General features: G+C 41.6%; 1 protein-coding gene and 1 long non-coding RNA gene across 2 annotated transcripts in view; both read right to left on the bottom strand.

Moving 5' to 3' along the window:
• The window catches only part of LOC144457540 (uncharacterized), an 8350-nt gene extending 8122 nt beyond the window's left edge, over positions 1–228 (bottom strand). Inside the window, exon 1 of the long non-coding RNA XR_013486916.1 lies at positions 1–228. This exon is cut by the window's left edge and continues 6193 nt beyond it. This is a non-coding gene — a long non-coding RNA (uncharacterized LOC144457540).
• A 15162-nt stretch (positions 229–15390) lies between these two features.
• On the bottom strand, positions 15391–61047 carry ZC3H12D (zinc finger CCCH-type containing 12D). Its single transcript, XM_020986586.2, is given in 7 exon segments — positions 15391–17244; positions 18279–18385; positions 23807–23886; positions 23888–24042; positions 29656–29795; positions 52586–53022; positions 60748–61047. Coding segments are annotated over 7 exon segments (2097 nt in total). The 5' UTR covers positions 60817–61047; the 3' UTR covers positions 15391–16135.
• Positions 61048–71484: the final 10437 nt, after the last annotated feature.

Below are 71484 nucleotides of genomic sequence, written 5' to 3'. Positions count from 1 at the left end.
AGGGTGTTAATACCTTGCTACCCTGTTAACACCTCATTATCTGTGATTATATCCCTGACTACAACACATTTTGGTTTTTCTGTGGAACCAAATCCTTTACCCTCTCCACTCTTCCACCAATTACATCAGCATGGCTGCTTGATCACCTAAAAGCTGTGGAAAGATAAAATACAAGGGGAAAAAACGCAAAGCAAAAGAGGCTGGCAGAGGCCTAAGGCCTAGGCTTCAGTTCACTTTGGCAGCCTGTGTTTGCAGGAAAGAAAGAAAGAAAGAGAGAGAAAGAGAGAGAAGAGAGAGAGAGAGAGAGAGAGAGAGAGAGAGAGAGAGAGAGAGAGAGAGAGAGAAAGAAAGAAAGAAAGAAAGAAAGAAAGAAAGAAAGAAAGAAAGAAAGAAAGAAAGAAAGAAAGAAAGAAAGAAAGAAAGAAAGAAAGAAAGAAAGAAAGAAAGAAAGAAAGAAAGAAAGAAAGAATTCTGCTCCCCTGCTCCTCACCTCCTGGGAAATTCACAGAAGCTCTCATACTCCATAGGAGAGAAAGGCGAGAGGGCTGAGTCACCCCTTTGAAAGTATGGGGGAGTGGGTGTCTCAGATGTCAGGAGACCCCTTCTGCTGTTCTCATGAGGGCAAGGGATTGCAGCAGTATTCCAAGTCACTAAGTCCTTCAACACTGAGCCAGTGTGACCCAGAAGGCCAGGGGATCCCCTGTTTATACCAATACCATTTACATGAAGCCTAAATTGTTCTGCACCTTCTACCACTGCTCCTAGGTCTCCTTTCTGGGACCAAGCAAGGCTAATTCCCTTACCAAAGCTCCTCCTTTTACAAGTGAGGAATCTGAGAGCCAGAGAAACTGTGACCATAATTTCACAATAAATTTAGTGGCAAAATTATTGACTATGGGAGTCATCGGATCCCTTCCCGGTAGCATTGCCAAAATGCTTTTTATCTGGAAAAGTAAACATCTATTAACAAGACAATTATGGCATAATGTAGATAAAATATGAACATATATGATATTATATTTAATAGAGGTTTGTTAATGTCCTGACTCACAAGTCTAATTTTCTTTCTTTTTTTTTTTTAAAGTTTAATTTTCTGAAGGTAAGTTTTGGCTAATATGAAAAAGGCTCAGCTAAAAATGTTTTAGGGTAAGGCCAATTAGTTACCAATTTTCATCCATTCTACCTTCACAATATTATTCATTATCTGTCCTCTTATCTTGACTCACACAATCACCACCCCAGTTCAGGCCCTCATGACCTCTTGACTGGACTACTGGTAATGGGCTCCTCATGACCTCCCTTTTTCCATCTCTCCCCTCTAATCCAACCTCCACACAGCTGCTAAAGGGATCTTCCTCAAGTATAGGTTCGATCAAACCATACCCCTGCTCTAAAATCCCTATTACTTCTTGGATCACATACAAATTCCTCTGTTTAACATCTAAGGATTTTTCACAACCTGCGCCCAGCCTTCCTTTCCAGACCTGTTAACAGTTGCTCCCATTCACACACTCTACTCTATGCACAGGCCCTCATCTATGACATCTCCTCTCCCAGGGTCTGGAATATATACTTCCTCCTCGGTTTTTACCTCTCAGTATTCCTAGCCTCCTTCAACACTCAGGCCTAGGACCAACTTCCGTTTGGGGCCTTTCCTGATCTCCACTACCCACGCCACCACTAAAGCCAGCCTCATCTCTCCCCCCACCTCCAACCCCAACCCACCACTTTGTTTTTATTTTGCATCTACTCATATATGAACAGGTTGTTTTCCCTGAAGGAGAATGTGAGCTCTTTGAGTTCAGGGACAGTTTAATTTTTGTCTTAGTGTGCCCAGTATCTACACATTGCCGGGCATATAGCAATGCTTGTTTTCCGATTGATCTCCAAGGTCCCTTTCAGCTCTAGGATTTGAGAGCTATTTTCTCAGAGGACACACTTGAGAACAACTCATTTGTTGGCTTGCCAATAAGCCTATTCCCTTCCAAATGGGCACATTTCCCATTATAAGCCTTGCACTGTGTGTGACATACTGTATGGTTATAGCATGCGTTTATTTAGGGCCTTAAAGGGATAGAAATTGTATCTTTCCACAGCTTTATAAATAGCATAACTTGTTAGAGAGTTCAGTAAAGGCTAAATAGCACATGCCTATCAAAACTTTTCTATAGCCCTCTTTACTTAAAAAAAAAATAAGGGCTGTAAAGAGGGAGGATGGAGCTGAGCCTGCAGTCTGACAGGGAGCTCTGGTCCACCATTTCTCTAGGGAATTTTTCAAATAAGCCCAAGAAATACAAGTAATGTGCTCCCTGGCTAGGCAAGGGTGAATGCTGTTTTGTTAAAAAGGATGAGGCAGAGCCCCCAGTGGGGTGTAAATCCAAAAGGGCAGGTCCAACATGGCAAGGCCTTTGGTCGGAAGAAGTAGGGCAACCTTCATAGCAGTGTAACTCCTAAATCATTCTGCCCAGTGCTGAGTAAACAAAGCAAGGGGAAAACATCTCTGGGCCTTGGGGAGAGCTGTGCCAATGTATTAAAGGTCAACAGAGTCATAAATCAACTACATTTGCTGCCCAACAGATTATGAGAAGTTATTTTAAAATAACTTGAGGGGAAAATGCTCTAGAGAGGAACTGATTCTAAGCACGAACTGTGAACGGGGAAGTCTAGCTTTGTTCTTACCTTTGGCCTTTCTCTTCCAAGGGAAAGGGATGAATGAGAGGCTAAGGACTGAATCCCAGCAAGCTAAGAGAGCACAGCCACTCTTGCTTCCTGTTTTACTAACAGTGTTATACAGCCAGATTGAATGCTGATGCAAAGTGGTTTCAGCCAAGCAATAGAGGCCTAAATTAGCCTTCGTGGTCTATGTGGCAGCCATAAAGACTTGTCTCTCAGGGTCAGAAGTGGAGAAGAGCAGAACTGGTGGAAAAGCACCTAATCTAGCTCCAGTAAAGCCCTGAGATTCTGGGCTTCATTTTTAATGGTAGAAACACTACATCTTGACTTTTAGATGCCTAGTCCATCTGAGATCAAGAGGTGGCAAGCCCTAGGACTGACAAAAAAAAAATTGGTGTTTGCAGCAAGAATTCTAGTGAGGATTCTCAGGATCTCAGTTTTTCAATTAATAAACAAATATTTACCGAACATTGGACAGCAAATTTAGCTATTTATTTTCTTCATTACTTTGTGATCATATCTAAATTATTACCAATCAACACCAATTGAGTACATGGTACATGAAAAGTGCTGCAAGTATAAAACAATTTTTGCCCTCAAGAAGCTTACAGTCTGGGTGGGGGGGCAGGGATAAAGGGCATAGATTTATGGGAGGTCACATAGTGAGGATAAAGGAGCATAGGACTTGAACTCTCTGGCAAAGTACCTCTGTTACAGGGATGAAAAGTCACTTCCCTTCTGAGTCTGTTTTCTCGTCTGTAAAATGAAAGAGGGGTATCAAAATTATCTCTCAAAATTATCTTCTTAAACTCTAACATTAAGTATGGATCATAGATTTAGGGCTGGAAGGGAACCTTAAAGGTCATCTAGTTCAAGCCCTTCATTTTACAGATAAGGAAACTGATGCTCGGGTTAAGCAACTTGTCCAAAGACATGCCAGCAGTAAATGGCAGCACCAGGATTTGACCTTGGGTTCTGTAATCCCAAGTTCATTACCCCCACTTCACCACACAGCCATACATATGTGTGCATACTGAGAGGTCAGAGTCACACAGCATAAGATATGGATGAATTTTGATATGCATTGTTGGAGCCAGACCCATACTGTAAGATTAAAGATACTTACAAATGTCCAAGTAGAGTATTCAAAGATAACTAACAACGTAAGACAGCCTGTGTCCAAATAATGAAAGTGCTATATAATTGGCTGGGAACATTGTGGTTGTCAGGGAAGGATTCACAGAGGCAGTTGGACTTACCCTGGACCTTGAAGCAGGTGTAGAAATAAAGAGGGAAGAAAAGATGCATGGAGTATTTGGGGGATACAACAGAGGCAAATTCATTAGAAGTTTGGCCATATGTGAAAGAGGAGGGACTCAGCACAGTAAGGGTTGGCAAGAAGTCAGTTCCTGGAAGGTGGACACTATGTTGAAGAGAATCTGCAGGTGGTGGCCAGGGGAGGTTGATCTCTGCACCATCAGAAGATCACAAGATTTGACCTGAGGACCACAGTCATCTCAGGGACAAAGTATTCCCTCCACCCAGAGATGTCAGTACTTTGGAGCAAAACACCCTTTGTTCCACAAGAGTCAGTATTCTGGGCTTACTATGCCTCAGTGACCTTGTCCTATCTTATCAAAGTTTGGGCTCCTTCCAATACTTTAGAACAAATCCATCTATACCTTTTCATTCTTGCAGCTCTGCCACGAACAAGAATCTGGCTCATTTTTACACAGTACTTTAAAGACTAAAAATGCTTTATTAAAATTCTCTCTTTTGATCTTCACAATAACCTGTTACATACTATTATTATCTCTATTTCACAGATAAGGCAACTGAGACTCTGAGAAGCTAAATAGGGAAGCTGACAACTGTGGGCCTAAGGAATGAACTCCAGCAAGCCAATGAGCCATTATTACTTCCTTTTTTACTTACAGTGTTATAAAGCTAAATTTAATGCTGGCAAAAAGTGTCTTTGGCCTAGTGTTAATGGCTCCAATTAGCCTCAATGATGTATAACAGCCATCAAGACTTGTCCCTCAGGCACAAGCTGGCAGAAGATAGGATTTGAGCTCAGATGTTCCGGACTCCAAGTTCAGCACTTTATCCACTATGCCAGACTGCCTCCTTATTCTTAACCTCAATAATTAGTGGAGAGTTAGTGAAATAGATCAGTGAACTGGAGCCAGATTGTAAAAAGCCTTACATGAAAGACTGAAGTTTTGGGCTGAAACAAAAGATGTTTAGAAGTTTAGGCTAAGATAATGACCTGTTGGCATCCTCTAAGTACCCATGTGATAATCATAACCAATCTAGACCAATCAAGTCATGGAAGGTAGAAGAGACATTAGTGGTCACCTAGGTTTTTTTCCCCCATTTTACAGTTAAGAAAACTGAGACTTAGAAACATAAAGTGGCTTGCCCAGAGTCAAACTGCTACTAAGCAGCAAAACCAAGACATTACACTCAGTCCAATACAATTTCCATTGCATGACAAGGCCTCTTTGTAATGTAGGAACACAAATTAAAGTTTATGCTACTTACTTTCCAAACAGTCATGTCTCTATTTGCCTATCCCAGGAACCGGTTCTGTGAAAAATAACTTTTGATGTTTAACACTGCTCACTTTAACTATACATATGCTATATTAAGAAGCAAAACTCACCACAGATGAAACCAAAATTATTTCAACTTGTTCATTCTGTTTAAGGAAATACTCAAACTATCAGAATAACAGTATGATAACTTATATACTAGGGCAGTGGTTTCCAAAGTGGGAAGATCACAAGGGAGTAATCAGCCTCTCATATGGGTCATATGCGTGCACACGCGCACGCGCAAGCGCGCGCGCGCGCACACACACACACACACACACACACACACACACACACACCCCAAAATAGCTCCAGTCCTGTGGCTTGTTTCAACCACAACTTACCCTCATCCCTCAACACTCCCTGACTCTGTCCCCTCCCTCCAATGTGCAATTTCCCAACTCCCCTTTCTGAGTCCTTTATTAGCCCCTCAGGGCAATTATAAACAGATTCCTTTCCTACCTAAGTGGCTACAGCAGCAGCTGTCCAGGTGCCATTGGGGAACCCTACCCCTATAATCCCAAACATTCCCAGATCACTTGGTGACTGTAGCAGAAGCCCCTTTCAGAGGAGGCTATGCTTTTCACCATTACTGACTGATGAGTAAGGGTGCCACTTCTCCATTTTCATTTTGGGTGGGATAATGTGAGTAGCACAGGATGGGCTGTGAGAGAACAAAGTTCTCATTGCATTATCTTTCCCCAAAAACCCATCCTTCTTCCAAACTCATTACTATCAAGGACACAATTCTTCCATTCTAAACTAGCTCACTGGTTTTATACAAGCCCTGCAGGGCACCTTCAAATTCAATCAACTAAGCCAAACAGACTTCTTATTACACCTAGTTGAAATACCTTGATTGAATCAAGATGTCTAGACAGACAGACTTATTGGAGTGTTAGCTAGATGTCATGAAGTCTTTAGGGGAAACTACTTTAACAGATGGAGAAGGAGAAGGAGAAGGAGGAGGAGAAGAAAGAGAAGGAGAAGGAGAAGGAGGAGAAGGAGAAGGAGAAGGAGAAGGAGAAGGAGAAGGAGAAGGAGAAGGAGAAGGAGAAGGAGAAGGAGAAGGAGAAGGAGAAGGAGAAGGAGAAGGAGAAGGAGAAGGAGAAGGAGAAGGAGAAGGAGAAAGAGAAGGAGAAGAGGAAGAGGAGGAGGAGGAAGAAGAAGAAGAAGAAGAAGAAGAAGAAGAAGAAGAAGAAGAAGAAGAAGAAGAAGAAGTAGTGGTAGTAATAGCCAACATTTACATAGTACCTACTATGTACCAGGCACTGTGCTAAATGCTTTACAATTATTATCTCATTTGATCCTCACAATAATCCTGGGAGGTAGGTACTATTATTATGTCCATTTTAGAGATGAGGAACCTGAGGCAAATGCTCAAGGGCACACAGTTAGTAAATGTCCAAGGCTAGATTTGAAGTCAGGTTTTCTTGACTCCCGGCCCAGCGTCTAGCTACTGCATCACATAGCTGCCTGTACTGCAGTAGTGTAAGGGGGGGGGGGATTTAGACAATTAGGCCACCTCACTTAATGTGAGGTATTATGCCCCAAATCTTTTCTCTGATAAGAAGATATCTCAATCAAAGCAACCAGAGAAGAAGTAAGTGTAGACAGGCGAGGTGGCTTGGTTTAATCAAGGCATTTCAATTAGGTATAACAAAAGGTCTGTTTGGATTGGTTGATGTACTTGGTCATGCCCGATTGGGGCTTGTATAAAACCAAGAAGCTTAGAACAGAATTCAAATATCAAGAAGCCTCCAGCCAAGCTGAAGAGGAATTGTTCCTGGGTAGGGATGGCGAAGGATGGTGCTTCACCTCCATCTTCTCTCCACTCTCGTGGGTCTTCTCCCCACCTTCATGGGTCTTCTCCCCACCTTCATAGGAGGAGGACCTAAAGGACCAGAGGACTGGGACTTTCCATCAGACCCTAGCAGTATCCCTAGGACAGCTGTGCCTCTCTACAGCTGGAGCCAAAGACAGATTAGATTCAATGAGAAAAGGAATGTTCAAAGTTCTACAAAGATCCTATGGGGAACTTCATGAGTATCCTATAAAAAGGGAAAAGGTCTTCCAGTAAAGGGATTTCCAAGAGCTCTGAGTTGCCCCTTTGCCATATATGCTCCCTCTAAACCTCAGCTCACTTTGCATGGATCATCAGAGTTTGTCACAGACTTTTTTCTTTGGGGATGGGAAAGAATGTTTTGTATCAGCTAGGTGTCACTTTCCAAAAAGGTAATTCTGGCTGACTAGTTGCTATCAATTGACATAAACATGGGGGAAAGCATACGCATTGTGGCCTGTGAGCACTAGAAGAAAAAGAATACTTCCCAATTGCAAAGGGCTAACCACAGAGCCCTGAAGGAAGAAGTAGGAAACTCTGGGAACCCAGCTCCTCAGTGCAAAAGGAGGTTTGAGGGAGTAACTTCACAGATGTCCTGTACTTGCATGAAACCCACTTTCTATCTGCTATTCTTCTATTTAATAACCCATATGTTTTCAAGTCAGTAATAACTCAAAGTTTTACAAAATGTTTTTTTCATAATCTCATTGTCAGTACGAATATTAATTATGCTTATTTTATAAATGATGAAACTGAGGGTCAGAAAGGTTATGACTTATCCTAAGTCACACAACTAATATGCGTCAAAATGAGGTATTGAGCCCAAATCTCCTGACCTCAAGACCAGCACACTTCCCCCTTTACCGAGCTAACTTTCCAACAGAGAATCTCTAAGCACAGACCTTAAGCATTTTCATTATTCCGTTACTGAGTAGAGAGGCTTCATGAACTGTACTTTGGAACTCAGAAAGTGACAATCCAGGCCCACCATTTCCCAGTGTTAACCCAGGTCTTAAAATACTAAACCATCTTGCTTTTGTTCACAGCTCTCTCAACTCTAGAGGACAATAGTTCAGCTGTGTGTCAAAGGGAATGGGGTCACCTTCTGACTCAGAAAAACCACTTCCTCCCCCCTTTCCCTAGAGGTGCTTTTGGGAGGGGTTCTATACTAGGTTCATCTACCCCATTCAGCAGAGTTCGCAAGATCCACGGAATGTTAAGCCCACCAAGCTTAGCCGCAGGGCCTTCCAGCTCAGCCTCCCTCCTTCCCAAATCCTCCACTCCCAAAGGTGTTGCTACCTCTGGACTGGCAGGAGGTGCCAGGAGCTTTGCTGGAGAAGGACAGCTTTTCTGTGGGAGAAAGAACAAAGAGAAGGTGCCAGCTTGGGTCCGCTGCTAGAGATTCTCTCTTATTGTTTGTCCTTTGTTCTCAAAGAGGAATGATGACATCAGGAAGGTGATGCCATGCCTTGCAAGTGAATTGGATTTAAGTGAGGGAGGGCTGTGCAAGGTCACCAGCCTCACCACCTCCTCTGGAGCCATCGGGGTCCAGTGGTAAGATATACACCAGAATGACTGGAGATGGCCCAAAGAGATTCTCTCTTGGGGAATTGGAGAAGGCTGACCACTTCCAGTCATGAACACTCATCAGGAGATGTAGAAGGGTGATTTCACCAACAATTAAAGGTAACGCCTGAGGATGAAAGAGAGAGAGAAAGAGACAGAGACAGAGAGACAGACAGAGAGACAGTGAGATAGAGAGAGAGACAGAAGGAGAGAAAGAGACAAAGATGGAGAGACAGAGAGAGACAGAAACAGAGAGATAAAGACAAAGATGGAGAGACAGAGAGAGACAGAAACAGAGAGATAAAGAGACAAACAGACAGAGATGGAGAGGCAGAGAGAGACAGAAACAGAGACAGTGAGATAGACAGACAAAGAGAGAGACAGAGATGGAGAGACAGAGACCGAAACAAAGAGACAATGAGATAGAGAGACAAAGAGAGAGACAGAGTCAGAGAGAGACACAGAGATGGGGAGAGAGACAGAGAAAAAGACAGAGAGAGAGAGACAAAGAGGAACAGACAGATAGAGACAGAGTCAGAGAGATAGAGATAGAGACAAAGACAGAGAGACAGGGAGAGAGAGAGAGACAAAGAGACAGAGAGAGAGAGACAAACAGAGAGAGAGTCACAAAACCTAGCCTGGTTTCCCTACTTACTAAGTGTATGACTTCAATCAATTCTATTGTCCCTGGCCCTTTGTCTCCTCATCTGTAGAATACTAACATCTGTAGAATAGTTAACATTTATATAGCACTTTAAGGTAAAGAACGTTACATTTATTATCTCCTTGGATCCTTGTAACAAAAGGTATGTGCTATTATTGTGCCCATTTTACAGATGAGGAAACTAAGGTAGACAGAAGTTTATTGACTTGCCCTGGGTTGCACAGTAAATGACTGAGACAGGACTTAAGCTTGGGTCTTCCTGACTCGGAGCCCAACAGTCTATCCACTGTGCCACCTAACTTCCTCCAAGCTGTAAAATAAGGGGGAAAGGATTAGATGACCTTTAAAATCATTTTGGAGGCTCAATATGGCAGGGCAGGAAGGGAAAGAATATGAGGTTGCTGAGCAGGGCTGAAGCCTGCTGAAATGCCCTGAGGGTCCTTCTCCTTCCCTGCAAGGAAATACTATCATCATCTTCTTCTTCTTCTTCCTCTTCTTTTCTTTCTCCTCCTCCTCCTCCTCCCCCTCCTCCTCTTCCTCCTCCTCCTTCTCCTCCACCTCTTTCCCCCTCCTTCTTCTTCCTCTCCCTTCTTTCTCCCAGCACACAACCGGGATCACTGAGGAAGGAAAAAGACAGCAAGATGGGCTTACACAGGTCTGTGCAGTGATTGGTAGTAGTGTTAGAGATAGAGACTAGAACTGTGATTTCATTGGTACAGAAGCTGCCAGGCGAGAAAACATCCTTTCCCAGTGCAGGGTAGGAGTGCATCCTGAATAAGATTAAAATGTTATTGGGAAATTCTCGACAAAATAAACAAAAATACAATAGAACATAGATAATGTTGATGTGATTGTCTATATGAAAAGCCTGCAGGGATTCTCATGCTCGGTTTAGTGACCTGTTTCTTTTTGGGTCTGGCACCATTAGACCAGAGCATTGACGGGGATTGGCTTGTAACAAAGTCCAGGATGAGTCAGAGGTGGGATTTGAACCCAAGCCTTCCTGGCTTTAGGCCTGCTCTCTAAAGGGTGCTTATGCACTCCAATCAGTCTCCTGTTTTTCTCAATTCTTACCTAGCCTTTAATCACTAAATGGGCATTACCCCAGACAAACTGAGACCTGGGAAAGACCTTAGCTGGAAAAAGCCAAGGTCACCCACTGCAGCCTGGGCTGCCACCGGTCATCTTGACTTTTGTACTGCTGACTCTGCTGACTCTGGAGGAGAGAGCAAGATGTTGACTACCTCACTTAAATCCAATTTACGGACAAATCAAGATATCTCCCTGGTGATGGATCTGGATCACAGTTCTGGATCATACCCCCTTGCAAGAACTGAAAACTTACAGGTCCCTACAAGTATCTCTGAAAACAGCTACATAAACCCCTGATGCTTGGGACAGTACATTCTCCACATTGGAAGCAGACTCTTACCTTAACAAAGAGTTTAAAATTCAAGTAATTGGCTGGGATCATGAGCACGCAGTGCAAAAAGGGTCAGACTATATTATCTTACTTTGGTGACAAAGAAGATCAAAACATACAACCAGAAGAAGACAACAAAGTCAAAGCTCCTACATCCAAAGCCTCCAAGAAAAATATGTATCAGTCCCAGGCCTTGGAAGACCTCAAAAGGGATTTTAAGAAGCAAGTAAGAGAAGTAGAGGAAAAACTGGGAAGAGAAATGAGAGTGATGCAAGAAAATCATGAAAAACAAGTCAACAGCTTGCTAAAGGAGACCCCAAAAATACTGAAGAAAATAACACCTTAAAAAATAGCTTAACCCAAATGGCAAAAGAGGTCCAAAAAGCCAATGAGGAGAAGAATGCCCTAAAAAGAAAAATTGGCCAAATGGAAAAGGAAGTCCAAAAGCTTACTGAAGAAAATACTTCCTTAAAAATTAGAATAGAGCAATTAGAGGCTAGTGACTTTATGAGAAATCAAGACACTGTAAAACAAATCAAAAAGAATGAAAAAATAGAAGACAATGTGAAATATCTCATTGGAAAATAGATCCAGGAGAGAGAATTTTTAAATTATTGGACTATCTGAAAGCCATGATCAAAAAAAAGAGTCTAGACATCATCTTTCAAGAAATTATCAAGGAAAACTGCCCTGATATTTTAGAACCAGAGGGCAAAATAGAAATTGAAAGAATCCACAGATCTTCTCCTGAAAGAGATCCCCAAAGGAAAACTCCTAGGAATATTGTAGCCAAATTCCAGAGTTCCCAGGTCAAGGAGAAAATATTACAAGCTGCCAGAAAGGAACGATTCAAGTACTGTGGAAACACAATCAGGATAACACAAGATTTAACAGCTTCTACATTAAAGGACCACAGGGCATGGAATATAATATTCTGGAGGGCAAAGGAGATAGGATTACAACCAAGAATCACCTACCCAGCAAAACTGAGTATAATCCTTCAGGGGAAAAAATGGTCATTCAGTGAAATAGAGGACTTTCAAGCATTCTTGATGAAAAGACCAGAGCTGAATAGGAAAATTTGACTTTCAAATACAAGACTCAAGTGGAACATGAAGAGGTAAACAGGAAAGAGAAATCATAAGAGACTTATTAAGTTGAACTGTTTACATTCCTGCATGGAAAGATGATATTTATAACTCATGAGATCTTTGTCAGTATTAGGGTAATTGGAGGGGGGAAATTATATGTATGTATATATGACAGATGGATAGATAGAGGGCACAGGGTGAGTTGAAGATTAAGGGGTCATATCTGGAGAATAAAATTAAGGGATGAGAGGATTATACTAGGAGAAGAAGAAAGGGAGAAGTAGGGGTAAATTATCTCACAAAAAACAGAAAAGAAAAGCTCTTACAGTGGGGGAAACAGGGGAAGGTGAGAGGGAATGAGTGAATCTTATTCTCATAGGATTTGGCTTAAGGAGGGAATAACATACACATTCAATTGGGTATGGAAATCTGTCTTACCCTCAGGAAAATAGGGGAAAGGGACAAGAGAGCAGGGGATGATAGAGAGGAGGGCAGATTGGGAAAGGGTAATCAGAAGCAAATACTTCTGAGGAGGGACAGGGTCAAAAGAAAGAATAGAATAAATGGGAGGGCAGGATAGGATTAAGGGAAATAGAGCTAGTTTTTCACAACATGTCTACTATGGAAGTGTTTTGCGTAACTGCACATGTATAACCTATATTGAGTTGCTTGCATTTTCAATGAGGGTAGGTGGGGAGGGAGGAAGGGAGAAAATTTGGAACCCAAAGTTTTAAAAACACATGTTTAAAAAAAATGTTTTCACATGCAACTGGGAAGTAAGAAATACAGGAAATGGGGTACGGAAGTCTATCCTGCCCTACAGGAAAATAGAAGAGGAAGGGGATAAGAGAAGGGTGGGGGAGAGATAGAAAAGAGGGCAGACTAGGGGAAGGGTATTCAGAATGCATGCCATCTTGGGGTGGGGGGAAGGGGAGATGGGGTGAAAATTTGGAGCTCAAAATCTTGTGGAAGTAAATGTTGAAAACTAAAAAATAAATAAATTTATATTTAAAAAATAATAATAATTAGAGGGTCAGCAAATAAAGTTATATCTGTTATTATATCTTTTAAGCAATCATGTGATTTTGACATGTGCATGGGAAAAGGGCCTTTTGCTCTGCTGAATTGATTGTTTTTTTTACACACAGCACAATAAATATGGTAGCATCTTATATTCCCTTTCAATCAGATCTCAAGTAACAATATAAACTGGATATGTGTCTACAGGTCAGTTTTTTGGTGTTTTTTTTTTATTTAGGTAGGACAGGACAGGGGAGTCAATTCCGACTCAAACCAGGCTCAAAAAATGATAAATGTGCTTTTAAGTGCCAAGGGTTCAGACACAACAGAGAGATACAGCATCACGTCACAGTATTTTACAACTAGTTATATTCACAGGATTCATAAAAGAGGTCTGGGAAACAGATAACTGTACTGCTACCATGAACACGGGGGCCACAACAGCAAATGGGAATGAACTGCCCTTAGTCCCTGTGGATTGCCCCAGGGCTAATCTCCTTGGGAAATCTGAAACTCTAAAGCTTCAGCAATCCCAAGAAATGGAAGAGAGGGGAATTTACCTGCTGCTGCAGACCTGCCCATCCTGCCAGGCCATGGGGCTGAAACCTTAACCAAGAGCCTTTAGACAGCGGATCAATAGAATATCTGCTGAAAGCTGACAGTTTTGCCAACTCAAACTATGGCCTGTGTGTGGGGTACCTTGTACGAAATGGCACCTTGCCTCACGCCCATGCATAGCTTTCAGAGCAGAAATGGAAAACGCTGCTTTATCTCTTATGGGTGAGATCCGAGGGGGCCTTCTTTTTCTCCCCTTTTATATTGTGGGATAGCAAGAGGTCCGAAGGGCTATATTCTAGTCCAGTTGGTTTAGCCTGGTGTCTCTAGGCAGTCAGTGGTCCTTTGGACCTCTGCTACAAAATGGGGATCCATCTGCTTACTGACACTGTTTGGGCCCATTACTGTCATGGGTAAAAAAAAAATAGGGGATGGTTAGGACTTTGGACTTTACTCTAGCAAAAGGTACTATGAAAAATAGAAATAACTGTCTCTGATTACAATGTGAAGAGAAGCCAACTTTAAATATGAGAGAATGGTTAATGTGGAGATACACAGCAAGTCTGCAAATAAAGGTCGCTGTCCCATTGTACCAATCAACCAACCAACCAAGTATTTATTAAGGACCCATGTGCCTGGCACTGTGCTAGGTTCAGGAAGGTCATAGAATCAGATTTAGAAGAGACCTGAAAGGCTGCCTAATCCAATCCCCCCATTTTAGAGGTAAGGACACTGAGGCCCAGAGAGTCATGAAGTTGTGGAGAAATCAACTGAGGAACTGGCTAAAATGGAGAAAAGTGAAAGAACTTGGGATTTCACTCAAAGAGAAGGCTTAGAAGTCACCCTGGTCAGCAACAAGAAAATAGCAAATAAAGTAGAATTTCTGTACAATAAAACAATATTTAATAAAAATAAGATTCCAGGGCAAGGAAAACATCTGGACTGTCTCTTGGTGTTTGCTGGAATGGGATTTGGCCTGTATTCACCTTCGGGTGTGTGTGACAAATCTCTGTGGCCTGCAAATTCACTCTCAGTCAAAAGTAATAGCTAGCATTTGTACTTCATTTTAAGGTTTGCAAAACACTTTAAACTCACTATCACATTTATTCCACACAGCAACCCCTGGGAGGTATGGGACTGTTATCATCCCCATTTTACAGATGAGGAAGACTGAGGCTGAGAGCGAGTCATATAACCAGTTAAGCGTCTCAAGCTAGATTTGAACTCAGGTCCATCCTGACTCCAAGCTGTATCTATTTCACCTCTAGGTAAAGGATGGTAGGATACCATTATCTCCTAACGATATGCTACTAAGGGCTACAGTAAAGAAGAATGTCCCAAATGAGGGAGGGGATTGCATTTCTATTCTCTGCCCTGGCCAGGTTTCACATGGAAGGCTGGATGTTCTATGATAGGTGCCATATTTTAAGGACATAGAAAAGCTGGAACACATCTGGAAAAGGGCAACCAGGATGATGAAAGTTTGAAAAGTCATGTCATAAGAAGACTAAAGGAATGGGAAGAGGGGATATTTAGCCTTGAGAAGAAGAGCCTTAGAAGGAGACGTTGAGGCAGCATGGTTTAGTAGAGAGTGCTGGATTTAGTATCAGACACCTTGGGTTGGAACCCTGGCACTGTCCTTTCTATTTGTGTGACTTTGGGCAAGCCACTTTAACTGCTTTGTGCCTCAGTTTCCTCACATGTAAAATAAGAAGGTTGGTCCATTCCAGCTCTAAATCAGTACTCCTACTGTTCTGTAGCTTTCTTCATGTACTTAAGGGGCTATCACATAGAAGAGGGACTAGATAGAAGGTTCTTAATCTTTATTGTGTCCTTTTGGTAGTCCAATGAAACACAGAGATCCCTTCTCAAAACCATGTTTTTAAATGCATAAATTTAAAAAAAAAACCCTAAGAATTGCAAAGGAAACCAATTATATGCAAATAATCACAAAAACAATGTTTTTCTAAGTTCACAGAACCCAGGAAAAGAATCCCTGGGTTACATTTATTCTTCTTGGCCCCATGGGATAAAAAACAACAGTAAAACCCCCCAAACTTCCTAACAATAAAATCTGCTCCAAATCTGTTCCATTCCAAAGTGGAATGGGCTGCCTTGAGAAGTAGTAGGTTGGTTCCCCACTCAGTAGAGATCTTCAAGCAAAATCTGAATGCTTATTTATTAATAGGAAATCCTAAGGGCAGCTAGGTGGTACAGTACATAAGAGCACCAGCCCTGGAGTCAAGAGGACCTGAGTTCAAATCCTGTCTTAGACATGTACTAGCTGTGTGATCCTGGGGAAGTCACTTAACCCCAATTGCCTCTGCCCCGCAAAAAACATAGCAAATCTCTTTTGGATTCCTGCTCGGGTGGAGGCTCAGACTAGGGGACCTCTGAAGTCTTTTCCACCTCTTAGACTTTGTGACCTTCGTTCAGGAAACAGGCCAAAGGCAGCAGGAGTGTGACTAAATCATGGAATATCTTTCCTTGTCTTCCTCGACCTGATCTCCATGTGCATTGGGAAAGCTTAGACGTCACCCTGCCCAGAGACAAGGGGCCCGGACCAGCCAATAGGAAATGTCAATTGCGCAACTGTGAGTTGCTTTCAGTAAGTTTGCAGCTCTAGCCTCCAGAACTTCACAGTCCCAAGGATTCTAGGGATACCCAGGGCATATGCTTTGCACTGACTTCTCAGAGGCTTCCAACTCATGGACAAAGCCGACGGTTTTTCTCAATGAGTAATATCAGACTAGGGATATCCACAAGGTTGGGAAACAAGGACATGACTTGGTCTACCTCATCCTGCGGGAAGATGTTATAGAGGGCTGTCCGAATGTGGGCTTGTTCTCCAATGGCTGAATCCACGGTGGGGTATTTATATTCAGAAGAGTGTAGATAACTATCTGCTTTCCTGAAACGACAGTTTCCCCAGCTGGAGTCCCCCCAGAAGGGTGGACCAGGTGGTTCCTTCGGTCCTTGCTCTATACTCCAGGTCTCATCGGACTGGGTGGCATGGGGAAATGGATCCCCAGTGGGAGTGTGAGAGCAGTATACAGCCTGCTGGTGGGGCTGCTGTAGGTCTGCTTTGGATGGGTGGTTACTAGAGGCAAAAGTCTTCTGAGGGACTGGGTCTGGCTTCCTGGTACTATTATAATAAGACCCTCTGACTGTCAGATGTCTGCAAGCATATGGAGTCAGAGTGGCCCCTTCTTGGAAATGATCACTCCTCAAGCAACTACAGTCCACGCTGTGCTGATGAGGCCTGAAGTGGCCATGGCAGCTGGAATGATTGAGATTGCAGCCCTGGTATAAATTGTTCATCCCACTCTGGATGCTGGAAGTTGTGATACCAGTATGCAAGCCACAGCCATACAAATCATCACTAAATGCCAATCGGGAAAACTGGCTTTCCAAGAACCTGATATCTCCTGCTTGGTAGTGGTGTGGAAAGCCACTCTCAGGGTCCTGCCTCTTCTGAGCACAATCCTCCCAGTTCCTGGCCAGAGTTCCCCTAAAGCTCCCGTCCATAGAAGGAACTCTCTCCTCCGTCCAACTGTAGCCTGGGCCGCTGTTACTGTGGCTACTGTAGTGACTGATGCTTCCCCTGGGACTCCATGGTCCTTCTGTGCTCAGGCTGGGGGGAGGCAGGGAGGGAACTGGCCCAGTCTTCAAGAAGCTGGGTCTCAGCTGCTCCTCCTCTGACCCCGGCAAGGTCCTCGTTTTGGCTCGAAGCTCATCTGCCACCGACAGCTGGATTTGATGCAGTCTCTCTGGGTGGTAGAATTTACACTTACTGCCGTAGGTACACTTCCTGCCTGCAAGGAGGTGAAGACAAGAGTCAGCCCACAAAAAGTTGGGTCAAGGACGAATTCAGGTCCTCTCACTGCTAGCCCCATTGCCTTTTCCTCTTTAAAATTTCAGGTCTTGAACCATCCTACAATGGAGCAAGGCCGTGGCAAGTCCTATGAGCCATCATGGAGCAAAATTCTACTTCCCAGGTCAGCCCAGCCCATCCCAGCCCCCTCGGGTGGGTGAATAATTAATGCTTTCTTTCCATGATACCCTACAGACATTGTGGCTGTGACGGGCAGACCTGGATTCAGTAGGATTGGTGGTATGTGTGTGGGAAGGCCCGTGGCTGGTAAGTATCTGAGACTGGATTTGAACCCAGGTCTTCCTGACTATGGCCCAGTGCTTTATCTACTGTGCCACCTACCTACCTTTTCTGTGGAACAGAGCAGGTGTCTAATATATGCTTGTTGACTTATTGACCGAGTGACAGTTGCTTCTGGCCTATGATCTGAAGTTCAACGGAAAGGCCTCCCCTACCCATCCTAACATGGAGTCAGCATGGCCTTTTCCTAGAAATGGTCACTCTACAAGCAGCTACAGTCCATGCTGTGCTGATGAGGCCTGAAGTGGCCATAGCAGTCGGACTGAATGAGATTGACTCCCTCACCAATACCTGAAATTCTCCCAGTAATTGGTGCTAAGCACTGCCTTCCCCCCCAAAGCCCTCTTCACATGTACCTATTTCTGAGAGGGGAACCCAGTAAGACCCTGACACTTCTACCTGTAGGAGTTCACCAAAATCCCTTTCCTCCAGAGACAGTGAGAAGCGGTTGGAGTGGGGGGAGTTTGAGGGAAAAATGGAAGGAGGGGACAGCATCAGAGCAGGAGGATGAATGGGGAAAAGGAACACTAAAGGAAGCTGGGAGATTCTAAGGACAAACTCCATCCCACATCCACTTTTCATTCATGACCTTCCCACACACTTTACAAACTCATTCAAGTCCCCGCAAAAAAACAGTCTCTGAACCAGCTACAGGGGGTAAAGGGTAAGACCTACCATAGGGGCAGCGCTGCCAGGAGGCCTGTGGAAGCCTTGGCTCTTTGCTAAGGAAATTACTAAGAGTTGGTCCATGGCGGCCCAGAGGATCATCAGGGGGCATGAATCTGCAAAACAAGACAGTGGTCACCTCCAGAGAAACAGGGTCTGTGGCTCTTTCCTCAACAACATCTTTCAAAGATTCTGAAGGAATACTCTAGTTCACTACTAAAGCAACTCCCATCTCTCTAGTCCCGTAAAGCTTTGCTTTGCTTTGCTTACGACAGACCTAGAAGGCAGGTAGAATGAGTACCTACTATGTGCAAAGCACGCTTGTAGGCACGTTGAGGAGGATACATCTGGAACTGGTCTCAATCCCTGCGCTCAAGAAGATTTCACTGTAGCAGAAGAAATAAGATCTGTACAAAAATAGCTATGGTACAGGGCAATGTGTGAGAAGAGTTCTAGGAAAAGTAGGAAGGGCTATGGGAAGACTGAGAAGGAGGCATCGCTTCTGGCTGGGGGAGAGAGTGAGAAAAGATGAAAAAAGCAGGGAAAGCTTCACGGAGGAGGCAACAGTGACTGGTCTCTGAAGTATTAGTGAAATTGTAACAGGTGGAATGGGATGCAGAAGGGCATGACAGGGATAAAGAACAACATGAGCAAAGACCCCAAAATGGGAAAGCAGATGGCCCATTGGGGAATTACCAAGTAGTCTGATTTGGTGGAAACATAAAATAGAAGAAGGGGGCAAAGGAGGAGGACAGGCTGGGCACAGAGCATAGGGAAGCTTCACCTAATTTTTGAGAGAGGTAGAGTCCACAGCAGAAGGACTAGCCAGGGGTGGAGAACTTGAGGCCTTGAGGCAGCGGGTGCCCTCCCCTGGACTAAACTCACCAGAAAACCTGTGTCCAAGCCCCAGTTCTAACACTTACTAGCCATGTGATTATGAGCAAACCACTACCTTTCTGAGCCTCATTGTTCTCATTTGGAAAATGGGGGACTCTTTCTGCACTCTCTCTCTTGCAGGGTTGTTATGAAAACAGTTCTGTGTACACCTTTAAGGGCAATAGAAACTTGGTCGTGGTTGTGGCTGTGGTGGTGGGTGGTGGACATCCCCAGTCCTTCATCACGGACTGAGGTAAACCAGGGTAAACTCCCAAACAACAGCACCTGAGGGAACTAGCTACCTTCCTATTGCCCCTTTCCTCTGCTTCCCCTTCACTACGCCCCTCAGACAGAGATGCTATGGGAGGAAGACACCTCCTTACACTTCCTGGGTGCGGAGGCCCCTGCCTGTCACAGGGGTGACCGTGGGTGTGAGGCAGACCTGAGGCAGAGGGGCGACACATGGGTGTGTGTCCCAGAAGAGGGCAAGAGACCTCTCTGAGAACAAATGAATCAGTGGTTTCAATAGGCACCATCTGTGAGTAATGGAAAAAGTAACTCAACTCCCCTCAGTCTCTAAACCACACGAAAGGTCTAGGGCCTTGGCAGTTCAGGCTTGGGGCCACAAAACAGGTAAGCAAAAAAAAAAAAAAAGAAGTCATTTCATTGGGTTATAGACTCATAAAATGTTAAAGATATGAGGGACCTGGGAGATCTTCTAGTCCAGACTCCTTTTACAGATGACAGATGAGGAAACTAAGGTCTAAGAGAAGTTTAGACACTTGACTTGCCCAAGGACACGTAACTAGGGAGTCAGGCCTAGGACACTGGTGTTTTGACTCCTAGGTCAGTGTGTTCCACTCTATTCAGGCAGTCACCCCAGCATCACCTCCAAGGACTGTGCCAAGCTTCGCACTCCATTTCAGGGAGATTTCCAAACTCCTTTAAGCAACCAGCCACTGGGGGCTGGATATTTTTTTCCTTATGTTCCCTACAGTCCAGAGCACAGAGAAGGCACTTAAATACTGACTCTGATTGGAATCTTAGTTAATGAATTGGAGGGTGGAGCAGAAGGGCATGGCAGATGAAAGAAAGAACATGAGCAGAGACCCAGAAATGGGGAAAATTCATGGCACATTTGGGGACCATTAAGTAGGATGATTTGGTTGAAACATAAAGAGGGCAAAGGGGAAGACTTATCCAGCAGTCTGTGGTGTCTAATACTCTGCTTGGAGGAGGAATTGACCTCCTGAGTATTTTCTGTGTCTGGTTTCAGCTTTTCATGTTTACGGGCTCAGTCACCCCGATTTGAATGTTCATGACTCAGTGGCACTGCCAAATGGGGAAGTGAACTTCTCCCTATCTGTGCCCAGGCAATAATAATATATATACTCTCAGCAATCACCTCTCAAAGGCAGAATGAATTACAACAGATGGGAACCTCTCCCTACTACCTGGATGAATGCAAATTTGTCCTCAGAGCACATTTCCTGGTTAAGGAAAAGCTGGGACAGGTAGTCACTAATTTGGAATAAGTTTGGGGAAAAAAAATACAATATAGTTGAGATCAAAATCCCCTCTGAGGAGTCCATTGGAACTAGTCTATAGATCACCCCAGGCCTGGAGGCTGCATGTTCCAGTGTTAGACTCTGGTTGCTCAGGCTACCAACTGTACACAGAGCTTCCGAATGTTGGACCCTAACCAAGAATCTGGGAAGTGACTTGCCACGGTTATTCTCAGTGACCAAAGGCCTTGCCTCCTGAACTCTCTCTCCTGGGCCCTAGGAAACAGTGCCAAGAGCCCTCTAGGGCCATGCCGAGGGCTCTGGGATGGAGTTCCTTCTCGCCCAGGCAGGCGGGAGGGCAGGTGGGCACTGCATCCTGGCAGCGAGGGAGATGACAGGTCCTGTACAGGGATCAGTTGTGTCAGATGCACTTGGACCCTGACCCAGATGCTGTCACCAGTCCAAAAGTCGTCATGGTTCTTTAGGCAACAGTGAGGATTTGTTGGCACTCGAAGCACTAAGACTGGCCAGATTTCCCTGGACTGAAACTGTGCAGTGGGAGCCTCTGGCTAGGCGTACGTGGAGATGGGAGAGAGGCTGAATTTGACTAGCCCAGAAAGCAACTGAATACCTGCCCCATGGCTTAGGGGGCAGCCCTTCATTTTCAGGTGCCCAGGAGCACAAGGGGTAAGGTGAAGCAGGGAGTAGCAGAGCCGTAGCTGCTTCCTCACTGACTTGACCTCCCAGACTGTGCCTGCCCTGGCTTGTAGGAAGTTGCCCAGCCCAAACAACAATGAACCCTCTCCTTCCCACTCCCTAGGGAGACCAGGGCATCTTACAAGTCTTCACCTAAGTCATAGGCAAAAATATTACAGGGTCAATGGAAGATAGATCCCTAGAGACCTCCGCTAAGTTAACATTGACCCCATTAATGACCATTCTTTGAGTCTGGTCTAGGGGTGGGGGACCTGCAGCCTGGAGGCCACTTGTGGCCTTCTAGGTCCTTGGGTGTGGCCTTTTGACTGAGTCCAAGTTTTACAGAACAAATCCTTTTTATTTTATTAAGGGGAATGTTCTGTGAAGATTGGATTCAGTTAAAGGGCCACACCCAAGGACCTAGAAGGCCACATGTGGCCTCAAGGCAGTAGGCTCCCCACCCCTGGCTGTTCATTCAACTAGTTCTGAATCTTCTTAACTATACTATCATTTAGCCCTCATGTCTCCATCTTATCCTCAAGGACAAGAAGACTGATTTGCTGAAATCTAGGCTTCTTGGAAAGTGGTTTTGAATTTGTTTTCTACTACACCAGTATCTCTGGAGAGTGGTTATACCATATCTATAGTGTTCTCCAGATCTCCTAGTAAGAAGCATAAAATATAAGCACAGTGTGGTGTGGAAGAACAAACTGCATTAGTCACTACCTAGCCATGTAACCATTAACCTCTCTAGGACTCTAATTTCATGATACGTAAAATGGAGATAATACTCACATCAGGTTTTAAAGGAAAGCACTATGAATAGATGACCAATTAATAATATGAGGCAACATGGAGTGATAGATAAAGAGCCAGGCTCGGAATTAGGAAAACATGGGTTAAAGTCTAGCTTCTGACTAGCCCAGAGGTTCCCAGATTTATTTGATCTATTACCCCGTTTTCAAAAAATAAAAATCTAATTTCTTTAGTGTCTTTTTTAAATTTGTGTCATTTTTGAAATGACATATCTTAAATTTAATAATTTATTGTAAATTTGTGGGTTTTTTCCTGCATTGAAATTTTGATGATGCAATATTGCCTCATGTAACCATATAGTCTCATATTGTAAACAAGTCATTACATATACATATTCCTGCTGATGCATGCTGGACTTCCCAACAATGCCCGACACACTCACCTGACAACACTTGCTTGTTAAGACCTGTCAGTGGACTTGACCACTGATTGGTTATAACTTGCATTTTGTGTGTTTATGTGGGGGAAAAAATGTAATCACTATGACTTTAACTCTGTTACACAACAGATGAAACATGTACCAACGGTTTTTCAAAATGTTCTTATCTTCTCTTTTCCTTATGCTTCCGCTGCCCCTTTATTTTTATTCAATGCCCCACAATTACACCTGAGGCTACTACAGCCCCCCTGGATCATTCCAGGGCCCCCAAAGGGGCGGTATCACCCACTTTGGGAACCTATGGACTATGTGTGACCCTGGGCAAGTGACTTAACCTCTCTGTGTCCCAGGCAATGTTCTAGGATGCCAAGTTGTAGAGTGGGTATAGATCCACACAGGCAGAGGGAGTTTTATCCCCAAGAATTCCCAATACCATACCCTCGAGCAGAGATTCCCCATCTTATTTTATTTATTTTTTTTTGTTAGTGTCATGGCCCCCTTTGGTAGTCTGGTGAAGCCTGGGGACTCCTTTTCAGAATGATACTTTTAAATGCATAAAATATAATATATAAGATTATGAAGGAACCATTTCTACTAAGATAAAATGATAGAAATTTTTTAAAAACAAGTTTGCAAACCACAGATTAATAACCCCTCACTAGAGCACAGAAACAAGCTATTTCCTAGCTCAATAAGGAGAAACCAGAAGGAAAATGTCCCTTCCTTCCCCTTCTTTTTACTTCCTAGCACCAGGTTGCTTCTGTGTCTTACTTGGTCCCTTTCATTTTCAGTTACTCTCTTAGCTCTTGTTCAGTTGTTTTTTCAGTCTCCTCTGACTCTTCATGTCCCCATCTGCGGTTTTCTTGGCCATTTCCTTCTCCAGCTCATCTTGTAGATGAGGAAACTGAGGCAAAGAGTTAAATGACTTGTCCAGGGTCACACTGCTAGTAAGTATCTGAGGCCAGATTTGAACTCAGGTCTTTCTGACCCAAGGCTTGGTTCTATCGACCATGACACTTAATGTGTGCCAGGCATTATGCCAAGCACTTCACAAATATTATCTCTTTTGATCCTCACAACAACCCTGGGAAGTAGGTGCTATTATTATCAAATTATTGTTACAGATGAGGAAACTGAGACCACACAAGTAGCTAGGGTCTGAGGCTGGATTAGAAATCAGGTCTTCCCGACTCCAGGAACAATGCTCTATCTACTGCTCTCTCTGAGCTGCCTTTAGCTACTCAGGACCCTTCCCCCCCACGCACTTGTCATTGACGAAGGAGAACATGAGGAGTCTCCGCTCGATGAACCACTTCCACTCTGGGTTCTCGCTCTGGAGGTCCCGAATAGTTGTCATTAGAAACGATGATGCCGTCCTTCTCATAGGCTACCTTCACAATGTAGCGGTCATCGTAGCAGACCACCCGTTTACCATTGACCTTGCGAGACGGCGTGTACACCAGAACTGCCTGCTTTTCCAGATCCTCTAGGATATGCTGTTCTGAAAACAGAAGAGGAAAAAAATGGGACTCACAACACTCCCCAGAAAAAAATAGGCTTTTTAAAGTTTTGGCTCTTCTCTATAACTCACTCTCTCTGCCCCTGCCCAGAAAAAATATGCTTTGTTAATAATAATAATAACTAAGATAGATACACACAACACACACACACGCTAACAGATTCCTTTAAAATTTTTCAAAGCACTTTACATACACTAATTCATTTGATTCTCCCAACAACCTTGTAGAATGCATACTACAAGTATTACTGTTCCCATTTTACAGATGAGGAAACCAAGCATCAGAAAATTTCAGTGATTTGCCCACAGGGTCTCACTACTAGTAAGTATGGCTAGGTCCTGATTAGTGAGAGTAATGAAGCCTGTGAAGTGGTCCCATGTATTTGCATTATTCTGTTATAATGATATAAAATGTGGTTATAATTACATAAAAATCATAATTACATAATTATATGAAATGTGACTATTAGTTCCAGCCCAATGGATATTGGATATGTGTAGTGTGAATTCAAATGATACCGCAGGATTCATTATTCTCACCAATCAGGACCTAGCTGTAGCCACTTAATGGGGTAAACAGAATTGGCTCTGGAATTGACTCTTGGAAGAACTCTGTGGGATTTTCACTCTTCTAATGGTGATAGTTTAGAAGCCATGGTCCATGTCACATGGAATCTTACATTTGGATAGCATTTTCAAAGCATCCTTAAATACGTTTTCTCATGTGACCATCATCATAGGCAAGGAAATAGAAATCAGGATTGGAATACAGTTCTCTTGATTACAAGTCCAACGCTTTTTTTTTTTTGCTAGGCAATGGGGTTGAGTGATTTGCCCAGGGTCACACAGCTAATAAGTATTATGTGCCTAAGGCAGGATTTGAACTCAAGTCATCCTGACTCCAGGGCCAGTGCTCTATCCACTGCGCCACCTCACTGCCCCAGTCCAACACTTTTTACACTACTCTTTTTTTCCTTGGAAAGTTGTTGCAATAATTTCTATATGTATATGCATACACTACACCATAATGTATTGGATAGAGGATCATCCTCCTAGCCAGGAAGAGCTGGGTTCAAGCCCCACCTCTGACACATACTGGACAACTCTCTAAGGCTATAGTAGGCAGAGAAGGTGCTAACAACCTGCATTGATAAAGGGAGTTTCTTTATATGGGAGCTCAGTAAACCAATGAAATCACAAGACGAGCTTCTTTCTCTCCCTCCCATTCTTCCCTCTTTCTCTGTTAAGATACAGATATAAACAGAGCTAAGAGGGATCAAACCAATGATTCCAATGGCCTCAGGGACTTCTTGATGCACCTTCTCTGCAGATTACAGGCATATAGAGTGACCTAGAGTACAGAGTTGCTAAATAACTTGTCTAGGGTCACAGAATGTATCAAAGACTTGAACTCAGGTCTTCTTTGATGTGACTGGATATTCTCTATCCACTATGCCATGTACCCCCCTCTCTTTTTCCTTCACTCTCTTTCTCTGTCCCTCCACGTCTTTGTCTTTCTCACTCTCTCTTTCTTTATATATGTATACATGTATGAATATATATGTAAATATATAAACATACAGATACACACACACTCTGTCTCTTGATGCACATAGGTAAATAGTTTTCATATATCCCAAAGTGAGCTTCATTTCTCAAGGGAGTAGTTTCCCCCCATAAGTCACTAAGGGAGTCAGAGAATTTAACAGAAGGAAGAATGTAGAAAAGCCCCAAAAAAACCTGAACCTCAAGTGTACAGGGTTACCAGCTGAATTGCTTCAAGCAAATGAAAGTACCACCCACTCCCTTGTCCCCCTCCCCAGGCCCCAAGGGTTTTTATTTCTTACTTCCTCTGGATTTACCCACAGCTCCATTTCAAGAGGGCTCCTTTCCTGCATGAAGTCCAAAGTACAATATTTGATAAGGAAAAAAAAATCAGAACCTCCGAGCTGGAAAGGGACCATAAAGATTCTGATAGCCAGTCACTGGTCTCTGCTTGAGCCTTTCCGTGGACTTCTTTGTTTTACAAGGTAGCCCCTCTCAGGATTAAACCATCCCAAGTGCTATAGTGGAAGGAGCACTGGCCTGAGAGTCAGAAGACCTGGTTCTAGTCCTAGGTCCACCACTTAAGCACTTGTTTGACGATGAGCCATATGCAACCACATACAGCCATGTGCAACCTCCCTCAATTTTTTATATATGAAGCAGGAGTGATAGCTCCTGCCCTGCCTACTTCAGTTTCTGTGAGCATCAAATGAAAAAGTGTATGTAAAAGTTTTTTGAAAGCTAAAAGGCATCATGCAAATATAAGATATTATTGCTTTCATCATCATTATTATTATCAAGTTCTTTCTTAGGGTGAGCAGAAATCGCTCCCTGCTTATTTGTTTCTTTTACCTGTTGTTCCTAGTTCCACCCTCTGAAACATAATCCAATCCCCATTTCCACATGACAGACCTTAAAAAGCTTGAAGAAAAGTACTACATCTTCCTTTCTTTAGAGAGCATCCTTCAATCGCTCCTCACAGGGTCACAAAACCCTGGAGCTGTATTTATGTGTAAATAGAACGGCCTGTCTAGAACCAGCTGTTCAGCTGTATAAACAATTAATAGGTTACCGGGAATAAAACATGGTGATTTTATGGAACTTTGAACTAACCCTTTAATATCTCCCTAGGTCCTTAGTTTCTTGGCATGGTCAGCATGACGATATATTAAGAGCAAGTTATTCCAGACTAATCTTATTTCTTTTTTTCTTTTTCTGACAGAACAGGAAAATGCTATAGATATCATAGGCTAGTTTTCAGCAAAATATCTGACAGTCTCTCATGCAAACCTTACATAGGTGACACTAGCTATGTGATCCTGGGCAAGTCATTTAACCCTGTTTGACTCAGTTTCTTCATCTGTAAAATGAGCTGGAGAAAGAAATGGCAAACCACCGTAATATCTTTGCCAAGAAAACCCCAAATGGGGTCACGAAGAGTCAGACACGATTAAAATGACTGAACAATGTTAACAACACGCAAACCTTAAGGAGAAGATGGAGAGATAAGAACTTGAATAGTATTCACCTCATATACCTAACTAGGTGGAATCAGAACTGGTTGACTGATCAGACTCAAAGGATAATTATTAATGGGCAACTAGGTGGCTTAGTGCACAGAGCACTGAGTTAGGAAGTCAGGAATCAGGAAGACTTGAGTTCAAACTTACTAGCTATATGACCCTGGGTAACCACTTAATATCTGTCTGACTCAGTTTCCTCATCTTTAGATTGGGGATGATCCTAATACCCTCCAATGCTTGCTGTGAGCATAAAATGAGGTAATATTTGTAAAGCACTTTGTAAACTTTAAAGCTCTATGTAAATGCTAGCTAAGTTTTATTTTTTCAGTGGGGCCAAGGTAAATTTGGAAGGAAGTCCTTATGGGAATGCCCCAGACATCTGTCTACCCCGTGTCATTTTTGTCAGTAGCTTGGAAGAAGACACAAAACAAATAAGAAAGTATGTTTTCTTACATACAAGTATATATTTACATGTGTTTACTTCTTTATACACTTTACACATTAGAAAGTGTGTTTGCCAAATTTGAAAATTACATAAAACCAGGAAGAATAGCTTACATGATGGTTATATATCTAGAAAGAGCTTGGCAGGCTAGAACAATGGGCCAGATATAAGAGGATGAAATTTGAGAAGGAAGAAAAATTCTACGTTTGGGTTAAAAAAAAAATCCACTTTACAAATATGGGATGATTGAAGGGTAACAAAATAACACTTTTGTTAAAAAGATTTGGGGGTTTTAGTGGCCTACAAGCTCAATGACTTAAAAGTACAGCAAGCCAGTCAAAAAGACTAATGGTCTCTTGGGACCCATTGAGAGGCACAGAGCCATAAGATGAGGCTGATAATTCTACTGTACTGTTCTCTGGTCAGAACACCTGTGGTATATTTTATTCAGTTCTGGGCACCACATTTTAAGAAGACCTAGATAAGCTAGAACAAAGCCAGAAGAGGGCAGTTGTGCTGGTGAAAGTGGAGACTATCTCCCAGAAAAGGACTGGTGAATGGAATGGAGACTCTTCAATCTAGAACAAAGGAGACAGTAGGACCACGATGGCTGCCATCAAACACTTGAAAAGACATTACATGGAAAAGGAACTAGACTTTCTCTGCTTGGAGCTAAGAACAAAGCAGCTCAGTTTCAGAGTGGCAGATAGAGACAACGCATGGTGGAGACTCCACAATGATTGGAATTAACCCAACGTAAACTGAGATACCTCAGTACATGAGCTTCTCTCTCCCCTCCCTTCAAAAAGAGGTTTCAAAGTTAAGGCTTGATGACTATTTGTCAGAGATGCTACAGGACACAGTCTGGATTAGATTGCTTCTAAGGCCTCTTCCAATTACCCTCCAGACATCTTGAACTGGATGTCCCATAGACATCCAAATTCAACACGTCCAAAACTGAACTCATTATGTTTCCCTCAAACCCTCCCATTTTCCTAACTTCCCTAATACTCTGGAGAGTACCACCATTCTCTCAGTTACCCAGGCTTGAATCCTGGGTATCATTCTCAACATCTTATTCTCTCTCACTTGCTATATCCAATCTGTTGCCAAAGCCTATAGAGTTTACCTTCACAACATCTCTCATATATGTCCCTTTCTCTCCTCTGATACTGCCACCACCCTGGGGTAGGTGCCAATCACCTCATGCCTAGATTATTGTAATAGCCTGCTGGTTGGTCTCTCTCTAGTCTATGCCCCCCTTCTGTCAAATTGATCTTCCTAAAGCACAGGATTGAACATGTCATCTCCCCACTCAATAAACACGAGTGCCTCCCTATCACCTGCAGAATCAAAAACATAAAATCCTGTTTGGCATTCAAAATCCTTCAGAACCTCCTTCCCCTCCCCACCTTTCCAGCCTTCTTAGACACTGAATGCCCTGCTATTTCTTGAACAACACACTCCATCTCCAGACTCTGGGCATTTTTATTGGCTATCTCCCATGCCTGGTATGCCTTCTCTCCTTTTCTCTACCTCCTAACTTCCTTGAAGTTCCAATTTAAATCTCATCTTCCATGGGAAGCCTTTACTGATCCCCTTAGTTCTACACATTCCCTTTGTTGACGATCTCCAATTTAATTTGCGTATAGTTTAATTGAATTTGATTGTTTACATGTTCTCCCCATTAGACTGTGAAGTCCTTGACAGCAAGACATGTCTTCTGTCTTTCTTTATATCCTCAGCTTTTTGTACGATGCTAGTACTTAATAAATGCTTGTTGACTATTTCAACTTTGAGATTCTTTGATTATGTGATCATATTCCTCCATCTCTATATTTTCTCCATTTTTCCAAAAGTGAGACTGTGTTAGCTGAACTCTGAGTATTCTCCCACCTCTAATATGGTATGGCCTTATATTTATTTACTTTACAACAAAGTACAGACTATGTAGCAAGAGATATGGCATGCATGACTGATATTTTTTGTAGGCTGGTAAATTTATCTGCAAGGCAACAGCATGACTACTTTTGAAGCCATCCTTGTCACCTGGAAGATGGAGAAGCATCTGTAGCAACGTACCTGAAATAGAGGTATCAGATCTTGGTGGTTCCTTCCTCCAAGATGGGACAAAGACCTTGATGTAGTTGTGTCCTCTCTCCCTGAACCAGTCCACAGCCAACCGAATTCCCCGGCAGGAAAAGGTTTCTTTATTTCCATGACTATAATTGGAAAATTTAAAAATATATGCTCATAGAATGTTAGCACTAGAAGGTGACCTTAGGGATTATCTAGTCCAGCTCACTCATTTTACAGAAAAGGAAACCAAGGCCTAGAGAGAAGTTAAATGACTTGTCGATGGTCACATTTATAGTAAGATTGAAACCCACCTCTTCTAAATCCAAATTCAGTGCTCTTTCTACTATGCTATGTATTGCAGAGACTTATCATCACAGAATTTGAGAGCTGCAGTCTGGCTGAGGATGTCCAAGGAGGGAGTATCCAAAACCTTCCCAGGCTGTCCTATTCCAATCTTGGACAGCACTAATTCTTAGGAAAAAATTTTCCTGACATTCAGCCTAAATCGGTCTCTGTGTAACTCCCCTGATTACTCCTGGTTCTGTCCTCCAGGGCCATAGAGAACAAACCCATCCATATGCTGCCCTTCAAATATTCGAAGACAGCTATGATGGCCCTCTTGAGCCCTCTTCTCTGCAGACTAAACATGACTGGTTCCTTCAATCAATCCGCGTGTGACATGGACTCAAGGCTCTTCACCATCCTGGTCATCCTCCTCTGGACACTGTCTAGTTTGTCAGTATCCTAAACTATCACACCCCAAACTGAACATAATAATAGTCTAGATAAGGGCATTGCATAGTGGAATTCTCATCTCCATATTTCTAGAAACTATACCTATCTCGGGCAGCTAGGCAGCCCCACAGATAGAGTGCCAGGACTGGAGTCAGCGAGGCTCCTCTTCCTGAGTTCAAATCTGGCCTCAGATACTTACTAGCTCTATGACCCTGGACAAGTCAAAACCCTATTTGCCTTAGTATCCTCATGTGTAAAATGATCTGGAGAAGGAAATGGCAAACCACTACAGTATCTCTGCCAAGAAAACCCCAAATGCAGGACAGCTAGGTGGCACGGTAGATAGAGCATGGGCCTTGGAGTCAGGAGGACCTGAGTTCAAATCTGGCCTCAGACACATAACACTCACTAACTGTGTGACTCACACAAAAAAACAAAGAAAAAAAAAAGAAAACCCCTAATGGGATAACAAAGAGTCAGACACGACTGAAACAACTGTACAATAAAATGCCTGTGCCAATGATGCCCAATGTCACCTTAGCTTTTTTAGCTATCACATTGCCGACTATGGTCCACTAAAACCTCTAGATCTTTTTTCAAAACAACTGATCTGTAACTATGCCCAAGAAAGGATTGTCTTCTATCTTTCTTCATTTCCCCGGCTTTAGTACAGACCTGGCACACAGTGGGTATTTAATAGAAGTTTATTAACTGACTGGCAAAGGAGACTAACTCTAAATAATGGTCTTTACTAGGATTAACTGAAGGCCAAGTACATTAAGTAATTAAGTGGGTATTTGAAATTTGTACATTGTTTGTATATATATTTCTTTTGTATATATATTTCTTCATACAATTGGTAGGTGCCAATGACTGCATAATTCAATCTATTCTTGGTCACTTTTCAGGTTAAAATTTGACTACTATTGCCATTAAAGTTATTTATCGTGTGTCAGATACTTGAATCTGTACTCTCAGAGAAAGGATCCTTCCTTCCCCCTCCCTTTCTTAGTGCTTTCTGGAAGCCACTGACTGAGAGGAAGATAAGAGTGGACATAAATAGGAAAGGAGCAGAAGCAGGTATTCCAGTCCTCTCAAGAATCACTGCAGATGGGAGGGGAGGAGGTACACTGCCTGTGTAGTGTCAGAGGAAGGAGGTAAATGGAACAAATTTGTCCTTACTCAACCAGAAAGAGAAAATGCTTACTTGACTAATAAAGGTGAGTAGAAAGAGGTTCTCAACAAGAACAGAAAAGACACCAAGGTCTTTTGTTTTATAAAGTGGTAGTGGAGGACTGAGTATCAAAGAATAGGAAAAATAAACAGCCCAGAGACACTGGCTGTTGGCATGAAAGAACTTCAAAGAGCTATTAAGACCTCAGCGTAACCTCTCCACACTCTAGAGTTGGCATCATTTGTGCCAAGAAGGAATGATTGTGAAAAGAGAGCCAAAGAGCAGGAAACAATGAGACAACACTGAGAACAGAGAAACTGGGGAGGACATCCATGATGGTGGCCAGGAGCAGAGGACAGCAACCATGGCGAGATGCAGTGGTGGAGTCCTGCTGGAAACAGAGCTATCACAGTGAGATGCAGAAGAAACAAGCTTCACCTCTTCCATCAATAGAGGTACACCCAGCATGATACTACGAGGCCCACGCCTCTTATGTGGTCAAGAAAGGGACCCACGGGAAAGAGGTCTCCTGACTCTCTATTGGTTTGCATAAAAGTTCTTCTGTGTACTTTGCAGAGTAAATCAAAGATGTTCTCTGGCCTTTTGAGGCCAAGTGCTTATAAGGGATTGAAGACCGCCACTGGCGTATTGCCACTCACTGATGTTCTCCAGTTCCACCTGGATAGAGGCAAACCAGCTAGAAAAGGCTAGAGGTTTCCAGAGTGTACCCAGGCCCTGAGGTCAGGAAAGATCTGCTGACACAAGTAGCCCTTAGTTCTTCTCCAGCATCCTATTCATCTGCTATCAGCAGCTTAGAGAAGGGCAGGGGGTTTGGCAGCCTTCAAAAGCAGTATGCCAAAGCCCTGATTCCTTTTCTTCTAGTCAAGAAACATATAATTGCAAATAGGTTTGTACAATGTATATTCAGGGAGATTCTTATGTAGTGTGAGACACAAGCCATGAAGAGTAGGCAACACAGTCAGTATGCTGATACCACTGAAAAATCAGCCAACACGCTATCTTTAGCATGTACCGCAGATTGCCAATCCCCTCCTTAGAGTCTCGGAATGGTAAGAAGGCAGGATCCAATGAGTTAAGGAAAGGAAGAGAGAAAAGACAGTTTGCAGAAGGCTGGACAGCCATTCAGCTCTTCTGTTAATTCAGAAACGCTGGCTCCAGTATTCAGTGACACCGCTCAGTTGCCCTAGGACCACTACATTCCAACAAATGGTTCCTCCTTTCTCCCTCTACTGTCCATGACCTGGCTTTCATTCTACACAGACACTGTGCAGGGAAGACAGATAAGGCCTCAGACTGAGTTCATTACAAATTTACGTTATTGAATCTCAACTGGACTTGTTCTTCTGCACAGCAATCTCATTCGCTCCATCGCATTTGCCAAATGGGCGATTCAATTCCTTCTCTCCTTAAGACTGCAACTCCAGTCTCTACCCTCTTATCCTCAGGAGAGGTCATTGATCCCTACACTGCTCAGATTGGAGGCACTGATCTGAACCTGCTGACTTCTCTTCTCTCCCCTTTTCAATAGTCTCACCTAGCATCCTCTTCCCTCCATTCCAAGAGGAAGAGCTGGCCTTCCTCCTTGCCAAAGACAACCTTCCACTTCCATCTTTGGATGCCATCACCTCCCATCTCCTCTGTCATTGCTCCCTCAGTCACCCCCTCTCTCATGCATCTTTAATTATAATGACAATATTTCACATTTCTATAGAGTGTTAAAGTTTTCACTTCAATTATCCTACCAATTCTTTTCTCTTAGACCATGAACATGCACAGGTCTCACCAATCCTATTTTTTTAAACTTAGTTTTAATTGTTATCTTTGGTTTTTACATAACTTCATTTCCCAATTTTTATTTCTCTCTAACCTTAGGACAGAATAAAAAAGAGAAAAAACCAGCTCAGCAAAACTAACGAAGACAAAAACTGAGTCCAACAGTGTATGTATGCTGTGTTCATAACCATGGTCTCCTACCTCTGCAAAGAAGGGAGAGGTGCAGATTCTGTCTCTTCTTCATCTAATCCTAAAAATAAAATCGTCCATCAAACTCACAACTACCAGACTTTTGAGAAAGAGTTGTTTACACTTGCTACCTCCACTTCCCCCCTCATTCCTTAGCTCCTTTGTAGCCTGGCTTCCATCTCTACTGCTTTAATAAAACAGCTCCCTCCAGGTCATAAATTAAGTTATCACTAAATCCAAGGTCTTTATTGTCCATCTTAAAGTTCTTTGATCTTTCCAAGGCATCTGACTCCCCAGAAACATCTCTTCTTTCTGGATAACCTGTGCCCCCTTGGCTTCCATGACTCACTCTCTCTCTCTCTCTCTCTCTCTCTCTCTCTCTCTCTCTCTCTCTCTCTCTCTCTCTCTCTCTCTCTGTGTGTGTGTGTGTGTTCTTCCTCCATTTCCTTTTTGGTTCTTTATCCTCTTTCTGCCTCTTTAATGTGAGTGTCTCCCAAGGTTCTGTCCTTATCCTTCTCTTTCCACACTCTTTCTTGGAGATCTCATAGCACTAGTTGCCATCTCTGTGTAGATGACTCCCATTAGATACAGATACCAACAGCATCTGCCCAGAACTCCAGTCCTGTATTTCCAACTCCCTATTGGTTACATACATACGGACGGCCTACCAACACATCAAACTCAATATATCCACAATGGAACTCATCATCTTCCCTCTACCAAAAAAAAAGACCTTCCTCCTTTCCTAATAGCTTCTCCATTGGTGTGTAGATAATACCACCATCCTCTTAGCTACCCAGGCTCTAAACCAGAGTCATCTTTCTTCTCCCTCTCTCTTACCCTCCACATTCAATCAGCTGATAAGTCTTATTGACTCTCTCTCTTGCTCACATCCATACTCTCTTCCTTCAGGCCCTTCTCATCTAGACCAGAGATGTCAAACACACAGCCTGTGGGCCTACAAGACTCCCAAGTATAGCCAGAACCAAATTAAAATGTAATTGGGAAATATTTCAAAACAAATTTAAAAAAATAAAATAAAACATAGATAATATTACATTTTAAAACAAGTCAACAAATAGGCAGCACATAGATATCCTCTGCATGGATTAGTAGCCTCCATTTCTATATGAGTTTGATACCATTGATCTATATTAATATTAAAATATTTAAAATATTAAAAAATAATATTATTGTAATATTAAAATCTCCTTCTAAATAGTGTTCCTAAACAGTCCTTGTCCTCAAAAAACTCACATTCTATTAAGGGAAACAACATATGTATACATAAACACATATGTATATGTGTTATATATGTATATACTTATATTCATACATAGAGTATAGGCCCTAGCAGCTGGAGGGATCCAAAAAGGCCTTATGCAGAATATGGTGCTTGAGTTGAGTTTTGATTCCAAGAAGATTCTAGGGATTCTAAGAGGCAGAGATGAGGTGGGAGTATATTCTAGTTATGGGACACAGCATGGAGGTGGGAGAAGAAATTTTCTGCGTAGAGAACAGCAAGTTGGATAGTCTGGCTGGACCATAGATTAGGTGAAGGTAAATAAGACCCAATAAGCCTGGAAAGGTAGGTTGGAGTCAATTTGTATTTGATCCTAGGGGCTATGGGAGGAGGGAGAGGACTGAAAGGAGAAACAAGAATATCACTTTAGTTTAGCTGATATGTGGAGATTTTCCTTTAGGTGTCTTAACTGGTACTGTATGAATGGAATTGAAACCCTCACTATCACCCAGAGAATTCACTAATCTGATGCCTTAGGGAAATACCAAAGTCTGTTTGTTGTATGCAGGGGGAGCAGATAGTCACTTACATTCTGGGAATCACCCCACCATCACCTTGTCACCCATTTAACCTTATCAAGAGTTACAATACAAACAGAGCCTTTACCAATCATCTTGTTCACTTGTTTTTTCAGTCATGACCCCATTTGGGGTTTTCTTGGCAAAGATACTGGAGCGGTCTGCCATTTCCTTCTCCAGCTCATTTTATAGATGAGGAAACTGAGGCAAACTGAGGCTTAAGTGACTTGTTCAGGGTCACACAGCTAGTAAGTATCTGAGGCCCGATTTGAACTCAGGAAGATGAGTCTTCCTGATTCCAAGCCCATTGTTCTATCCACTATACTACCTAGCTGCCCAGCTACCAAACATTAACCCCTTATCAAAAATTATTTTATCAAATCCTTTTCAACTATGGCTCTACTGGAGCAGGCCAGAGAACAGGTTAAAGTGTTAGGGGAAGTTGATGGAAATATCCAGAGTATAGGTTACTGCTCAGGAAGGGGGACTCTGATCAGGGCAATGTTTGTAGTACTTTGAGCAGCCAGACAGTATGGAAGTGGGAGAAGGGAAAATGAGAGTGTGCCTAAGATGAAATTTCATCTACTTCAAGTTCTATGTATCATCTATTTGATAGACTTTGAAAACATCTATGTATCACTCCTGTCCCCAAAGTCCATGTAATGCTTGAGGCTTCTCAAAAATGCAGTTCTCCCCCCCCCCCCCCCCGGTCACTTCTGTTGTGACCCTCATAAACCACTTAGCCAAATTAAATTTCACAAAATTGTTCAGGGACCTGGAATTTTAACTTACTCCATTGTTTCTCATTAGTTTTTATATTGAGGAAACTTCAGACAGTTGTAATGCCCCACCCCACCCCCAACTCCTGAGAGTTCAAAATCATCTCACTTGAGGGAATCAGGGTGGGAAGGGGGTATGGCAGCCAGGAGGGTGTAACACCAGGAATCAGGAAAAGCCTCAAGAAGGAAGTGTTAGAACTTCAAGTCTCTTCAAAATATCATGGATATATGAGGTGGGAGACAAGCATAGGTGATTCCTCTATCTAATAATAACCAGGGAAATGAATGGACATCAGTGGTCAAAAGTAACTCCAAAAGGCTACTTCTTAGAGGTTGTCCTTATTCCCAATCTGGTCAAAGTAACATAGGATCATTAAATCAAAGCTACACAGGACCTTATAGGCCATTTAGTACCGTCCCTTCACTTTATAGATGAGGAAACTGAAGCTCCGGATGGTTAAGAAATTTCCCCAAGGTCACATAGATAATATGTCAGAAGTAGGATTTGAACCCAGGTTTTCTGACTCTCTTCATAGGTTGCCCAGATTTCACTATTAATAATGCTATTGAATGTTTAATATGATTGTACATGCATAGCCTATATCAGATTTCGTGCTGTCTTAGGCAAGGAGGAGGGGAGAGAAGAAGAAAAACATTTGGAACTCAAAATCTTTTAAAAGTGAATGTTGAAAGCTAGCTTTACATGTAATTAGAAAAAGTAAAATACTACGAAATGGAAAAACAAAACAAAAACAAAAATTTCCTGCCCTAAGCCAAAATTACAGGAAGGGGACCTTTGCACTCTTTTAATTACAAAATAAACCATCTCCACTGTTCCTTAAAAAAAAAAAAAAGACTATTGAATGGGAGTTCTCAACTAATACTCTTGGGTGGCTTGGTTATTCCAAATAAGTCTAATTCGGCTTGTCTTGTTGCAATTACAGAAAATGGAGACACGCACAGTCAAATAAAACCCTTGGGTGAGGCTGTAGGAGGATGTGAAATTGTCAGCTGTTTTTCCCCCTAAGCTTTATACTTCAAATCACGCCTGCTGAAAATTTGCCTACCGAATGTAAAAAGTCATTAGAGCCATTTGACTGAATTTGCCTGCTCTGGGACAAGGAAATGTACCCAACCATTATTATGTGCTAAAAGACATTTGAATAAGCTCTTACCAAATATCATGAGGAATATTTGAAAACACCTTCAAGAACAGCTGCTTTTGTCCTTTCAGGGTCTGGGTGAATGCCCAGGCACATATGATGTGAATATCTCTCATCTCGCTATTGACCACCCATATCACATATGGCTGAGTGTTCCTATGCACATAAGAAGACACCTTTCACTCATGGTGTGTCCATACACATTTGGTTGAGGCCATGCACACATGACATGCACAGACATATCACATCTGGCTGAGTGACCACACATATAAGTTGCCCACATATGACATATGGCTGAGTATCCATGTACATACAACACACGCCCATCATACGTGGGTGGGTGCCCCTCACACCACACACACACATACACATATCACATCTGGCCGACTGCTCAAACATAGGACACATGCATCACATCTCATTAAGCGCTCAAACACATGACATCACATCTAGCTGAGTGCTCACACACACAACACAGATCACATCTGGCTGAGTACCCACATGCACAACACCTCTCACCTGGCCAAGCACCCACACAGCCATGACACATGTGACATACGTTGGGGGCCCATGAGCGTGTGACGCACAGACATCTCTTGAACTACTGGGGAATTTTCTTTGAACTGTATTATTAATCAGTCTGTGACATTATGCAAATATAAACAATATCTTCTGTAAGCTGCTGTTCAGAATTTAGATCTCATAGAGCTTAGAGTCACAAGGGACCTTAGATGTCCATCTGCCCAAACCGTAAACACTTCCTACCCGGCTCTGGCTCCTTTAAGTCACAACTAAAATCCCACCTTCCACAGGAAGCCTTTCCCAACCCTTCTTAATTCAATGCCTTCCCTCTCTTAGTTACTTCCCATTTATTTTATATATCACTTTTTTTGGTACATATTTGTTTGCTTGTTGTCTTCCTCATTAGACTGTGAGCTCCTTGAAGGCAGGGACTGTCTTTTGCCTCTTTTTGTATCCAAAGTACTTAGCACAGTGCCTTGTACACAGACAGTAGGCATTTAATAAATTTGTGACTGACTGGTTAATGAAATAATGGGAAACTCATTATTCCCTGAATCAGCCTATTCCACTTCAGAAAACTCCAATTGTTGGTAAACCAGCCATCTACCTCCCAGTGACAATGGGCCCTGATTCCAGAGGATCTCATATCTTACCTTTTGAAGGAGATTAAGATCTCCGTCACAGAAAGCAGAATTAGCCCTACCCCAGAGTGTACTGAAGAAACCATAAGAACCACACTACTTTCAAGTGGGACAGCTAGAAAATTAGACCCTATAGCGAGCAGCTGAACCTATGAGGGAGCATCACCATGCTAGAAATCAGTGGACTGTTTCAGGATGATGAAACGTCTGGGTCCGAGAGAAGCCCACTGGGTCTCCTTCCCTGTCTCCTCACAAAAATCAGATATGTGAAGATGACACGGTGGTTTTACTATTGCTCTGGCCACAAACACTGCAGCCCCAGGCCTAGATTTTGTGACTGCCCACAGGAAAAGCACAAGTATAAAATGCATGGTCTCCATTAAATCCTTGCACACTTTCAAGCTTTCAAAACTAAATTGCTTGAAATGATTTGTTAATAAGACTTAAAAGCAAATGTATAAAAATTTAGGACACACAGCTGTGCATAATGTAGCTTCCTTCAGATCTTGTGACAAATGAAAAACAGCTGTAAATAGTAAATATTGATGCAATAAAAGGGGAACCTGTGTCTCCCAGAGAGCAGAACTGAAGGGCCAGCAAGCTATAGGAAGAAAACTCATTTTGCCTTTAAATGCTGTTTACAGATAGTTTCCATCACACTTACAACCTAAGCTACTAATGTTGAAATGTTTAAAAATTACAAAAGGACTTTATAATCCTTTGCTATTGTCATGTCTCTGAAAAGAAATGCGAACATCTTTCTTTTGTACAGATTATAATAATTGTTGAAAACGGACCTTGTGTAATTGCTGACAAAAATAATTGTACCATCAAGGTCACTTCATATGTCAAAGACCACATAGGTCATATTCAGCAGCACAATGTAGAAACTTTGGGCTCACTTTATAAAATAAAATCATGCAGTGTGGTAGAGTGGAAAGAACTCTGGATTCAGAGTCAAAGGGCCTGGGTTCAAACCCCGCCTGTTCTACTTACTACCTATGTGACCTTGGGCCAAGTCAAATGAACTCAATGGGTCTGTTTCCACATCTATAAAATGAAGGAGCTGGACTTGATGAATTCTAAGTCCCTTTAAATCCTAAGAAACTTGAAAAGGTGAACGACCATCTCTTTTTTTTTCTCTTGCTTAGGTAATCAGGATTAAGTGACTTGCCCAGGGTCACACAGCTAATAAGTGTCAAGTGTCAGGTCAAATTTGAACTCAGGTCCTCTTGACTCCAAGGCTAGAGCTCTATCCACTGCACCAGCTGCCTCTGTGAACCACTATCTTTATTCAAGAACATTCTTAAACCACTAGAAAGATAAAAATCTGTCATGTATTTAAAGAGAAAGTCTACAATCTTTCTATGCAACTATTCTTCCTTGGATCTAACCTAAATTCTTCATGTTGTAGTTTTTTTGTCTTTGGATATCAAAGATTTTTACTCAAGAAAAAGATGTTACAAACCAAATAAAACTAATAGCCTAGTGTTCAGTGAGTCCAAAGACTGTAATTCCTAGGGAAAGGACACGCCATTTGGTGAAAACTGCTAGGAAAACCGATCAGTAGTAGTAGAAATAGGTTTAGACCAACACTTCACACCACATGACAAGACAATCTCCAGATGGATATATGACCTACACACAAATGGTCACGTTACAAACAACTTAGAGAAACATTGAAGAAGTTATCTTTCAAATCTATGAATAGGAGAAGGGTCCATGACCAAACAAGGGATAGAGAGGGTCACAAAAGATAAAACTTTGATTGTATAAAATTTAAAAGTTTTTGCACAAATGCCGCTAACATTTGAAGGAAAAGCAATTAACTGTGGGGGAAGAAATCATTGCAGCAAGTTTCTCCAATAAAAGTGTCATTTCTAAGACATTTAAGGAATTGATCCAAATTATAAGAATAAAAGCAATTCTCCAACTGATAAGTGGTCAAAGGATATGAATAGGCAGCTCTCAAAGGGAAGAAATCCAGGCCATCTATAGTCATATGAAAAGAATGCTTCAACTCACTAATAATCAGAGAAATGCAAATTAAAGCAACTGTGAGGTTCTATCTCACACCCATAAGAATGGCAAAGTTGACCCAAAAAAAATGACAAATGTTGGAGGGGATTGCATAAAAATAGGAACTACACTATTGGTGGAACTTTGAATTGGTAGAGTCATTCTGGAAATCAATTTGGAACTATGCCCAAGAAGTTACTAAACTCTGTATGCCCTTGTCCCAACGATATCACTGCTAGAGCTATACCCAAAGAAATTTTTTAAAAAAGTAAAAAATGTTATGTGTATGAAAATATTTATAACAACTCTTTCTGCATTGGCAAAGAACTGGGAATTAAGAGGGTGTCAATCAATTGGGGAATGGCTGAACAAATATGCCATTTGAATACAACATAATATTATTGTGCTCTCAGTAATGAAGAAAGTTTACTTTAGAGACACCTGGGGAGATGTATATAAACTGATACAGGGTGAAATGAACAAAACCAGGAGAAGAATTTATACTATAATATCAACACTGTAAAAATGAACAGTTTTGAAAGATTTAAGAACCTTGACCAGTTTAACAATCCACCATGATTCTAGAGGACCAGCGATGAAGAATGTTATCCACCTCCTGGCAGAGAGGTGATGGACCAACAGGAAAAACGAAACAGGAATCTTTGAACATGGTCAATGTGGGTATGTGTTTTGTTTGATTATGCTTATTTGTTAAACACTTTTGTATTTCTTTTCTCTACAGGGAGAGGAAAAACAAGTACTTGAAAGTTGAAAAAAATTAATAAGAGAGAAATATTTGTTTTATTCTTTTTGACCCCTAGTGAAGCCCTGCCCAAAAAGCAGCATCATGGCCTATTGGTGAGCTGGGTGTTCACAACAGAGAGCAGACTCCTGTAGGGACTATGAAACTAAAAATAATAATAATAATAATAAGCATTTATATAGAACTTAAAAGTTTGCAAAGCACTTTACAAATATTATCTCATTTTATCCTCACAACCATCCTGGAAAGTAGATACCATTTCATTTCCACTTCACATATGAAGAAACTGAGACAGACGCAGTTTTAGCAATTTGCCCGGGGCCACATCTTTGAACTCAAGTTTTCCTCACTCCAGGTCCAGCTGGACTGCACTCTGTAGCTGCCACTAAGGTTTCAAAAGTACAGGCCCAGGGATAGCATGTGTCTATCACCCAAAAACCAGCCAAGCTAAGTATTGGGAGACTCATCTCATCTCCAGAAATTGGTCACTTGCTGAGTAACTGATCTTTTTGACCACAGCATTTCACAAGCATGATCAGCAATCTTATGTACATAGTAGGAATGTGCTTAACAGTGAAATCATAGGCTTCATTTCAATATTTCTCTTTGTCATTAATAAGTATCACCTCTTGCCTTTAAATTAGTTACAGAGCACACTAGTCTCCTGACTTCTCTCCCCAACCTTTGCCTTCCAGGTAAATAAATATAAATAAATATAATCTATATAGGGGAAACAAGATGGGATATAAAAAGCTTGTGATGATGGGAATTGGGGATGTGTTTTCCTATTTCATTTGTTTATTTAATACATTATACTACATTGCTTTTCCTAAGTCCTCATTACATGAGCCACCATTTGTAATGAAGTCAACATGGTACAGCTGCGATAGAATACCAGAATTGGAGTTTTGGAAGAACTGGTTTAAATCCTGCACAAATCACTTACTGGCTGGGAGACCCTTGGCAAATTATTTAACCTCTTTAGTCCTCCATTCCTCATTTACAAAAAGACAGGATTTGTACTAAATTAGATGGCCTTTAAGGTCTATTCCAGCTGTAAGTTTATCCTGTGAACATTCATTTTACTTCTAAGTTACATTTCTTATGAAAACAAGCATATAGAAGATTTTGTTAGGTACAGTGTGGAGTAACTCTAGACATAATTCTCTTGGTTTACATGGCTCATGGACAAATTGTGTTCTGAAAATGTGCCAATTCCTCCTTCAAGCACTCTGGGCAAATGAACTCCCATTTCTTTTAAGAGACTTTGGACAGCAGCAGACACATGTCCAAAACATGCTGACACTGCAGAGTGGTAAGCACAAGTCTATTAAAATCAATCTCTATTAATACTGTAACTATCTAATAAAGAAGTTAAAACTGTTTTGTATGCAAAAAAAAAATGGCTCAAGATAAAAGCCTGCATAGCTTCTCCTTAACAGAGAAGAGCATGGTAAAGTATCATATGAAAAACAAAATTAAAAAAAAAATACAAGACATGGATGATGTCTCAAAAAGAGAATATGATGCCTAATTATGGTCAATTAACCCCATCAAGAGTAGGTTTTACCTTCTGAGGAAGAGATAAGAGTTGTTTTGTTATGTTTTCTTAAATGAGTAGCTTTTCTATAGATTGGAGAGTCCCAGCAGAAAAGGTTCTCAGTAAATGTTGATGACTAGCTGGTCTTCGGGCCACATTTTTTTATCAGGGAGAGATCTTCTCCCACTCTTTGCACCTCATCCTGTAGCCATATAAATAGTATTCTCCTCTTCTAGTCAATTAAATAGTAAACATATAGATATGGGTGAGAGACGTAAGGAGGAAATGAAGATACCTGGCTTCCAAGATTTGGTTCAAATCCCTTCTCTAACATATACAAGCTGTATGACCCCAGACAGATCACTTAGCCTCCAACTGACCCAGGCAAGCCTCTAAGACTATGAGTTACAGAGAAGTTAGGGATCTCCATAGATAAAGGGACTTTCCTTATTGGAGAGCTCCTAATACATATGAAACCATAGCTCTAGACAAAATAAAAAAGCTATGTGTAGAAGGGGAAGAACAATGTATATCCATTTCCCTATTTGGGGGAATAATAAGAGATTAAGTAAAAACATATACCAAGAGATCTTTAGGCTATAATACTATAATAATATAATATAATATGTATATAATATAATATATAATATAATACTATAATACTCAATAAAATGCAACTCAATCAATACTTGGTCCAGAGAAAGGCTTACTCAGTTAAAAACCAATTTAATTCAAAAAGAATTTATTGAGTATAGTTTATTGTAGGCGCCATGAGGGAAACAAAACAAGTCTCAGACACAATGCCTGCTTTAGAGAGACCAGCCCCAGATCATCCATGAAACTCTAAAGTGTTATTGAGTTATTGTATCCACCAAAGACTCCCACTGGTGACATAGGAAAAAACATGGTTAGACAGAGGTTCATAAGAAAAAAACCTGGGGATTTTAGTAGATTCACTATGAGTCAACAGTGTGATGTCTCTGCCAAAAAAAGAAATGTGTGGTGTCTAGAACAAGGGATGTAATAGCTCAACTGCAGTCTGTCCTGATCATTCACATTTGGATCACTACATTCAGTTCTGGCTAACATATTTTTAGAAAGGACACTGACAACCTGAAGGGAATCCAGAGGAAAGCAACCCGGGTGTTAAGAGTACTCAAAACCATACCAACTGAGGATTGGGTGAAGGATCTGGGGATTGTCCACCTCCCCAGATGTGGGGAGGGTTAAAGGGGTATTAGACTTATTCTGCTTGGTCACAGAAGAAAGAACTAGGACCAATAGAAATCACAGAAAAGAAGCTATCACCTCAACATAAAGAAGAGCTTCCTAACAATGCAAGTTATTTAAAAATGGAATGGATTGCCTTATTGTGAATTCCCTGTCACTGGAGATCTTCAGGTAGAGACTGCATTACTATGTGTCTGTAATGTTGTAGAAAGGATACTTGCTTGATGTAGGAGCTGAGCTAGAGGACCTTTGAGATCCCTCTCCACTCTAGAATTCTATGATTCTATAAAGAGACATGATGGTAAATAAGCAAATCTTCTCCAGACACTCTCATCACATCAAATAGTACCACACCTCAAGATACAAATTCTGTATTTAATATTGATAACAGCCAGCATTTACATAATGCTTTAAGACTTGTGAAGCACTTTAGAGATATTATCTCATTTTTTCCTTACAACAACCTTAGGAGGCAGGTGCTATTATTAACCCCATTTTACAGATGAGGTTAAGTGACTTGCCCATGATCACACAGCTAGTAAGTGTCTGAGGTGTTATGCATTTGCACTGTGGGCAGAACGAGAACCTCCAGTGGCACCATGATGTTGATACTTTCAAACTGGGTGTGATATTATATGTGGTCAAGTGCCCTAAAGGCTAAAGACACTAAAGTGGCATAGTGAGTAAGAGTTCTGGACTTGGAATGAGGAAGATCCGAGTTCAAATCTTCCTCAGACACTAATTTGCTGAGTGATCCTTGGCAAATCACTTAACCTGTCTGTCTGCCATAGTTTCCTTAACTACAAGATGGGGACAATAATAGCACCTACCTTCCAAGGTTGTTGTGAGGATCAAAAGACATATTTGTAAAGTGCTTTTCAAACCTTAAAGTGATATATAAATATCCATTTCAGACCAAGAATATGTATGCAGTGAAATGTCTTCATTGAAATGACTACCTAACCACCTCACACCTATCAGGGTGGCTAATATGACAAAATGAAAATATTGGACGTTGGATAGGATGTGGGAAAATTGGAACACTAAAGCACTGTTGGTGGAGTTGTGACGTGATCCAGCCATTCTGGAGAATAATTTAGAACTATGCCCAAAGGGCTATAAAACTGTGCATACCCTTTGATGCAGTAATACCACTGCTAGATCTACCCAAAAAAAAGAGAAAAGGACCTATTTGTACAAAATATTTATAGCAGCTCTTTTTGTAGTGGCTGAGAATTTGAAATCAAAGGAACGCTCATAAATTAGGGAATGGCTAAACAAACTGCGGTATATGATTGTAATGGAATGTTATTTGCTGTAAGAAATGACAAGCAGGATGATTTCCAAAACACCTGGAAAGACTTACATGAACTGATACACAGCAAAGTGGGCAGAACCAGGAGAACATCGTACACAGTAACAGCAATACTGTTCAATGAAGAACCGTGAATGACTTAGCTATTGTCAGCAATACAATGATCCAAGACAATCCCAAAAGACTAATAATGAAGATTACTATCTGCCTCCAGAGAAATAACTGAGATTGACTGTATACAGACTGAAGCATGCTATTTTTCACTTTCTTTCTTTCATTTTTTTCCTTTTATTCAAGTCTTCTTGTACAAAATGACAATATGGAAATGTTTTACATAATTGCACATGTATAACCTATATCTGATTGCTTACCATCTCAGGGAGGAGGGAGAGGCAAGAAAGAGGGAGGGATAGAATTTGGAACTCAAAAATTTAAAGAAAAATGTTAAAAAGAAGAAGAAGAAGAAGAAGAAGAAGAAGAAGAAGAAGAAGAAGAAGAAGAAGAAGAAGAAGAAGAAGAAGAAGAAGAAGAAGAAGAAGAAGAAGAAAGAAATGACTACCTACTTGATGCCATTTTCGAAAATTTGCCAGGATCTTCCTCAGTCATTGTTACCCAAGCTGGTCATCTCTAGTTGCCTGTTTCTGAATTAATTCCTATGTGCATTGCAACTCTGTAAAAATGTGATTTCCATTTAATCACATATATCAGTCAATCTAATGGATAAGACATTGATGTCCTAAATCAGAAATGGTGGGTTCAAATCCCATATGAGATGAATAATTTTGATAAAAAAAAAAACAAAATTCATATGGAGGCAAAAAAGTCAAGAAACTTAAGAGAATAAATGGGGAGGGGAGGGGAAAGTGGGAATAAGGGGACCTAAAGGTACCAGATCTCAAACAATACTACAAATCTGTAATTCTCAACACAATTTGTTACTGGTTAGAAAATAGTGAGCTCGATCAATGGAACAGATTCAGTACACAATACTCAGAAGCAAAAGAACCTAGTAGCCTCGTATTTGATAAACACAAAGGCCCCAGTTACTAGGATAAGGGCTCATGATTTAATAAATAAAAAAACTGTTGGGAAAATTAGATAGTAGTATGGACAAAAATAGATTTAAACCAACACCTCACACCTCATATCAGAATAAGTTCCAAATGGATACATGGCCTAAACATAAAAGATGACATGAAAACCAATTAGAGAAAACAGAAAAAATAATCTATCAGATCTATGGATAGAAGAAAAGTTCATAACCAATCAGAGGGTAGAGAGGAACACAGAAGATTAAATGGATAACTTTGATTACATAAAATTTAAAAGTTTTTGTACAAAGAGATCAAATAAAGCTAAAATTTAAAAAGAAGCAATTAACTGAGGAAAAAAAAACATTGCAGTAAGTTTTTCTGATGATGGTCTCATTTCCAAGCTATATAAAGAACTGATTTAAATTTATAGGAATAAGAGCCATTCTCCAATTGATAAATAATCTAAGGATATAAATGGGAAGTTCTCAAAGGAAGAACAATTTATACTGTAACATCAAAGCAAATGCAGCTAAAATTAAAAGGAAATAAGTGGGCAGAAATCTTTGCAGTAAGTTTTTCTGATAAAGAGAAAGATACAACATACATAATACTAATTCAAATTTATAAGATCAAAAGCCACTCTTCAATCACAAGTGAACAGGAAGTTTTCAAAGGAAGATATCCAAAATATCAACATACTCTCCTTAGCTCCCCTGGCTTGTTTCAAGATGAAGCTTAAATTCCATAAAAAGAAAGAGACTTGGGTGGCTAGGTGGTGCAGTGGATAGATCACTAGCCCTGGAGTCAGGAGGACTTGAGTTCAAAATCCAACCCTCAGACACTTGATACTTCCTAGCTGTGTGGTCCTGGGCAAGTCACTTAACCCCAATTGCCTCACCAAAAAAAAAAAAAAAACTTTTCCCAGGCCTCTCAGCTGCCAGTGCCTTCCTGCTCAAAATTCTTTCTCAACTACTCTATATATCTTGCAGGTACCACGTTATTTTCATGTTTGTTTCTCCTGTTAGAATGTAAACTCACTGAAGTGAGACACTATTTTTACCTTTCTTTTAAGAGGTAAGGGATTGTTATGCTTTAATGTTACGCTTGCCATAAGTGTCATCAATATAAAAGTTAACAGAAATAGTGCTCTTAAGTTAAAATTCCAGGTCATAAAGCAATTTCACAAAGTGGCTTGTCTAGACTTCTGCCAGCAGGAATAGGTATGCCCTCAAGGTAGATTCATGAGGAAAGGGTCGGGATGGGGGAGGGAAGGGGAGAAAGAGGGAGAGACAGAGAGACAGAGAGAGACAGAGAGACAGACAGAGAGAGAGATCCCCTTCTTTAATGAGCTCTGAACAAGACATGATCTGCTTGGTCAGTAGTAACAGAAAGTATTTAGAAGCCTATTGAACAGATTATATGAATAACACAGTGAACAAAAATAGAGCCAGGACCAGCCTAGGTGAAATTTGTTAATTTTGTCATTTCTGCTTTCATGCTCCTTTCTCCACCTCAAACAACCTTGGTTGCCCAATTCAGTTCAACCCAACAAACATTTCTTAAGAACTAAGTGCTGGAAATACAGAGACAATAATTCCCTGACCTCAAGAAGCTTACATCCAAAGTCCTAAACAGGGCCACTCTCCCCAAATTATGGACAATTGCTTTCTAGTCTCCCTTGTCAACCTCTTAACCAGTTCTATGACCTTTTCCAACAGACCTTGGAAGCTATCAGTTGGAAAAGATCTGATAAGTTAATTCATGATAAAGTGTTAATGATTGATAAAGGCTCAATATGTTGCCCCTCCCTAGGCTATTTCTAGTTTAACGGGGATGTAGCCTTGACCCAAAAGGAGTGGTGCTTATTACAGCTTTTCAAGGATGGTGAGTAAAGGGGTTTTCCCAGCACACAGGTGACTGCTTGCGCCTCCTGTTTACGGCAGGTGTGGGCACTTCCCTAAGGCACACAGAACAGTGAGCTCCCTGGTTGATTGTGGTGGTTACAATGCCAGTGACAGAGTGCCAGGTGGGACATCTAAACTTGAAGTTGGTTGGTATTTATTGCACCGGAACTCCACTGACAATCTCACTTGGTTCAGGAGTCAGGGGATCTCACAGCAGCTCACAATTATGCTATTTTCTCACACTGACCCAGAGGCTAGAGAGGTAGCACAATTATTATCACCCCCATTGTATAGATGAGGAAACTGAGGCTCCCAGAGGTTAAATCATTTGCCCATGATCATACAGTTTGTCAAAGAATTCAAACTCAGGGGGCAGCTAGGTAGTGCAGTAGATAGAGCACCGGCCCCAGAGTCAGGAGGATCTGAATTCAAATCTAGCCTCAGATACTTGACACTTACTAACTATGTGACCCTGGCCAAGTCACTTAACCCCATTGCCTAGAAAAAAGAAAAAAAGAATTCAAACTTGGGTCTCTTGACCCCTCTGCTGCTTGTCATTCAGCTATATTTGAGAAGAAATAGATAGAAGCCATTGTCAGAACATCCTTCATGTCTGGGACACTTCTAATTGTAATTATATTGTCTGCTTGTCCTTCTGACTCCACTATTTCTATCAGCAGTTCCACCATTCAGTCAGTGTCTCATATTTGTGGGGGCCATCTCCAGTTGTCCTGATCTATATCTGGCCACTGGACCCAGATAGTTCCAGAGGAGACAGTGAGGCTGCTGACTCTGCACAGCCCTGCCTCACTTAAATCCAATTCACTTGCAAGTCATGGTATCACCTTCCTGATGTCATGGTCCTCTTCGAGAATGAAGGACAAACAACATACTTGTAACCTTGAGGTCCTATTCAATAAGTCCTCTCCTAGTACATCAGTTACCAGGTATCTGCAATATGCTTTAAATCTTTTTGCTTCTCATCTATTACCCCCGGAATACAGGCTCAGGTACCTGGGAATCCAAATTACACACTCCAATGTCACCACTGTCCCATAACGTAGAACTGAAGAAGGGATCGGATCATATTTAAGCTTATAGATTTAAAGCTTGAAAAGGCTTTAGAAAGCAGTTCAATCCAACTCATTTTATAAATGAGGAAACTGAGGTCCAAAGAGGTAGACTGCCTGGTAACAGGTAACTTTCCTGATGTCACACAGCATGATCTGAAGACAGATTCTCTGATTCCAAACCCAACACTCTTCCCACTGTACTATACTGATAGTGTCCAGTATGTACTGACCCCAGCATACATTGTGTATATTTTTAAAGGAGAAAAAGTCCCTGATAGCATTCTCTTATGATGTCTCTGCTTCTCCTTAAAGTTGTATACAAATGGATTTGGGATGACCTTGTACCCCAACATTTTGGGGTGCCTCTGAACCTCATCACTAAGATCCCATTAACTGAAGTACTATTCTATCTAGTAAATATGTAAAATCAGGGGAAATGTTTATACTCGGACCAGACCTGAGGGGTGGTGTTTGTATACGTGAGGCAGGGATCTGGTGCTCCTGTTCTGTTCCTGTCCGCCAGAGGCATATAGCCTTTATTCCAACACATGTACTTTAATATCATAAAATAAACGCCTCTGTGCCAATGAAAGGGGAATTGTGAAAAAGTAATATAAAAAAGGGCCATTCATTAACACCTCCGTGTGTTATACTCTAGGCAATTGCCTAATATGTCTGCTTCCAGGGCTCATTTTGATTTTGACTTTATTTTTTTTTCCATAAGAAGCTCAGGCAAAAAGAAAATGATCATCAGTTTATTCACTTAGACAATAGTTACCTTTTGCAAGAGAGGCAGGAGAGTGGATAGAAGGATGCCCTCAAAGTCAGGAAGACCTGAGTTTAAGTCTTGCCTTTGATATACACTGACTGTGTGACCCTGAGAATGACCCTGGGCAAGTCACTCACTATCTCAATGCCTTACGCGATGCTCTAAGGCTGATCTGCATCCTTGGAGGGACTTTCCACACAAGGAATCCCTTACCCTGATGAAATCAGTGGCTATAGCAACCGCCTGCCCCTAAACCATGCACATCAGAAGAGTGAAGTGTGGGCAAGTTACCTGACTTACTGAAAAAAGTTCATCAGTGGCAGAGACCTGGGAATTGAATTCTGAGCCCCTGGTTTACCCTTCCCAGTGATTCCTCCATATTCAATTCAGTTATCAATTTCCTGCCACAGCTATTGCCACGTTCTGCTGGGATCTGATTTTCCAAAGAATTCTAAGTCTGCCCAAACTGCCTGAGCTGTTAGTATCCTTTCCAGTTCTGCCTAGGTCTTATAAACTGAACAGGAGCTCAAATATGGTGATTTAAGGTAAGGGGAGAGGAATGAGGGAGGGACAGGACAAAGACATCTTTGAGCCCAGGAAAGAGATTTTAGAAGCATACCCTTCACTTGGATAATAACAGCATCCCTGTATATAGCACTTTCATGTTTACAAATCGCTTGGAAGGCAATGCACTCATTCTTTCATTTTATGAATAGATCTTATAGAGGTTAAGGGATATGCCCAGAGTCTCACAGGATGCAAGTGGCATAACTGGGCACTGAACCCAGAAAGTAGGCCAGGACATGTGACTTGGCTCTGGGAGCAGTGACAGCTGGAACAGCTGCAGCAGCTTGACTGGTGACTCAGTGGTCTGCCTCTCAGGGCTGTTGGGCGGATCAAACGCAATCATATCCATAAGGGGCTTATCAGAGTGTCTGGCACAGAGTACGTACTGAGTTGTTGTTGTGAGGCAGCTAGGTCAGTGCGATGGATAGAATGTTGGGCCTGGAGCCAGGGAAACCTGAGTTCAAATCTAGTTATGTGAACCTGAGGAAGTCACTTCACCCTGTTTGCCTCAGTTTCCTCATCTGTAAAATGAGCTGGAGAAGGAAATGGCAGACCACCCCTGTAGCTTTGCCAAGAAAATCCCAAAAGAGGTCATGAAGAGTCAGACATGACTGAAAAATGACTGAACAACAACAATCTTGAGAGAATCAGGCTCTCTGGGCCTCAACTCACTCATCTGTGAAATGAGAGTTGTGTTTGATGACTTCCAAGGCTCTTTCCAGCTCTAAAACTAGGATCTTACAATATGATTCTATGCAAAAGGGGCTTTACTCTCTGTTTTAATACTATCCCAGCCCAGAGTGACCCTACTGGATAAAAAAAAAAAAAGGAATGAATAAGCCAGATATGGATCTATGTTGGACTCGTCTGAACAAGAGCTGTAAGAGACAAGTTAGTAGTTGAACTGTTTTAAACTCTTGACCTCTCGTTGCCAAACTGAAGTCGGTTCAACACAAACAATATGGCCTGGTCACATTGATGGTCTGTTAATAAATATGAGGTTTTTGATGATATTGGTGAATTCGATTCCACCAGTGATTCAGCGTACAAAAGGGAAACATATCAACAGTAATGACCCAACAAGTTCCTACAGTAAAGTTCTTTGCTCAGGCTCTGACTCAGCAAATTGAATATTCCCTTGGACAAAGTGAAATCCTTACTCAACAATACTGTGTGCCCACAAGTCTAGAAAACTCCTATGATTTAGACAGAAGTGATGATAAGTTAACTCCTGGAAATCAGGGAAGATCTTACGATTGCATTAGATGACCTCATTTTGTTTTATTTTTAAAAAGGTTAGTTTAGACATATCTGAAATTGGAAAGCTGGAATTAATTCTCACAGGGCTGACAAGTGAAATATTCCCAATAGAAGACACAGCGTGGAAAAGTGAGGTGGAATTAGAGTCGGAGGACATCCAAATCCTAATTCTGCTACGGGCAACCTGTGTGCCAATGGACAAAACATTCCATTTTCCCATGCCTCCATTTCCTTAACTGTAATATGAGGGGATTGGACTAGATGACCTCTAAAGTCATGACCAACTCTAGATCAGTGGTCCTCTGATCCTTCCAGCTTAAAATTGATGATTCTGAGATGCTTTAAAGAACATGTACCCACAAAAACACCGTGTGTGTGTGTGTGTGTGTGTGTGTGTGTGTGTGTGTGATCTTAGTTGAGTCTCAAGACAAGCTTGTGAATGAAAAAACTTGACATGGAGATGTCATGTAACTTGGTCAAAGTCAGGTAGTTAGCTGGTGATAGAACAAAGATCAGAACCCCAAATCTCCTGCACCCTAGCTGTGCTTTCTCTGTTATGCTACACCACATCCTAATGGGATATCAGACAAATTATGAGAAACAGAGCACCCTCTCGGTAGCAGAATGAATGAACTGGATACCTCATAGCCACATTGCTTCCATCGATCACAATGGGTCTCAGATGATTGCCAGGGTCCTCCAACTTGTCTTCAGGATCTGCACCCAGAAGCCGTCTGGACAAGTCCACGGTGCCACCGGAGGAGCCTCGTGCAACAAGTTTTGGAGTAGAGCTCTCCCCATAGCTTTCTTCAACATGAGGTCGGTTGCCCATTTGGATCAACTCCCGTAGGATGTCATTCACCAGTGCCTCCTGGCCCAGCTTTGCCAACACTCTGACAACACCCTCCCGGCTATAGCCCAGTTTTTGGAAGAACTCCAGCTTATCTGTGTGGGGCTCCATCAAAACCACTCCAGCCTGGCTGGGGGAACAGGTTAGGCTCTGTCTCTCTCTGGAGCCAGTCCCTTCTGGTTCCTGTCCTTTGTTTTGATCCTCGCCACCAATATCCAGATATGTAAACTGAAGGAGAGAAAAAAATCATCAGGTTTTTTTTTTTGCCAACCTAGCAGTGAAACTGTCAGTTTACTGAGGACAAATTATTTATACATTTGCTCTCCAGCTTTATCTTTCAGGAAATCATGGTCCCTTTGGGGATTTTCAGTTGCTCAGTGTGGTTAGTGAGCCACAGATACCATCACCCTGCTTTTACTTGGTGCAATCTCAAAATGTCAGCTCTGTACCCATGGGCAAGCTTCGTCAAGCACAGAGGAAAGAGTAAGGTAGGGAAATGAGGAGAGAAGTGGTTCTGGAGCATTGCTGCAGATCACAAACCCATGACAAAAGTCCTGCTTTTGGAAAACAAATCTCCTTTTTTTAAATCTTGGAATTTTGGAAAGAAAAATCATTTCAAAAATTTTTTTGGAAAAAATATCTTTGCACAATTTTTTTTGGAAAAATCTACACTCCTCTCCCCCCCCAAACACACATACACACACACACACACATACACTCCAGGTGAAATGTTCTTCCAGAACAACTTGCCCTACCTACCTCCAGCTCCATCATTCAGTGCCCACCTAGCATGACCTCTGTCATGCAATTCAGTTCTGGCTGACTTGAAGCTTTAAAATTCTTTGCAAAACAAGCAAGACCAGCCCCCTGAGAGATCTTGGGATTAGTTCTTTCTTAGGATCACATGGATAATAGATTTTGAGCAGGAAGGGACTTTAGCAAACATCCAGTCCATCTCCCTTTGTCTTCCAGATGAGCCAACTAAGACCTTGCAATGGTGTCCTAGGAAGTCTCTGTCCAGGCTCCACCACCACCACCCCCTTCCAATCCATCCTCCAAACAGGTATGAGAGTGATATTTCTAAAGGTCTGACCATGGCGCTCCCTGCTCAAGACACTTCAGCGATCCTCTAGTGCCTCGATGATAAAGTACGACCCCCTCTACCTAGCATTTAAAAACCCTTCATCATCTGACTCTAATGCTTTACACACAGTATATTCCTATTTGTCACTCCATGAATATGAGAGTCCATCTCCTCTCTCTTTACCTTTGCAGAGACTCTCCCATGCCCAGAATACTCTCCTCCACTTCTACATCTTAGAATTCCTGACCCCCTTCGAGGCTCAGCTCAAACACCCCTTTCTACAAGAAGACTCTCCTTACCTCCAGGTTGTTATGGTTCACTCCCAACCCTGAAAGCATGTATTTTGTATTTAAGTATCTGTGTGTGTGTGTGTGTGTGTGTGTGTGTGTGTGTGTGTTGTGTACTGTTTCTTCCCAGCAGAATGTAAGCGCCTTGAGGTCAGCCATTTTTTAAAAATATTCTTTCCATCCCCACCACTTTACACAGTGTCTAACACACAACAGGCTGGCAGGCAATTAGTATGTATTGAAGTATCTGAATGCTTGAGGAAACAAAGTAACTTTCCCAAGATCGCACAGGTAATAGGTAGCTGGGTTGGGTTTCAGACCCATGTCAGTTGATCCTACATCTGGAATTCTTACCATCACAGCACATTGCCTCTCCCTAGACATCTGAGTAGTTCAGGATGGAGCCCACAAAGATTGTTGCAGAAATCATCTAACCCTACATGAAACGGTAGAAGCCCCAGTGTGATATGGTATTGTTGTTGTTCGGTCATTTTCAGTTGTCTCCGACTCTTCATGACCCCATTTGGGGTTTTCTTGGCAAAAATACTAGAGTGATTTGCCATTTCCTTCTCTACCTCATTTGACAGAAGAGGAAACTGAGGCAAACAGAGTTAGGTAACTTGCCCAGGATTACACAGCTAGTAAGTGTTTGAGACCAGATTTGAACTCACAAAGATAAGTCTTCCTGACTCCAGCCTCAGCATTAACTGCCCTAAATATGATAATAGCTTTTTCAAAGACTACAAAGGTGAATGACAGCAAACAACCTCCAGCAGCTTCTCTCCACCATTTCTTTGGCATCACAGGTTCTGCAGTACATCACTTCCTAGGTCTAGACCTGCAAGAAACCTCAAAGGTCATAGAGACCAAGCTCCCCACTTGACAAATGAGGAAGACCCCAAAAGGTTAAATGACTTGCCCAAGGTCACACAAGTAAGGGACCATCGATGGAAAGACTTCCTCTGGCCTTCAGAACCTTGTCCCTGGCCCTCCCCCCTTTTAGCTTCCTCTTGTGTGTGGTCTGCTCCCATCAAAGGGCAGGGACCCAACTTTCTTTTTCCTGTATTTGTAGCCTCGGCACTTAGCACTGTGCCTGGCCAGAAGAAAGCACTGAAACAGGCTTGTATTCCTTCCTCCCTTCCTTCCTGAAGTTGGGAGGAACTTTGCGGGCCCCAGAGTCCAACCCCCTCATTTTGCAATTGAGGAAATTGAGGCCCAGAAAGGGTCAAAGTCATACACAAAGTCACACAAGTGATAAGTGAAGAGCTGGGACACTAACTCAGGTCCCAAGACTCCAAATCTTTCCACTGTCTTATATGTTACAGATGACATCTGAACCCAGCTCATATTATTCTAGAGCCAATTTCCTTTCCACTATACCAAACTGGGGGCAGCAAGATGGTGCAGTGGATAGAGTGCTAGGGCTGGAGTCAGGAAGACTCATCTTCGTGAGTTCAAATCCAGCTTCAGACACTTACCACTTGTGTGACCTTGGGCTAGTCACTTCACTCTGCCTCAGTTTCCTTCTCGAGAAGGAAATGGCAAACGACTCTAGTATCTTTGCCAAGAAAATCCCAAATGGGGTCACAAAGAGTCAGACACAACTGAACAACAAATACTACACTGCCTCTCTTCCCATCCTTCATTTCTCCCTCTTTTACCATTTATTATTTACTTTTACTATTTACTATTCTTTCAGTGGGGCCTATCCCTAAAATGCTATACTTGGGATAAAAATACCAGTTATAAAGTTGGATATGTAAAGTTCGGTAAAGGAGATTAGTTTTCCCTCAAGGAGATCTAAGAATTTTGCAAACATGCTGACAAGCCTATTTCCTAGCTGCAGGTTAGGAATCTTGAGAGAAATGGAGTATATCTGCATACACTAGAGTAGAAATGGTGAAAATCTCTCAGAGCCATTCATTTCCACAAGGTGATTATGTATTGAAAGGGAGGAAGGCACCATCTTGCCAGTACAAATGGGGCAGCCAAAATACTTACACAAGAAGAGTTCTCCAAAATCACACATTTGTTAGTAACAAACCCAAGCAAAGAACCAATATTTCTTTCTTTTTTTTTTAGAAGCAATCAGGGTTAAGTGACTTGCCCAGAATCACAGAGCTAGTAAGTGTCTTTGTGAATTTGAGCTCAGGTCCTCCTGACTCCAGGGCTAGTGCCCTATCCACTACACCACCTCGCTGCCCCTTCCCATATTTATCTCATGGAGGATAAAATTCTTAGACTCAAGAGTCACCACTCTCAAGTATAGCTTAGTTGTCCTCCTAAATCTAAAGTGGACTCCATCAAGAAAAAGCGAACCCTTCCCAAAAGGAGATAAACTGAAGGTTTTCTTCTTAAGGATTTCTTATATTCTCTTGTCACTAGACCATACATGTGGTGATGCTGTACTGCCCATTCAAAACACTAGAAAGTATCTCTTTGCCTAAGAGACATTCAAAGACATATATACAGACACATATATATGTGTGTATATATGTATATGTATATGTAGGCATGCATATATGTGTGTATATGTATATGTAGGCATGCAGATATATGTATATACAGAGACACAAATCTGGACCTATATATACATAAATATATACACATATGTATTTTTGTTATTCAGTCATTTCAGTCACGTCCACCTCTTTGTGACCCTATTTAGTATTTTCTTGGCAAAGACACTACAGCACTTTGCCATTTCCTTCTCCAGCTCATTTGACAGATGAGGAAACTGAGACAACCAGGGTTAAATGACTAGCCCAAGGTCACACAGCTGGTAAGTGTCTGAGGCCATATTTGAACTCAGGAAGATGAGTCTTCCTGACTTCAGACCTGGCACTCTATCCACTGAGCCACCTAGCTGCCCTAAAAAAATATGTTGTAAGCTGCCTGAAGGCAGGGGATGTCTTTTTTTTTTTAATCCTTGTATCCTCTGAATGCAGGGCTTTACATATAGAAGGTGCTTGACAGATGTTTGTCTTCATTTCTGTCAAGGGCATCACCCCCCTTCCAGTGACCCAGGTTCTACTTAGTAGTCCCTCATTTTACCCATCCTATCAGCTGCCAAACATCATGAGCATTTCCCTCCTCTGTCCCTTCCTTTCTTCTCATACACCTACAACGCTGGCTCATACCCTTACCATCACCTCTCTCCTCTGATGCTCTACTGTCTCCTAATTGGTTTTCTGCCTCAAGTCTCTCTCTTCTCCAGGCCCTCATCTGTATAGCTGCCAAACTGATATTTGGAAAGCACAGGTCTCATTAATCTCAGTTGTGTCTGACTCTTTGTGACCCCATCTGAGGTTTTCTTGGCAAAAATACTGGAGTGTTTTGCCATGTCCTTCTCATTTTACAGATGGAGAAACTGAGGCAAACAGACTTAAGTGACTTGCCCAGGGTCACAGAGCTAGTCAGTGTCTGGGGCTGGATTTGAACTCTGGCCTTTCTGACTCTAGGCCTGGAGCTCTATCCATCTGCGCCACCTAGCTACCACCACATATATACGTATTTACATATATGTATGTGTGTGTATATATAGGTACAGGTCCAGATCTGTGGTTTCATCCATATAGGAGAAAATTATCCCACTAGGACATCTCAACAACTCATATGTAACTTACAGTCTTAGAGAGTTACTGGAAACTTTGAGAAGTTAAGTGACTTGCCTAGGGTCACACAGTATGCATCAGAGACAGAACTAACTTACACCTAGTTCTTCCAGACTCCAAGGCCAGCCCTCTCTCTGTCAATTAAAGAACAGAACTGTTTTAAAAGCTAAAGGAAGGGCAGCTAAGTGGCACAGTGGATAGAGCACTGGCCCTGGATTCAGGAGGACCTGAGTTCAAATCCAGCCTCACACACATACCACTCACTAGCTGCGTGACTCTGGGCAAGTCACTTAACCCCAATTGCCTCGCAAAAAAAAAAAAAAAGTTAAAGGAGACCAAAAATTTTCTAATAAAAGTAAAGTGTAAGCTCCATGGAAGTAGGAATTGTCTCACTTAGTATTTGTATCCAGAACCTAGCACAGTGACTGGCATATAGGAGATGTTTAATAAATGCTTTTCGATGGACTGAAATCTGCCACTTCAGAAACTCTTTAAAACATTTTTGGGTTTTATAAATTCCTAAATGAAGGGAGACATTTCTGAAGACTCTGAAAAAAAGGTTGTTCACAAGAACCCCAAAATATCTACCTCCAACCCCACTCCCAACCAGCTCTCAGACTCATGACACACTTTGTTTAATATCTTCCTTAAAAGCTAAAGACTGGGTCTTCGGGTCTATTTTACCATGAGCAGTTTTTCCCCTCCTTACCCCTTCTTTCTTCCCATTTTGCAATCTTGAAAGACTTAAAGATTTCATGGGATTTCTCTTCCTCTGCCCTGACTGGAAATGACAAACAGCACTGCTGATTAATAACCCTTTGCAAATATAGCCTTCTTTCCAGAGCTTTGCAATACTTATGAAATCTGCAGCATCATGATTACCTTTCTGCAGGCTGTGAACCAAGGGGCCAATGGGAAGAGATCTAAGCTGATTCCAAAGTCATTCAAGGAAATGCAGGGATGGGGAAGATTTTCCACAATGGGGAAATAAGTGGAATTCTCTTGAAAAAGTTCCCTTCTACTGCCAGTTGATATTAACTGAGTGCTTCCAATACAGGAGGTCATGCTCAGAAACATCTTTGGCCTTTGGTGTCACTGGCAGACCACAGACCTAGTCAGGGAAGAAGAAAGGAGGGGAGAAAAAGTACGAGACAAAAAAGGTTGACAGGGAGAAAGGAAAAAGGGAAAACAAATATAAAGAGATGAAGAGGAGTGGTGGTGGAGTGTCAATAACAAGAGATTGGTCACCTCTCTGGCTTAGTGCATTCAGGGCACTCAAGAACACAAATGGTGCCAGTACTTGTGACAGAAGAAAAACATACTAATACTATTCCAGTACCATCTGTGGAAAATCCTCGGTGGCAGCTGGGTGGTGCAGTGGATAGAGCACTGGCCCTGAAGTCAGGAGGACCTGAGTTCAAATCTGGACTCAGACCAAACACTTGAAACGTACTAGCTGTGTGACCTTGGTCAAGTCACTTAACCCCACCTGCCTAAAAAAAAAAATCCTCCCCAATCCCTAGAAAGTGCAGAGTTACATCAATAATAGCCTCAGGCACTTCTCAGTGGCACAGGTTGCTATCACCCAGCATTAGGTACCATAAAAAGACCAAAGCTTTCTCCCAAAAAAATGCAGTCCTCACCATCCAGAGGCAGATCTTCTGTGGCAACAGGCTAGGTCATAATCCCATCTCAATTCAAGTCAAGTCAAGTCAATAAGCATTTATCAGGCAGCTGCCACGTAGAAGGCATTGTGCCTTGCTAAGCTTCTTGGACCATGAGCTGAATTCCAGTCAGCATATCCTGTTGGGTCCATTCCCCAGTTTCCTAAAGAACTCTGATGAAATCCTTTTCACCATCAATTTTAAGCCCCTCAAAGTGTTCACACCATGAGGAAGGAAAAGGCTTATTTGACCTCTTGTTTCTAAACAGAGCTCTCACCCCCCCCCCCAAAAAAAATATTGCTTTTGCTCAAAACCAACACTCTAACACATGGTAGAATACACCATCATTTACACTGTGATTTTAAGAACATCACCGAAGTCAAAGGTTTCAAAGAATAGCCCTTGAGGTCACATTCCTGATTTGGTTTGGTTTGGTTTTCCAGACTATCCCAGACAGTTATGTCTATCGCCTTGTTTTATTCATGGCAAAAGTTGTAGTCACCAAGACACTGATTTGCATCCATGTTCAAAGAGAGAGGGAGTGGGATTTTTAAAAGTATACTTGTACCCACTCTTAGAGTCAATCTCCCCTCCTGAGTCACAGGGAACCACGAAAGTCATTCTCTGCCTAATCACATGTCCCCAGTCCCCAGCTGGCTAAGGTTCTCACTGACTACAGTGAAATAGCCACATGTTATCCTCACAGTGAGTTCCCACTGACTTAATTCATTCCCAGAATATTGTCTTTTCCCACCCTCCTGGAATCAGGTTCAGGAAACTCATTCTCTTTGTGCATTGCTTATCTATAGAGACCTTGTCTAGGAGAAATAACTGAGGAAGATACTGGACACTCCTAACCTGTACTCAGCCAGCGAAGAGTACCCATAAATCAATAACTAAAAGTAAGATATTTTCAAGGGAAAGTGGTTTATAGTCAAAAATATCCTGGGAATTATACTGTTCTTTATTGTGCACAAGGAAAATAGCTTCTGAGATCACAGCCACATTCATTCATTCTTGCTGGTATTTACTGATTATCAACATAAAATCTTTGATTAACTTTTCCCCAGAAATCGCTACTTCAAATTAAGTATGATTTTGCTAAAATGTGTAAGAATTTGGCCTGAAGAAAATTAAAGGATTTTGATTTTCTATTTGGGTACATAATGCAAAGATTGAAGCCATGAGAAAGCTGATTGTTCAGAATAATTATCAGGGCAAAAAATAAATTACATCCCTCTCTTCCCTGTAGTCTATTGTCTTTCCCTGGGGGCCAGTTTCCCAGAAAAGAGATTGATGCTTACCAGGCAGTGGCACCTGTCTCCTGCCTTGGCTTGTCCAATGCGATCTTTGCCAGTGAACACCTGAGTCATCTAACTATGGTGCCAGTCTTCAGTCTGAGCACAGGAAAGCCTCTGGAGGAAGTCAGGGCTGAATTCACAGGCTTATCTGGAGTCAAGTGAGAGGGGGAAAAAAGCAAGCAGACACGACATGACAACTAAGCTCACAGGGCAGCTGTAAGTTATTCCATACCAACACCTCACTTCCGTAACTGCTGGGCTTTTGAGTGAGGTGGTTTTGCTTTGAGTTGAAAAAAGAAAGAAAACACGCGCGCTCACACTCACACAAAAGGGAAAGGCAGGTTTGCTTAAAGCCTCCGCATGAGTCAGAGCCTCAAAGTTCAATAACCACATGCAAAAATGACTGGCCAGAAAGTTGTTGGACCGTGGGATATTTTACAAAACAGACTTAGGGACCAGTAAAGGGTGAGTTGGATGAGAAGTCATTTTAAAATTCAGAGAGTTTGGACCTTTATTATCACTGTAGCTTGTGCTAATGGAGCCTTCTAATGTTTATTTTACAGACATCATTTCATGGGAGCCCCATAGTCTGGTGGGGTAGGTGCTATTATTATCCCCATTTTACAGATAAGAAAATTGAGGCCTACAAAGACTCAGTGATTTGACTAGGCTCACATACCTAGCAAATATCTGAAGTAGGATTTGAATCTGGGTCTTGCAGACTCCAAGTTCAGCACTCTGACCACCATAGCACTGTATCTCTCTGGGAAGTAGAACATCTCATTCGAGCATGGGATCACAGACTTGAGCTGACAGAGTCCCTACAAGTCATCTGTGATGAAAACGTGGCTCACGGAGTTTATGTGACTTGCCCAGCAGCACAAAATTAACATGTATCAGAGGGAGGATTTAAACTCAGGTCTTCCTGACTTGAAAGTTAAACTTCTAACTGCAATTTCATTCTTAGAGCTCATGCAGACTCTTTTGTTATTAAAGGATGGTAGAAAATACCTCATGGTGGGGGAAGAAGAACACTGAAGTATATGGCAGGTAAACAGACGAGGGTGTGTGCAAAAGCAAAGGACAAAATGAAGGGAAAAGCTTCAGAGAATGTGTTGGTCCATTAGTGAGAAAGATAAGGAGGGAAAAAAAGCCTTCTCTCTGGCACAGACTTTAGTTATACTGCCAGGCAAATCCAATGCAAAATGGCATTTAGTGCATCTCTGTCTCTGTCTATCTGTCTGTCTGTCTGTCTGTCTCTCTTCCCCTCTCTGTCTCTGTCTCTCTGTCTCTGTCTCTCTGTATCTCTCTCTCTCTCTCTCTCTCTCTCTCTCTCTCTCTCTCTCTCTCTCTCTCTCTCTCTCTCTCTCTCTCTCTCTCTCAATGTAAAATCTCAAAGCAGGGATTCTTAATTATTTTTTGCATCATGGACCCCCCTTGGCAGTCTAGTGAAGTCTATGACCACTTCTCAGATGAATGTCTTAAATGCATAAAGTAAAAATACATAAAATTAGAAAGGAAATCAATTTCATTGAAATAAAGACATCTTTTTTTTTCTATCCAAGTTCATAGACCTTCTGAAATGTATTATGAATCCCAACCTTAAAGGATGATATTGCCCTTTAATCCCAATATCAGTATTGTAAGATGTTCTAATATCTTTGCAAAGAGCCAGACCATATAGCCTAGAGACAGGCACAAGAATAGATTAAAGGAAAGGAAGGAAGGAAGGAAGGAAGGAAGGAAGGAAGGAAGGAAGGAAGGAAGGAAGGAAGGAAGGAAGGAAGGAAGGAAGGAAGAGAGAAAGGGAGAAAGGGAGGAGAGAAAGAGATAGAGACAGAGAAAGAAAGAAAGCCAACTGCATTTCTAGCAAAGTTCATCAGATTTCCAGCATGTCCCCAAATGTATACAGCAAAGTTCTCTCTCACAATACGTACACACACACACACACACACACACACACACACACACTACTATGTAGCAGAACTCAAAAAAACTATAGATGTATTTTCAAAAGATCTAATCAAGGTTGATTGTAGTCATACTGATAATAAAAATGTGGACATAACTGGGTGGTCTCAGGACAGATGGAATTTCTAGGGAAATATTTTTATGAAGTGACCTTCATAATAGGGAGCAGTTAGGGTTCAGAGAGTCTGCATGTGATATGACTTAAATGTAGATAAAGATGATTTTTATCTCTGAAGTCACTTTAACATGACTCAGATTCATTCCCAGTCCTATTTTCGTAAGCATATACACTTTCATTTTTGCTGAATGTTGGAGCTACAACCTGCTGGGTCAATCATATGATTCCTGGGAAAGGGTAAATCAAGTCCTCTTCTATTTTTGATCTTCTAAAGCAGTGGTTCTCAAAGTGTGGTCTGGGGCAGGGGGGAAGGGGAAGGGAAAGGAAGAAACATTTATTAAGCACCTACTGTGTTCCAGGGAATGTGTAACACTTTTTACCAATATTGCCTCATTTGATTCAAAACCCTTTGGGGGAAGGGGGAGCTATGAAGTAAAAACTATTTATATAATAATAATAAAATGTTTTCATTTCTAATATGGTAAGTTATTCAGGGTAAATATTTATAGATATAACCCACATAAACAAAAGTGCATGTATGTAAACACACACACACATACACACATACACACACATGTACATATACATATATGCCGGTATACGATGTTATCCTGATATGTAATATATGAATACAACGTGTGTAATATAAATGTGTGCATGCATGTGTGTATATATATATATATATGTGTGTGTGTATGTGTGTGTGTGTGCATATATATATACACATATATATATATATACACACACACATAAATGTGTATAATATAAGTGCTTTTTAGCATTTTGTATTTTAAAAAAAAAACCTCCTCCCTCTGCACAATAAAGAGGTGGCGAGGATTACAAGTCTCTTTCTCTCCTCTAATTTGAAGAATCCTGTCTAACCACCTTGGCAAAAGGCAGAAAATGGAGGGATAATTGGGGAAAAGATAGAACGTTTTCCCTGAATCCTTGGACCCAGTGAGGACAAACGAATCAGTAATTACCAACTACTTTTGTTGTCATTCAGTCATTTCAGTTGGGTCCGACTCTTCATGACCCCATTTGGGCTTTTCTTGGCACAGATACTCGAGCAGTCTGCCATTTCCTTTTCTAACTCATTTTACAGGTAAGGAAACTAAAGCAAACGGGGTAAGTGACTTGCCCAGGGTCACAACAGCTAAGGCCTGAGGCCTTAGGAACATAGGAAGATGAGTCTTCCTGACTCCAGGCCCAGCACTCTTTCCACTATGCCATCTAGCTGCCCTTACCAAGTGCTTACTATGTGCAAAACAGTATACAAATTGTCAGGAAAAGAAATAGAAAAGCCAAGACAGCCCCAGGGTTCAAAGAGCTCACATCTGAATGGCAGGCACAGCACATAGAGAAGGTTTCATGTCAGATGGGAAAGTCTATGGTCCTGAGGGTACAGCAGCAAATCAGATGGCAATACAGTTATCCCTTCCACATCACAACTTTCCCTATTGAGGTTTCAATGTATTGCAGGTCAGCATAAAAAATTAGAAGGGAATTTTGGGGGAGTATTGTGGAAGCCACAAATGACACGTGAAGGCCAGTAGATGACACAGAGCCCTGTGACCAAGTATTTACACCCCATAAAAGAAAAAAAAAAAATTCAGATTTCTTCTCTGGTACAAAGGGAGGGCCAAAAACTTTTTTTTTAAGGCAATTGGGGTTAAGTGATTTGCCCAGGGTCACACAGCTAGTAAGTGTCAAGTGTTTGGTCTGAGGCCAGATTTGAACTCAGGCATTCCTGACTTCAGGGCTGGTGCTCTGTTCACTGCACCACCTAGCTGCCCCGGGCCAAAAACTTTTATGTGGATCTTCCAGAGCCCGGGGCTGCCATCCCCCTAACCTCTGCAATGTGGAAGGGATAACTGCACTTCTTTTTAAAGAGTCATTTCTACTAATGCAACCCCATCAGTTTCTGACGTCGAACAATTGAGCAGTGCCAAGAACTTTGGTTTCAGACTTTGCTTTCCGAGTTGTCAGTAGCTATGGTTGTTGAGAAGGTGATGGCTTAAGCACTAAAGGAACCAGTTGCCAGGCAGCATCTCTATAGGGGCTGATTTCCAGGATGGTGGCTGCAGGCACTGGGCTAGAAGCAGGACCAGTGGTCTGGGGAGCACTGCCATTGCCTATTGGCAGCCACTGGTCAGTGGTGGTGAAGATAACAGTTTTCCCTTCTCCATTGTTTCTCTCAGCAATGGCTGCAGGGCCCAGGCTGGAAGCCTGTGGTCTGGGAGGCATAGCTATTCCCAGGTCTCCTCGGTTCTGAGACCTGGGCTGACTCCTTCAGGATCTGAGGGGAGAGGCCAGCTCATGGTGGGGCAGTTGGGCAGCTAGGTGGCACAGCTGATAGAGCACTGGCCCTGGAGTCAGAAGGACCTGAGTTCAAATTCAGCCTCAGATACATAATACTTCCTAGCTGTGTGACTCTGGGTAAGTCACTTAACCCCAATTGCCTCACTAAAAAAAAAAAACAAACAAGATGGTGGCAGTTGTTTGATTCACCTAAATTCACCTGTTTCTGGGTGCCTTGATGCTTCAAGATGGCAATGAAACAACCACCTACTCCAGTTACTCTAGGGAGATTTATTGGAACAAATACTGAGGAAAGACGCAAGAATCAAGAGCCACAGAGGATAGCACATGTGGTCAGTAATGAGGCAACCATTAGAGGGGCAGTGGAACTGTAGAGAAAATGCATTAATTAATTCATCCCACAAATGTCACACTGGCTACAGTAGCCCTTAAACACAAACATTTATCAAGAGTTTCCTGCACACAAGATACTGTGCTAGGCACTCGGGAGAGAATGATTAAAAACAGAAACAGGCCTTGTCCTCAAGCAGTAAACACGGGGGGAACACCATATATATAATTACAAGATATTTTAAGGCTAGAGAGAATGCTAACAGCTGGGGGTGTGGTGAGGGGTGGGTGAAAATCAAAAAAGACTTTACGTAGGAAGTAACAATTAAGCTGAGCCTTGGAAATGGTGAGGAGAACAGAAACTGGAGACATCTGCTGAGGCGAACGTAGCCAAAAATAAATAACAACCCGCTGTGGAGGGAGGGAGGGACAAACATTGACCCCTCCTCCCGCTCCAGATAAAGGCAGGTAAGTACTATAAGTCATAGTGATTGGATAGGTGTTTGGGGGGAGGTTGCTCACTGGGGGTACCATTACTTGCAGACTCATGCAAATTCTCTGTTTACACTAAGTTGTAAATAAAACCATTCATGTTTTGTGTCTTGTAAACCTGTGTGGTTGTAAGGGGAGCTGGTGACCAGGTTCTATCTAGGCAGAGTCAAGCTACTGAAGTTTCCAGTTTAGACAATCTGGTGAGGGACAATGAACCAGAAAAGGGAGAAGTCCCCCAAAGAGAACCTTTAAACAGATTTTTTTTTTAATGATCAAGTAACATCTGTGGATGAAATACTGTGCTAGGCACTGGTGCTAAAGAGAATGGGGTAATAAAAATGATATAGAAGATAAGACTCGCCTTCAAAGAAGTTACAATCCAGTACAGAGTTGAGTGCGATAGCATAGCTACCAGTGTGCCCAGCAGAACTTAAAGAGAGGATAAATTAGAAAGATGATGATTTGTCCCCCTTATAAAACTATAAAACAATTCACTGCAGGCTTCCATTAAATAAGAGCTTCCCACATGAATTTAAACACTCATTAGCTGTAAGAAAGAGTAGCTATGGAAGTGAGAGGCTGTTACCGGTGGGCCTGATACCAGCACTCAGATCAGGTTCCATTTTGAGACGATATGAGACACTAGCCAAGTCATTGAACAGTTAACAAAAGGAGGCCTAATTTGCCCCAACATAGCAAAAATATGTAACTAAGAGACAGTGGTATTTAACTTCTACGGATACCAACCCCTATATTGTCGGCCATTTGGAAACACATTGAATCAGTAGGGCAGGGTGTGATGGTTCCAGTGGTCTTCAGACAGTCGCCAAGTTGGAGATGCTCCCAACTCCAAGTGAATGGAACTTTTTGTGCCATTAGAAGACCAGGAACCTACATCAAGAGAGGCAGGGGTCAATCAGGTCCTGGGAACAGCTGTTGCCTTTTGGGGAAAACAAATTCCTATTGCTGGAACAAGGAGAAACCCTGACAAATATTGGTCCTCCCACATAGGGCAAAGGGTGGGAAACAGGGAGGAGAATTTAAATATTAAGACGGAGGAGCTATTTCCAGTTGAAGATCAAACAGCAATAAAGAGAAATCTATCAATTTACATCTGAATTCACAAAAGCATTGACTGAGCTTTTATTAGAGAGAGATGAGGTGCTGGGTTCGAGGATAGGAAGAGGCCTAGGGGAGGAACTATCTTCAAGAAACTTTACACTCTAGTTAGGGGAGTCAGGAAATAGAACAAAAGAGAATAATACTGTCTTCATGTCTAATCCTAACAGCAAGATCAAAGAGGGTCAGAAGAGAGAAGAGATCACAACAGACTAGAGTGATCAACAAAGGTTTGGGGAAGAAGTAGGATGTGACCTTAGCTTCAATGGGAAAATATAATTCCATTGACAAACAGATGATTTTCATATGGAGATATCTATTGTATAAAATGTGTATTACAATAGGGTTTTTAGGCTCAATTATTATCATTCCCAAAACTCCAACCAAAAAATAACCTTTTGAAACTGTAATAATGGTTAAAGGAACAGTGGCTCTGAAATATTAGGCCTCACTTAGTCTAAGAAAAATCCAAGCAGTTCCATTTCTTTTTAAAGACTTATTTTTTTGGAGAAAAAAAATTGGCTAATTTGATTCAATTCAATAAACATTTGTCTAGGTACTATTTGCCAAGCACTAGGTATTAGAGATACAAAAACCATAATGAAAGACCCCTTGCCCTCAAAGAGCTTACATTCTACTGGGGGGGGGGGTACAACATTTACAAAGATAAAGAAATACAAGATACATTAAAAAAATATATTTAAAACATGTCAAGAAGGTGAAAACAATAATGAGGGGATTTAGGAAAGGCCTCCTATAGGCTAGGGCACATGAGCTATGCCTTGAAAGGAGGGAGAGATTCTAAGAAACAAAAGTATGAAGGCAAGGAATAGACTACCAAATATAGGAAAACAGCTAAGCAGTCCAATTTGACTGAAATAAAAAATGGATAAAAGGAAATAACATGAAATAAGACTGAGGAGGTAGGTGGGGAACCAGATCATGGAGGGCCTAAAGTGCCAGACAGAGGATTTAGTATTCTATACTATAGGTAATAAGGAGTCATTGAAGACTTTTGAATAGGGGAGCAATATAATTATATCTGTGATTTTAGATTAGCTATATTCTCTTATTTTTAATTTATTTTTATTCTGAACTTTTAAACCCCAAACAAAAATGGATATTTCCATATACACAGATACATTATAACAGAAAGAGTTGTACATGAAACATCAGATTTCTAATATCTACAACTTTCTTTTCTTTTATATATAACTTATCTTTTTATATATAATAATATATCTTTTCTTTTATGTATAAAAACTGAACTTGTAGCTTTCAAAGTTGTCCTGTTTATCTGTGTTAGCCATGTTCTCTTATAGATATGATCTTTTGCTAAAGTTTCTAGTTCCCAAAGTAGCTTCCTATTCTAGGAGATGTTACTGAGCACATTAGATAGATTTTATTTTGGGAAGTTGATTGCCTCTTATAATACCTAGTAATAAATTGACTAATTCAATTTGAATTGAATTAATTCAAATAATTGAATAATTGAACTAATTTCAAATTGACAAATTCAGCTCCCAAAGAAATCAAAATCAAATAAACTCTGAAGAGGCTTCTGGTCATTTCTAACTATCTGGAAGCAAGGATATAATCTACCATGGAGCTCTCCAGTTAAACACACAGCCACATCAACTTTCTCTATCCTCCACCACTAAATTCATTTGCCCTGTATTTACCCTTTTGACTTACCAAAGACAAAGGCAGTTTGGGGTAATGAAAAGAAGGTTGGATTTGGAATCTCAGTGCCTCGGCTAAAGTCCCAGCTCTGCCACCTACTAGTGGTACAACTTTGGGTAAGTCATTTAATCTATCTGAGCCTCAGTTTTCTCTTGTGTAAAATGGGGGTAATACTTGCTTCTCAAGCTTGCTTCCTAAATCCCCTCATTATTGTTTTCACCTTCTTGACATGTTTTAAATATATTTTTTAATGTATCTTGTATTTCTTTATCTTTGTAAATGTTGTACCCCCCCCAGTAGAATGTAAGCTCTTTGAGGGCAAGGGGTCTTTCGTTATGGTTTTTGTATCTCTAATACCTAGTGCCTGGCAAGTAGTACCTAGACAAATGTTTACTGAATTGAATCAAATTAGCCAATTTTTTTTCTCCAACTACGATACTTCTCAAGGTTATTGTGAGGAAAAGGCTTTGCCAATTTTAAAAGTGTTTAAATACATTATCTGCACATGATAAAGTCTTTATTCACTGTCTGCAGTAGCTGGTACAGTGTTTATCTCTATGCTCATTCATGAGGTCATCATCTGCATAAGATGGTAAGCTCTCAGAGTAATAATAGGCTCATAGATTTGGAGTTCAGAGTCCTTAGAGAACATCTTTGTTCAAAGATTCACAACTGAAAGGGACCTCAGAGATCATATACTCCAACTCCTTCACTTTACAAATAAAGAACTGACCGACAAATCTTTAATAGGTTTATAATAGCACAATTATAAACTCACAATTATATATTGTATCAAAGTGTATGGAAGCAGCTAAGTGGCGCAATGGATAGAGCGCTGGGCCTGGAGTCAAGAAGACCTGAGTTCATATGCCCAAAGGGCTACAAAAATGTGCATAGCCTTTCACCCAGCAACAGCACTTCTAGGGCTGTCTCCCAAAGAGATCATACAGATGGGAGAGGGACCCACATGTACAAAAATATTCATAGCAGCTCTTTCTGTGGTGGCAAAGAATTGGAAATTGAGAGGATGCCCATCAATTGGGGAATGGCTGAACAAGTTGTGGTATATGAATGTAATGGAATACTGTTGTGCTATGAGAAATGATGAACAGGCTGACTTCAGAAAAACCTGGAAAGACTTGTATGGTCTGATGCTGAGTGAAGTGAGCAGAATCAGGAGAACATTGTACACAGTAACAGTCATGTTGTGTGATGACTAATATTGATAAACTGAACCCTTCCAAGCAATACAAGGATCTAAGACATCTCCAGAGGCCTCGTGATGGAAAATGCTGTCCACATCCAAAGAAAGAACTGTGAAAGTTGAATTGCTATTTTTTTTCTCTCCTGTTGAGTTTTGTCTCCTCTTTCTGATGGTTCCTCCTCTTGGTTTTAATTTTACTTACAACACCACTAATGTGAAAATATGTTTAATAGGAATGTAAAAAAAAAAAAGAAGACCTGAGTTCAAATCCAGCCTCAGACACTTACCAGTTGTGTGATCCTGGGCAAGTCACTTAACCCTATTTCTCGCAATCCCCTCATCTGTCAAATGAGTGGAAGGAAATAGCAAACCAGTCTAGTATCTCTACCAAGAAAACCCCAAATAAGGTCTCAAGGAGTCGGATATGACTGAAATAACTCAACAACATCAAAGTGTATGATCCAAAAAAGTCTTAATAAAGGCTTCCCAATGATCTCATTCCTGTGGCTTCTCATCCCATAAACTAGGAAGCTATGGCGGGTAATAGCTAACAGTTATAGCTAGCATTTGTTTACAAACATGCTTTATAAATATTATCTCATTTGATCCACACAACAACCCTGGGTAATATAATAAGAAGTGCTATTATTATCCTCATTTTACAAATGAAAAAAACTAAGGCATAGAGGTTACTAAAGTGTCTCAGGCTAAATTTGAACTCAGGTCTTCCTTACTCTATATTCAGCACTCTAGACAGCATTCCCAGCAGTCCATAGCTTACAGAAGCCACTGCCTTTTTTTTTTTTTGCAAGGCAATGGGGGTTACGTGACTTGCCCAGAGTCACACAGCTACTAAATGTTATATGTCTGAGGCTAGATTTGAACTCAGGTCCTCCTGACTCCAGGGCCACTGTGCCACCTCTCTGCCCTGCTACTGCCCTTCTTAAAAGTTCGCTATCTAGTGGGATAGGGGAAACAGTCCCCACCAATAACATTATATATCCCTGAATCTTAAGGAGAAGTGGATTTTCAGATGATGCTTTCTAGGCGTTAAAATGTATTTTTGTTGTTCAATCATTTTCAGTCATGTCAGACTTTCATGACGCCATTTGGAGTTTTCTTGGCAGAGATACTGGAGCAGTTTGCCATTTCCTTCTCCAGCTCAATTTACAGATAAGGAAACTGAGGCAAACAGGGTTAAATGACTTGTACAGGGTCACACAGCTAGTGAGAACCTGAGCCAGATCTGAACTCAGGAAGATGTGTCTTTCTGACTCCAGGCCCAGCACTCTATTCATTGCACCACCAGCTGCCCCATAGAATGAGGGGATTATATGTAATGACCTTCAAGATCTAAATGTCTCCACTGATGTTCTGTAAGCATTTTTTTTTACATACTTAGCAAAATGTGGTTGCTTTTTTTTTTTAATTCCAGCTTAGCAAGCACCTCCCAATCTCTGGACTCTGCAAACCTGTCACCTCCTTCCCACAGGAATCCATC

The sequence above is a fragment of the Phascolarctos cinereus genome, unplaced genomic scaffold, assembly GCF_003287225.1.
Source record: "Phascolarctos cinereus isolate Bilbo 61053 unplaced genomic scaffold, phaCin_HiC Scaffold_5;HRSCAF=322, whole genome shotgun sequence".
Classification (NCBI taxonomy): Eukaryota; Metazoa; Chordata; class Mammalia; order Diprotodontia; family Phascolarctidae; genus Phascolarctos; species Phascolarctos cinereus.
Note: the sequence above shows the minus strand (reverse complement) of the source record. Positions and strands in the feature narration are given on the sequence as shown.